This window comes from Vigna unguiculata, chromosome 5 (assembly GCF_037176805.1).
Source record: "Vigna unguiculata cultivar grain cowpea cultivar isolate G323 ecotype 2 chromosome 5, ASM3717680v1, whole genome shotgun sequence".
Classification (NCBI taxonomy): domain Eukaryota; kingdom Viridiplantae; phylum Streptophyta; class Magnoliopsida; order Fabales; family Fabaceae; genus Vigna; species Vigna unguiculata.
The window spans coordinates 21,579,093-21,651,181 of NC_140796.1; the positions used below are offsets into that span (position 1 = coordinate 21,579,093).

Below are 72,089 nucleotides of genomic sequence, written 5' to 3' on the forward strand. Positions count from 1 at the left end.
CAATGTCTTCCCGAACGCACCTACATACCAATTTATCCAATTTGGCTTCTCGATCCAGTTTTTTTTCTCTTATCTTTTACTGTATCTCTATAATATATTAATTATTATTAATTTTTACATTTTAAAATATATTAAAAAAATATTTAAAGTATTAATATAATATATTTTTAATGTTCAACAGTAGAAAATCTGAACTCTAATTTAACACCATCTTTAAATTCCACGAAAAAGCATGTAAAAATAATTCACCTTAATTCATTAACATGTATAGGGTAGGAATAACGAAAACTTTGTTAAATAACGGATAGTAAATCAATATTCTCAATAAATAGCAAAGCAGAAGATAAAACTATCTAATAATATCTATTTGTTGATGAGACAGATACCAGTATTATGATATCCTGAATATTTAATAATTTTTTCTTTATTTAAACATATGAAGTTCATCTTATTTTTTAATTCATTTCTTTTTTTAAATTTATATTTTAACGCAACATATTTAAATTTTATTTTTAAGAAAAATAATTTTTATTTATATTAATATTCTTGTGTGTAAGCACTACTCAATTTATAAATAATAAAGATTTTTTTTAGACAGAACAAATAATAGATAAATGTTGCGCATGCCATCCCAACTCACTTTCATCCATAATAATAGGACAATGCTTCATACCAGCTTAATTTTGAGTTAACCCGATAAAATTAAACTACTTTTAATTATCTGAATTTTCTAATTATAGTTCTTATAAAAGTGTTAGTTGGATATTCTAAGTTGCATAGAAAAGAGTAAGATAAGTGTGTATATATAAGAAAGAAAAAAAACTCAGTTATTGTATGTAAGATCTTGATCTGAAAGTTGTCATGTTTTGATTTAATTTCTGATAGTGTTGTTTATAAAATATTGGGAGTTGCTTATATATGTAAGTTTATTCTGTGTAAAATTTACATTAAAATAATGTTTTTAACTTCGACCTTTTACGGACTTTAAAGTTAATTTGGTTCAATTGTCAAAGAAGTACATCAGTAAAATTACTTTTGGCTTTTGCTAATGTATGATTGATCAATCCACAATGAAAAAAAATATGAGAAGAATGGGACATTCAGTTCATACCACATTAGTTGTACCCGTGGTTTTATTTTTTCTAATATTTTCTTAGTGTCCTACAATTGTTTATGTGATCAAATATGACTAAATACTTTTGTTTATGATTTCATCAATAAAATATATATAATTATAAATTTATATTTCATTTTTTTTATTTTACTTTAATAATTTTTCTATCGTCAGTTTTCTTCATTTGTAATAAATAATAAATTACAAGGATGTTTTTCTATAAATTTTTATATTTATGGTAAATGCTTAGCTTTTATTTGAGAGAACGAATCTGGAATGACACGTAAATTTTTTATAATTTTCTTCTAAAGTATTTTGGTTTTGGATAAAAGTTTTTACATGGCATATTATTTATAACATTTATTCAAATAGTATTTTTCTTTTTCACAATCAGAATTTGCTGAAATTTTTATCAATGTAATATGATTTTAAATACAATTTATTAATTAAATAATAGTATTTATTGTTCATAATCAAAATTTGGTTGAAAAGTGAATTCTAACCTTTATTTTTATACATCATAAAAAAACAGTTAGATCAGAATTCGATGTTGGAGAATTAAATTTTAACTTACTTTTTCATTCTTTTAAGAAGTAAATATGAAGAATTTATTTTTTAAATTATTATATTTAATAAAATTTATGAAAACCTATTATATAATTAATATTTTTTTATTATTAATAAATTTATATATAATATTTCGAAATTCATAGTTAAATATAATTTTAATAGTGGTACCTGCAGAAGGCCGCAATGACGGGAACGTGTCCGTCGTGATCGACGGTGTTGCCGACCTCCTGAGCGATGATTTTGACGGCCATGAAGTCGTCCTGAGAGGCAGAGGGAAAGCCCGGCTGAATGACGTCGACGCCCAGTTGAGCCAGCTGCCGAGCGATGCGAAGCTTCTCCTGAGAGGTCATAGTGGCGCCGGGCGACTGCTCTCCGTCGCGGAGGGTGGTATCCAGGATGCGGACGTAGGAGGGGTTTGGAATGTGGTGGGGGAAGTACTGAGGGCGGCGGCGTGGAGTGGAGCTGTTGGTGGCCATTGATGCCAATTTGAAAGCTTTGCTTTTCAGCTCTTTTTTAGTGGGAAATGCTGTTTCTTATTATTACTCCCTGTTTTATGAGACCAGTTGCATGCACACAAACCTGGGATCATTTCTGATGTATTTTTTTTTAATTATATTTATCTTTTAAATATTATCATTCTACAATAAATAAATAAATAAAAAACCAAGCGTTTCAGTATGTCTTTTCTGCATCGTTCCGTGGCAAATACTATAATTACATATTTATGTATTAGTATGAGTCTCTCGTTTGCCTAGAGGGTTAATATTATGAATTAGGACTAAGCTGCAAGAAAGAAAAAAAAAATCAATTCTTCAAATTCAATTATTAGTTATTTAAATCTGTATTATTTTTAATATATTTTAATGAATTTATTGTAAAATTAAATTTATATCAAATTTAATTAGATTTGGATATAGACTAAATAAACTTTTAAATTTTGAATATCTAAAATTAAGAAGATTTTAAGTTAGTTTAAATTATGAAGTTTTAGGTGAGGTTAGGTTTGTTTTAGTTTTAGCATAAGTTGGGTTCAATTTATACAAGGCAAGGTCAAGTTGAATTGCACTCAAGTCATGCAAGGTTTAGTTAGACTTGTCTAACATAAGTCGAGTTAGGTTATATCAGAATCAAACTATATTATGTCAAATCAATTTAGGTTGGACCAAACCAAAAGGTTAAATCAGATTGAACTCAAGTCAATCTAGATAGATTAGTTAATATGCAAAAAAAGTAGGTTGGGTCAAAACCATGTCAAGTTGATTAGGTTGGGCCACATTGGATTAGACAAAAATTAAGTTAGACCCACATTAATCCAAACTTGGTTGACCCATATCAAGCTAAGTTAGGTTAACTCCATGTCAGACAAAGTTAACAAGGACTAAGTTCACGTAAATTGAGTCAAGTTGAATCAACTCAATGTCAGGTTGAATTATCTCGAGTCCAAATCAGATTGACTAAGTTTGAGTGCAAGTTAGGTTGAGTCATTATGAGACCAAGTCAAATTAAGTTGAACCATATCAACACAATCCATGTCAAGTCAAAATAGGTCAAATCCAAATTTAGTTGAGTTGAGCAAAGTCAAGATCAGATCGAGTCAACTATGTAGTTTCTTTATTATGAAATCTAGTTTCTTTATTTTCATCGGTGCAGTAAAAAGTTTTACTTGTAGTTATTTTGACTATTTGACTTTGGTCCTACACTCGAGACATATCAGGGTGACTCAAATGAAACCTTGTTGAAAAAAAAATCTACTTTAATATATTAGTTTTTAAAGAGTAAAATTTAGAAATTTAAAATTTGAAATTTTCATATTCATTTTTATTGTTTAAATAAAGAAAGACATTTATAAACTATTTTACTCTCAATTGTCAATTATTTAGGAATTTTGAATGTATTAGTTGGTGATTCAGACATATAGGAGTAAAAAGAAGACAAATAGAAAGTAAAATAGAACAAAATGATAAAAAAGATGGTGGGAAGAATATAAAAATACTAAGATTAAAAGAGGGTAGACATATAATTATATATTAAGTTTTCTAATATTAATTTTAAAAACTTCATGGTGATTGTCTTGTGTGAATCGCGACTATTTTGTTGAAAGGAAAAATAATAAGTTAAATTTTGTAGAAAGCAGGGGACACATTGTACGGTTTACGTTCCCACCCTTTTAGTTAGATGATGGGACATTAATGAAAAGGATAATGATAGTTCAACCCGACAATTCTTATCCCTTTTTAACTCGCCTAAGTGTCAGCTTAACGTGGCATTTTCATTTTAACATTTGAATAATTTTAAGTTGTATGATGTGGCCTGTGAAGTTGCGTGTTGGGGTGGAGAAAATGATGGGCACGTGTGCATGAGAAAAACAAAGAAGGCGAGCGAAGTGGTTCCACCACTCAAGTGGTTCACTTTAGATTTTGTTCTTATATAATGGGTTTTCGAAAGTGGTGGGGTTGCCCCAACGGAAGTAGTGGAGACATTATTTTTTCATACTCATGTTCACCTTTTCCGACCATTTGAGAGAAAAAAGGTTTCCTTTTAGAACCCCCAATGTTGGTTTTCATTGTTATGCCTCTGATGAAGGATTGACCACTCAAAGAACCATAGAGACTCCTCCAAGGAAAATTACTAGAAGCATGACTAAAGGGGAGGATCCTTCTTCTATGTCTCTTTCTTTATTTTTCATCTTAATGCCCCTCCTAGCCCTTCCTAACTTTTCTAAAACTTTTGAAATTGAATGTGATGCATTGTGGGTATTGGGGCTGTGCTCCTGCAAGAAGGGCACCCCATAGCCCATTTTAGCACTACAAGATATCTACTAATTACCGACGGACTAATACCGATAGATTAAAAACCGTCAATAAGTATAATTTACCGACGGATCTCAAGCAAGAAAAATATCGATGGATATTTTCGTCGGTAATAACACAAGAGACATTTGGCGACGAATTAATCTGTCGGTAATACCACAAGGGACATTTGGCGACAGATTTATCCGTCTGTAAGGTGGCCAAACAACTTCCCGTTCGGATCCGTTCTGACGTCGATAGAGAAGTAGGGTAAGGGGTTTTGATGTTCGAGTAATCATCCAACCTTTTAATTCATCCTTACCAATCATTTTTGTCTTGATAGTTGCTTTCACTTTTGTGGCAAAAGGAATTCAAATTGGGCTTCCACGTGAGTGGAGGGGTTTTTGCGAAGAAGGGGTTGCTGTGGAAGAAGGGTGTTATGTTTGGTGCTGCTCCGGCAGTTGAGGCGCTCCAGCTGTCGAGGCGCTCCGGCCGTCGAGGCGCTCCGGCCGTCGAGGCGCTCCGGCCGTCGAGGCGCTCCGGCTGTCGAGGCGCTCCGACTGTTGAGGTGCTCTGGCCGTGGGGCGAACGTACTGGCTTTGGTGCCGCTGGATTGTCGTGGAGGTAACACCCGTTTTCCTTTAATTTTTCTTCCTACTACAGTGCATCTAAATTGAATGTGATAAGACATGTTGCTGTTGTGATTTGAAGCTTAATTTTGTCCAGAGTATCATGCTTTGATTGTAGTATCATTAATATGTGATTGTGGTATGCATGCTGCTGCAAATTAAATTATGTTGCCATTTCCTATGTTTGTAATTGTGCATCTTTAAAGTATAGTGTTTGGAGAAAATTAACACATATTATTTGGTCGTTGTGTCAAGTCCAATAGATGGGGGCTAAATCCTAATTGTAGAATTGTGCAATATTTTATCCTTAAATTAGAATGCTAATTTCATAATACTGCTTGTGGAACGGTGGCAGCAACACCACTAATTGCTTAATTGGTGCAGTGTAAATTTTGTGGCAGCCTTTATCATCTTATTGTGGTAGAAAACAATTGTGGCCTTTTGAGTCTAGACTAGCTATGCATAAACTAAGTCACACAAGTTAGCCTTCACAAATGAATTTTTGTTTTCCATGTTATTCCTCACTTTGAACTTAGTTTTCATCATTCTTATACTAATTAGATTGTGTTTGCATCATTGGTTAACATTTCCTTTGCTAATTTGGTAGTCTTAGCTCATTTTGGCCAATTTCTAGTTCATTTTTTAGGTTTTAACTAGGCAAACTCGAATTGGCTTGTTAATTATGAGTTGTGATCTTTTCTCCACCTTTCTTTTTTTAATTAGAACTTGTCAAAGTAGTTTTATAAGTTATATGCACTAGTCTACTCAATTTCTAAATTTTCACAATTTTAACATAGTTTAGTGGTAATTTAGGTCTTAAAGGTTTATATTTTAACTTGTTGTTATTTTTAGTTGTGTGAGTTGTTTTGTAGTCATATTTTGGTATTACAAAAGTTGTGTGGATACTTATATTAAAGTTGCATAGGTTAGGTTAGTACATGCACATAGAAAAGACTTAATTTAGTAGACTAGTCTTGGTTTTAGGTAGTGATTTTGTGTAAATCTTTTAGGAGACAGTTTGTGAGTTAGGATTAAGTTTTCTTAAGTCATTTTAACCTTGTCTAGGTAGTTTCTATCCACTTCTACCTATGATTTGGCATAACCATAGTTTTTAGCCTAGTTTTAGTGTGTTTTTAGAGGTTTTAGGTAGTTAAAGTTTGAGTTTTAGGTAGGATTTCAGTTTTGAGTTATTTCTTAGGTTCCTTTTGTCATTTTAAGTTTGTTGAGTAGGTTCTTGGTGCTATTTTTACAAGTTTTTACAGATATCATATTAAAGCAAAAATGCAAAAAGTTAACTCACGATCAACTTAGCAACTTTTCACCCAATTTAATGCTTATTTTGGCCACTGTTTCACCTGGCTTTTCTGCCCTGGGTTCACTGTTTCTGCATCAAAGTAAGCAACAAAGTTAGTCACTCTAATTCAATGAGAAAAACATTAACTAAGTTGTGAGTGTAGACTACTTATGCATAAACTAAGTCACACAAGTTAGCCTCCACATATGAATTTTTGTTTTCCATGTTATTCCTCACTTGGATCTTAGTTTTCATCATTCTTATACTAATTAGATTGTGTTTGCATCATTGCTTAAAAATTCCTCTTCTAATTTGGTAGTCTTGGCTTATTTTGGAAAATTTCTAGTTTAGTTTTTGGGTTTTGACTAGGCAAAACCGAATTACCTTATTAATTTTAAGTTGTGATCTTTTGTCCATCTTTCTTTTGTTAATTAGAATACGTGTATTAAAGCACCCTAAACATTCTCCATCAGTTTGCACTTGCATTTAAGGTTAAAATAAAAAAGTCAAAGTTTAGTCATCGTTCTAAATGGCTTCTTGTTTTGCAGGTACATTGACTTTCTTTTTTTGTATTTCCTTCTTCTTTAACTCAACCTCAACCCTTCTCTGGTGTTTTTGGTATGTAGCTTTCATTGTAATTGGTCTTTTTTTGTTTGAATATATATGATTGAAGCATGATTATAGCAAATACCAATTTCTTTATATAAGTGCTACCTTGAAATCAAGTAAACTACCTTGAAATCAAATGCCTTCTACATGCATGGGCTTAAGTAGTAATAGGTTTATTACTTAAGTCCAATGTTTGATAATTGTCCTTTGTTACACTTATGTAGTGTAACATAACATTTTCCTCCTTTGATTTGTCCTAGGACATAGTCGAATTTTCCATCCAAATGCTTTATATAATTGGTACCTTAATCATGATTTGTACATGTAAATTGCTATTGGACTGAAATAATACTATAAAATTGGTGCAAAAATTGAAATCAAGTAAACTAGAGGTGTGCTAGAATGAAGAAATAATTCGTGCACCCTCTATATTTGCTTTCTACAGGTTTATTACTTAAGTCCCATGTTTGATAATTGTACTTTGTTGCACTAGCATAGTGTAACATAACATTTTCCTCCTTTGGCTTGCCCTAAGACATGGCCGAAGTTCCCATCCACCGTGGTTGGATCTTTGACCGTTGTTATTGTGGAAGAAGTGGTTTGAAGGAAACTTTTCTCATAGGAGTTGAAGACTTTGTTCGGATGGCTCAGTAATATAAATATTTATGCTCTTGATGAAGGGATTAGATGCCCATGCTTAAAGTGCCAATGCACTAAAATTTTGAAAGACGAGGTGGTTAAAGTTCATCTATACCAAAAAGGATTCATGCCAAATTACAAGATTTGGACATTTCATGGTGAAGAAATGCCCTCTGTTGATTTGACAGCACAAGAAAATTGCCTTCATAGTTGAAGTACTGTTGCACACACCTCTAAGATGGATTAATTTATGTATATGCAAGAAATGGTAAATGATGCTCTTAATCGACATGCTTCATTTGAACAACAAGACAATAGTCGTTTAGAAGAGTCTCCAAATGAAGCCACTCAGAGGTTTTACAACTTATTGGCAGAGGCAAATCAACCTGTATTTGAAGGGGTAACAAAGTCGAAATTGTCAATATGCGTTAGACTTTTAGCTTGCAAATCTAATTGGAACATTCCCAACCAAGCATTAGACAATATGGCAAAAATCTATTTATATCTAACACCACCAATTAATTCTTTGCCAAAGAATTATTATGAAGCCAAAAAGATTAGTTTCAAAATTGGGATTAGAGTATAAGAAGATTGATTGTTGTGAAGCTCCAAAGGTTTGATGGCTCTTGATACCATTATGGTGGAGCTCCAAAGGTGCATGAAGAGCTCCATGGGCAGCGGAAATGGATGAAGGAATGGAAGCAAGTTGGAAGGCACTTGCAAGCAATGGAAGGTGAAAGAGGTGATAGGATTTCCTAATCTATGCTAGCCTAAGGAAGGTGGCTAGAGGTAGAGAGAGGAAATCTCTAGAAAGTGGTGACTCTCAAAGGCAATAGAGGGAGGAGTGCTCTCAACTCAAGTTGCATCTATTGCATAAAATTTCAAGAGTGTCTACAAATGAGTGAAATTTTGGCTTTTATATGAAGCCATTTACACATGAGAAAGGAGAGCCATTGGATGGAGTGGGCCTTGATCTTGGCCCTTAGATTAAGCTTGGAGAAGGAGGCTTGATCTTGGCCATTGGATGATGCCTTGGAAAAGGAGAAGCATTCCTAACCCTTGGATGCTTTGGATCCATGAGGTGTAGGAAGAAGTGTTGACTTTGACTTAGTCCACCTTGGCTCTTTTGATAGTTCATGGCCAAATCTCCTATTGGGCTTAGTCAAGCCCAATTTTATCAATTGAACTACTCATTGTTTGACTTATTATTCTAGAAAGCAAGGCCTAAACAATGGGCCAATCTTATTGCTATTCTATTGCTCTTTGATACACCTCTTCAAATCTTCATATCTTCTTTGGCCAATGTGAAGAGTGTGAGAAGCCCAAGTGGGTTTAGGCCATCTTCAATGAAGCCTAATTGGATCTTTTTGAGCATGCTCCTTGTTATTGGGCCTCTTGATGGGCTTGGGCTTGAAGGTGAATGTGGGCCATGTATTGGGCCTTGAGCGTGATTTAGGCCTAAGCGTTGACCCAAGCTATAAGCCTTGTTGGGATCACATCATCCCCTCCCACTTGAAGAGGATCTGACCTCAGATCAAGAGGGTTGTTTAAGGCTCACAGCAACCAAATTTGAGGTTCCACCAGGATCAAACACATATCTGCAATAGTCATCAAATAAAATGGCATTAAAATCATGGAGACCATGCAACATACAGGAATGTGGAATTTGTGAAAATGGGCTTATAAAATGGAAAAAGGTTGATAATAGGCCCACTTCACAAAAAAAATGTCTTACACTTTGACTTAGATGATTTTTGAAAAGAGTTTTAAAGTCAAAGTGTATTTTGGTACAATATGATGAGGAGTATGAAATAAGTGAATGAGATGGAGAACAAAATGTTTGAGAGGAAAACAAAACAAAAGATTTAATGACAAAGTGAGAAGAGTTTAAAGATGAGAGAACTCCCTTTGGAAATTTGATCCTCATGGAAGGAATTGGTGAAGGATGGTACACCAAATCCCTAACAATGAGTTCCTTTTTTGCTTTTGAAATGCTTTTTAACTCTAAAACTTGTAATTGTATTTCAAGCTCACTCTCTTGTCTTATTTTCTCTCTTTCTTCTAATTCTTTTCTCTCATTCTCTTCTTTGGCTTTTCTAAGACTTTCCTCTTTTGCATTTTCTTCCTCATCTCTTTTCTTCTTCTCATTTTTCTCATATTCCTCTTGCTCTCTTTTCTTTTTCTCAACACGAAGCTTCTCAAGCTTTTCTTTTACACTTTGCATATCAAGCTCTCGAAACTTTTCAAGCTTCTCTCGTGCTCGCTTTTGTTTTTCTCTTTCTCTTTTTTCACTCAAGAGCAAGTCCAAATTGTTCTTAAAATCTTTTTCTAATCTAGAAAACTTAGCAAGATTGTGGATGAATGCATCACCAATGTCAATGAAGTTTTCTATCCTAGACTGTTGCTCTTTAGTTATCCTAAATGAAGGGTGAATGAAATGTTTCCACATGCATGCTTTCAATTCATAAAATGTATTAATGCATGAATTTCTCCCGTTTTTCACTCTATACTGCCTCTCTTGCCACCATTCGGATGCACGTCCTATAAACCTAGAAGTAATATGCCTAAGAATGTCAAATTGACTATATTTACTAAACAATGGTTGCACTAATTTCTCGGTATCCCACATCCAATCTCTAAATGATATTGGTCCTATATCCTCCCCAAAGAATGGAATGTCACTATGAAATGTATGATGCAACTCATGACTACCATGCTTATGCAACCTAGGACTATATGTAGAATATGTACTCATGGTGATTGAATGAACTTATGCAACTTGAAAAAAAGTGTGGTAGAGGAAATCAATCACAAGTGGACCTCCAGGTTAGGCGAGGTGAGTCTTTAAGACTTCTTAAATACCAAGGCCAATCCTTGCCAAGATACACTTGTAAGAGGTTTCAAAGATCACACAATTGTCTAAGTGCTAAGTAAATAGAATCACTTGAGTCACTAAGCACAAAACAAGCAAACAAGACTCAAAGAAATTTAACACTCAAAACGGACCCCTAAATGGCAAAAGATTAGATACTTTGGTCTCACAAATTAAGCCACTATGCAACGTGAAAACATGAATCTAAACTATGCGGCCTAATGTAAGGTGAGAAAGCACTTAGAACTTTCAACACACTTACCACTAAAAGCGAATTACTAATGGATGATAAAGGTTCTACGTAGGAGATGGGATTGAACACCTTGTGGTTCCCCAAGACACCTAAGTAGGCCAAAATAAAAGTTCAAAGAGAGTTAAAATTGGTACACAAAATTTAGGCAAAGAGGAGCAACCCAAGAGCACCAAACTTTTAGAGAACTTTGAGTAGAAAATAAGGCACAAAGGATGCTCCAAATTGACCAAAAGAAGTGACCAAATTGTAGAAAAACTAGTAAACTAAAAGATACAACAATTACAAGCCACAATGGCCAACAAAAATGCTTGAAATTGGTGTTGGAAGCTACTCCCGAGGCCAACTTGAACACCACAATTTTGCACATCAAAGTGATGCACTCCCAAGAGCACTTTGGTGCCAAATGAAGCCTTAGTTGATGGCTTTGAAGTATACACCAATTGGAGGAATATTTGGACCCCTTGTGGATGCAAAATGCAACACCAAACAGCAACAAAACCTGGCCAAAATAATTAACAAAAACAGCAAACAAACTATGCCAAAGGCATTGGTTAGCTCTCACTCAAGCAAGAAATTGATGGCTCAAAACTTTCCAAAATATGGTGAAGGTGAGAGGAAGAATTCAAGCACACTCTCTAGAGTTTTACTTCTCAACCAGCACCTAAAATGCTACCTTAGACTAGCAACCAATTTGGAAAACAAAATCACTTAATTCACAATCAAGAGCATTGAAGCCAACATTACTTGCCAATTGAAATGTATAACACAAGAAAAACTAATTAAGAAAGCTAAACCACATTGAAATGATTTGACAAGACTGAATTGAATAGCCAAAAACAATGACAAGCAAGAAATTAAGGCTTGAAATAAAGGAAAGCACAACAAAAGGAATCCTAGAATGGAACTAGAATAGAGTAAAAACCAAAAACAGAAACTGCAGTGCTCATAAAATGCTTATGGTATTCATTGCATGTATGCCAATGTGAGGGAAGTAATCCACTCCAAATGAAAGCAATGGATGGCAATATGGAATACACACATAAACAAGCAAATGTATAGAGCAAGAGCACTGAAATTCTGAAGCAAAACACACCAAAAACGCACTAAACAGTGATTTTCCCGAAAACACAGCACCAGAAAACGCTGACAGATGCCTTAACTTTGAAGATTTTTCATATTTTTTGTACTGGACATATTTGAATGATTCTTTTTGATACTTTTTCGTCTAGATGTTAAGAAAATTATGCAAAAATCAGAAAGGGATTCGGTGCTATGAATCGTTACAGTTAAATCACACAAGAAAAGTGTGCGTCAGGACACAAGTGAAAACAGCAGCAAACTGGCACTGAAAAACGCAGAAAGTTGCCTCTACTTCAAAAATTTGTATAGAATTCAATTCTCAACATAATTGAATGATTCTTGTTGGAGAATTTTCGTCTATGACTTAGCTTTTCGAAGCAACAATCAGCTTAAAATTTGGTGCACTGAGTCACTCGTGACACTTCTCAAACAGAAGGTGTGCAGTGGAAAAAAAGTTGAAAACAGAAGCAAAAGCAGAGTGAAAGGGGAAGATGTTCAATAGACAAATCAATTCGATTTGGAGCTTGAGTATGATCTAGAATCAAGCATAGATGAAGATGAACATCGTAGGACACTCTAAGGCACAAACCAATCGGTGAAATGGCATTAAAACAGTGAGGAAAGCTGACTCAAACAACCACACGCATAGCATGAAGCTTCATTGCGTTTTGGAGTGGAGTTTGGCACGGTTTCACTCAAGCAAGTGCAGAAAATGATTGTAAACGGTGGAAAATTGAAGAAACATGTAAAAGAAAGCATGAACAAGACATAGAACACAACTTGAATGGTGGAAATTGAAAAGAAAAAAGAATCACCGAATAAAAATAACAAGAAACACAATGGAACCAAAAAAATTATGCTAAAATGTAAAGGAAAGCTAGTAAAATATGTGAACCATAGCAAGCAAGGAAATCTACAAATAGAGTGTAGAACACTCTTGTAGTCTCATAGTTGCATGGAATCAATGGAGAAACACAATATAATAGACAATGAACGGTAAATGTGAAAGAAAAACAAAGAAGAAGAAGATGATGATGAGAACAAGATGGAAAATGAAGGAAACACAAGACTAGGAAAGAACCTTACCAAACCTTGAGAGACCATGGTTTGATGGCTCTTGATACCATTATGGTGGAGCTCCAAAGGTGCATGAAGAGCTCCATGGGCAGCGGAAATGGATGAAGGAATGGAAGCAAGTTGGAAGGCACTTGCAAGCAATGGAAGGTGAAAGAGGTGATAGGATTTCCTAATCTATGCTAGCCTAAGGAATGTGGCTAGAGGTAGAGAGAGGAAATCTCTAGAAAGTGGTGACTCTCAAAGGCAATAGAGGGAGGAGTGCTCTCAACTCAAGTTGCATCTATTGCATAAAATTTCAAGAGTGTCTACAAATGAGTGAAATTTTGGCTTTTATATGAAGCCATTTACACATGAGAAAGGAGAGCCATTGGATGGAGTGGGCCTTGATCTTGGCCCTTAGATTAAGCTTGGAGAAGGAGGCTTGATCTTGGCCATTGGATGATGCCTTGGAAAAGGATGAAGCATTCCTAACCCTTGGATGCTTTGGATCCATGAGGTGTAGGAAGAAGTGTTGACTTTGACTTAGTCCACCTTGGCTCTTTTGATAGTTCATGGCCAAATCTCCTATTGGGCTTAGTCAAGCCCAATTTTATCAATTGAACTACTCATTGTTTGACTTATTATTCTAGAAAGCAAGGCCTAAACAATGGGCCAATCTTATTGCTATTCTATTGCTCTTTGATACACCTCTTCAAATCTTCATATCTTCTTTGGCCAATGTGAAGAGTGTGAGAAGCCCAAGTGGGTTTAGGCCATCTTCAATGAAGCCTAATTGGATCTTTTTGAGCATGCTCCTTGTTATTGGGCCTCTTGATGGGCTTGGGCTTGAAGGTGAATGTGGGCCATGTATTGGGCCTTGAGCGTGATTTAGGCCTAAGCGTTGACCCAAGCTATAAGCCTTGTTGGGATCACATCAATACATCCAGGCGTCATCTTCACCATATTCTTGTTGGCCTGTGATTCTTACTCCATACAATCTTCCACATGAGATGTGTATGACAAAGCCTTTCATGTTTTTAACATGTCTAATACCAGGTCTATCTAATCCGAAGGCATCCATAAATGTTTATTTGGAGCCTTTGATTGATGATTTGAATAAGTTGCGGAAGGGTATTTGGACGTATGATGTGGACTATTAATGACTTCTTTGCATATGGAATGTTATCTGGTTGGAGCACACATGGTAGATTAGCTTGTCCGCATTGCATGGAGCACACTAAGACATTCAAATTGAATTATGGTCAGGAAATTTATATACTTACTAATTGTATTCTTATCTAATAGCTCATTCGTTGTGGCTAACCAAGTACATGAAGGAACTGCTTCTGCTCGAATATACTTAGAGTTTCCTTACTGGTTCAAACATCAAGTATGTATGCTCCTGTTTCTTAAACAAATTGTTGTTATCGAAATTCATGTAACAATTTATTGTTGCATATTTGTAGGTTTATAATGCGCCATTAAGTCCTAAAAATCAAGATTTATGGGATTTGGCAAATTGGCCCATGAGATGCGTAAAAGAATGGCACACGTACTTTGTTAATGGGTACAAGTTTCACACTAATGAATGGTCTAAAGGAAAGAAGACAATTAACTATGGTGTGTACGTCAAGGGCATTACAGAGGGTGGTTATGATGATTTTTATGGAATAATTCACAAAATATTTGAGCTAGAGTACAACAGTTGTACTTCTCCAAAGAAAGTGGTTGTTTTTTATTGTGAATGGTTTGATCCTTCTAGAGATGGTACAGGGGTGAATTCTAGGTATAATATTGTTGAACTTGAAATGAGTAAAAGATACCGACCTTTTGATCCATTCATTCCAGCAAATAATGTTAGACAAGTTTCCTATGTCCCATATCCATCATTTTGGAGCATTGACAAAAGTGGTTGGTGTGTTGCGATACAAACTAAGCCTAGGGGTCGCATTGAGTCAAATGAGGTGGAAGAGGATATTCCCTATCAAATTGATGAAATGTCACATGACCATGAAATAATTTAAGTTGAAAGTGTATCTACATTACATGACTTTGATGGTGCTCCTGAAGAATTGGAAGGAGAAATACAAGAAGAAGATGAAGAAGAAGAAAAAGACGAAGAAGATGAAGACAACCAAGAAGAAGAAGAAGAAGATGATGATGATGATGATGATGACGAGTATGACGATCATGACAAAAATGATGAGGAGGAGGATGACGACAATGATTGAATTATTTAGTTGTTGTGAGATGTTGTTGTGGTTGTTGTAATTGTTAAATTTATGTAAAAGATTCATTAATTATGTTTTGGCAAACTTTAAATATATCACTTATAAAAGTATTATTTTGTGGTTGGTAATGTGAAATAACACTTGTCATTTTAAACTGTAAAATAACTATCTTGCTGATATTTGATGTTCAATTTTGTGGTTTTATATAGTTTGATTGTTGCAATGTCACCTAGACGTCCATCTGGTTCCGATAAAGGTAAGAAGAAGACAAAGCCAAGAAGACAGCCACCAGGGTATATCATAAGGGTTCTTGGCCAAATACCACAGAGTGCGCCCATTCAGGCACCATTACTTGCTGGGGTACCCACACCACACCCTGCTGGGGTACCCACACCACACCATCTACATCCATTCTGCCACCATACCCTTCTATGATTCCTACACCACACCCTATTGTGGTACCCATACTAGACCCTATCGTGGTACCTAGGCCACACCCTATTGTGGTTCCCGCACCACCTACCTCCACACCACAACCTTCCCATCAAGGACCATCCCCTATCGTGGTTCACTCTTCGTGTAGACCTTCCTCATCCTCTAATTCCTCTCCTGATGTTGCTCCTACAGCAGATGCTCCTGATTCAGTTGCTAATGATGTTGACCCTCCTCTCCATGAGCGACCGATGATTAAGCTTTTTAATCGAGGGTAATATCCAATTGTATTAAATACTAATTTGTATGCCATGACTTGTTATTTGACTTGCCTTCTTTTTGATGACTTTTATGCATTTAAATTTAGGTTTATTTCTTCTAGAGTTGCTTCTTAGGCCATCACAAGATCTATTAAGCAATAGTTCCTTTTGCCTTGGCTATCATGGGGAGCTATACCTCTAGAAGAGAAAGAACCTTTCTGGCAACGATTTAAGGTAAAACGTCATAAAACTTATTTTCATTCCGTATTTATATATGTATTTCAAATCAAAAATAGATTTTCACTACTATTAGACTTTAAATACCATGCATATTGTGTTGTCAAGATCATATGTACTTGATTTATTTTTACAAAGGTCGGTTCAGTGGAGACATGAGCACGAAGGTGAAATTAAAAAAAAAATTCCACACCAGAGCATCTCATAGGCTATCTGAGATGTTTAAAGATGCCCAGATTGCAAGAGAGCGCCCTTATTGGATTGGGGACCATATCTGGAATCAATTGGTAGAACATTGGAATTATCCTTCTTATCGCAATAAATGTATTACAGCCTAGAGGAATAGAGCTTCAGAAAAGGATGGGACCCTACACACAAGTGGTTCCATTACCATTCATGAGCATGCCCTTCGTATGGTATAAACCTTAATTCTTTTTATTTTCATATAATGATATAATTTACTTCTTTTAAAACCGATGTATATATATAATCCTTTATTTTGTTAAAGGCAAAAGAGTTGGGGCGAGAGGCATATATTGATGAGGTATTTTACCAAACTCATCTTTGTAAGGGATTTGGCCAGTTTGTTGATGAAAGCTCTCGAAGAACACATCCAAGGAAATCCTTTTACTATTTATTATTTCCTTTAAACTTAAATGTTGTACTTTATTTAACTAATTTGTCATTGTTCTCTTTAATAGGAAGAATTTTCAACTAGACTCTCACAGGTCAGATCTGAGCAAGGGTCCTATGCTGATGTGTCAGAGCATAATGATGATGCTGATAAGGAAGACGTCATTAGGACATAGTGCTGGGTTGACGTTGTCAGCGAAAAAAATAAAGAAATACTTTATTGCACTAGAGAACTTGGCAAAGGTTACACTACTGGAAGAGGTATCCATAAACAACAAGCATCTTCTTCCAGCAGTGCTAAGGAGGTCGTGAACCGACTCACGCAATGACTAGAAGAACGTGATCAGGCTTATGAAAATTTAAGAAGTCAGTTTCAAAGCTTCCAAAATCTAGTCATGGTCTTTCTACCTCTTGATGCCCACACCCGTCTTCAACAACAACAGTCCAGCTCAATATCACCCTAAAAAAACCCACTACAGTCCAACCCACTCCAGTCCAGTCCGCTCCAGTCTAGTCCGCTCCAGTCCAACCCACTCCAGTCCAACCCACTCCAATCCAGTCCACCGCAGTCCAGCCACACACTGAGCAACAAGAAGACCCTACAAAAGAAAATCATTCAAATGATTATATAGATTATTAGGAATTTTTTCTATATTGAGTTTGTTACTTATGTCTGCTTTTACATTAGTTAAACATAACCTATGAGATTGTGATTGATAGATGTTTACCTTTATTTCAATTTTATATGCAGACTCTTAGAATATTCATGTGTGTGATGTATGTATAAGATACCTGTTTGGATTGGCTAGAGATAATTATAAGATTGAGAAGTCTGATTGTATTTGTGAGATTGCAGGTTTGATAAATTTTATGAGCTGTGCGAATACAAAATGCACTTGAAAATGATAATGAAATTATTGACGGGTTATTCCATCGCAAAATATATCAAAAAATGTTGCGCCAAACTCATGTAATTTTCGACGGATAATGTCCTTCGGTAATTACTGACGACATTATCCATCGATAATTATCGACAAATCATGTCGTCGGTAATTTTTGACGGATGCAAGCCGTAAAAAATTACCGACGGATAATACCGTCTGTAATTACCGAAGGACATTATCCGTTGGTAAATATTAGTTACGACCCTTTTACTAACAAATTTCAGCCTATCAGAAATCCATCGAAAAAATTAGATTACCGACAGATATTTGTTGTTATCGACGGATCACGACCGTCGATAATACCTATTTTTTTGTAGTGTAGTGAGAAGCTCAAAAGGAGTCATCTCAACTACTCCACCTATGACAAAGAACTCTATACTCTTGTGAGGACTTTGCAAACTTGGCAACACTACCTCCTTTCCAAGGAACTTGTGATCCGTGATCATGAATCGTTAAAATTTTTGAAAAGTCAAGGCAAGCTAAACAGGAGGCATGCAAGGAAGGTAGAATTTCTTGAACAATTCCCATATGTAATCAAACATAAGCAAGGGAAGGCCAACATTATGGCGAATGCACTCTCAAGAAGGCACACCCTTCTCTCTATACTTAAAACAAAATTCCTTAGCTTTGATCACATTAAGGAATTATATGAAGATGATAATGACTTCTCTTCCATCCTTAGTGAGTGCAACCTTGGAGCTTAAAAAGACTTTTACCTCATCAATCACTATCTTTTCAAAGGTAAGAGACTTTGCATTCCCCAAGGGTCCTTAAGGACTTCTCTTATTAGGGAGGCGCGTGAGGGAGGATTAATGGGAATTTTGGGCCTAACAAGACTTTGGAAGTCTTGAAAGAACATTTTTATTGGCCACACATGAGAAAACATGTAGACAAGCATTGCATGCATGAAAGCCAAATCCAAGGTCCAACCTCATGGTCTTTACACTCCCTTACCCATCCCTTTTATGCCTTAGGTTGATATTTCAATGAATTTTGTCTTAGGGCTTCCAAGGACAAAGAAGGGTAGGGATTAGTGGTAGTGGGTAGATTTTCAAAGATAGCCCATTTTATTCCATGCCACAAGGTTAATGATGCAACCTATATTGCAAATCTCTTCTTCAAGGAAGTAGTAAGACTTCATAGCATCTCTAGGACCATTGTTAGTGATAGGGACAAAAATTTCTTAAGCCACTTTTGGAGGACACTATGGGAAAAACTTGGAACCAAACTTCTATTTTCTACAACTTGTCACCCCCAAAGTGATGGCCAAGCCAAATCCAAAATGATCCAAGACTTGCATACACAAGTCAAGGAAATAATTGCAAAAAGGTTGAAGAAACACCAATAAGTGGGAAACAAAGGGAGGAAGGAAGTAGTCTTCAAGGAAGGAGATTGGGTTTGGCTTCATTTGAGAAAGGAAAGATTTCCTAATCAAAGAAAATCCAAACTTCTCCCTAGAGGAGATGGCCCATTTTAAGTCATTAGGAGAATCAACAACAATGCTTATGAGTTAGACTTACCTCCTAGTTATAACATAAGTAACTCATTCAATGTTTGTGATCTTTCTCCTTTTGACATAGGGTTTAAGAATTCGTGGTGGAATTATCTCCAAGAAGGAGAAGATGATGAAGGATTGACCACTCAAAGAACCATGGAGACTCCCCCAAGGAGAAATACTAGAAGCATGACTAAAGGGGAGGATCCTTCTTCTATGTCTCTTTCTTTATTTTCCATCTTAATTTCATGATTTACCTAAGTTGACTTAGTTGACTTAATTTTTGTTGACTTGTTGACCTTTGATTATGGTTGACTCATTGACCAAAATTAATTAAACATAATCCAACATGCTAATCCTTGTTTAAGTTGTTTTGTAGGTTAATTTTGTAGAGACAAGCATGAGAGGTGACACATGATGATTAGAGGGCATGGATGATATGGAAGAGAGAGTAAAGCAAAAGCATAAAGCATAAAGCAAAAGTAGACATTGTACCTTTTGTCTATGCTCATTTGCTTGTTTTGGAGGCTACATTTGTCCCTTTCTCCACCCATGGCCGAGAGTCTACATGGGGAGACACACCACCAAGCCATTTTGTGCTAAGCTTGAAGATGCTTCTAGAATTAGGGTTTCTCTCACTTTTCTAGATAGCCCTTTACAACTTTTGTGTTTTGCTTAGAGACCCCTAAGACTATCTATTTAAGGGGAGCTCTACCAAGTGTAAAAGGGTTGAACATTTTGAATCAAAACTGATGACGTTGTTGTTGACGCGATCAAATTAATACAACTAAACTACAACAACTTCAGTATTGCTAAGATAGTAGTCAAGAAAATAGAAAAGGTAAAGTAACTCTAAGTCATCTCCCAACGAACACAAAATTGATTTTTAACAAATTAGTTCTTATAAAACTATACAAAAGAGTTAGTCAAAGAAAAAAAATTATATAGGGGATTAAGATAAACAAAGATAGAATTAAAATTTAAAAGATAAAAAGAGATAAAAATAATAATAAAGAAAATAGATTGATTCCATTGTTTTTTCAAAATAGATTCATCATTGGTTATCTAAAGATTATTGCTCAATTAATTATTGTTGTAGATTTACAAATTAATCAATGTAAAGTCTCAATTAATTTGTTTGGCATTCTCACTTTTAACCAAAGTACAGTCTCAATTAAAAGTGAGAACTTTTAGATTATCCACAATAAATTCAACCAAAGTACAGTCTCAATCGAATTTTACTATGCCTAATCATATCTATTCTTTTATCTCCTCACCAAATAAAAAGCTTAATTAATTAAAGTAAAGTCTCAATTAACTGTAGTTAGAGTAAATACCTTCAACCAAAGTAAAGTCTCAATTATTGGTAAAAACTCATTTAATCACATGAAAGTTTCTAAATAAAATCAAAATAAAGTCTCAATTCAATTTAAAAACCCTTGGACTCATATGATCAACATGCATATAGATTTAAATCATTACTTCTTACGTGATTCAAAGATAAAAGACATAGATAAATGAAAACCTCAACAATAATAAAAAGAACAAAGAAATTATTTTATTCTAACCTGAGAATCCATAATAAAATTACAATGGAATCAACCCAAGAAGTTTAGCAATCCATAGAATGCAAAAGTAAAATAAAAATAAAGAGAAGAATAGAGAGAGAAAGAAATTAGGCCCCCCTAAGGGTTCCTAAATTCCGAAGTGTCGAGCTTGTCCTTTCTGCTTCTCCCTTGGTCTCTTTATATAGGAATTTGACTGGGCTTTTTTGTTGCTAAAATCTCTCAAATATCTTTTAAAATAAAGATAAAGATAAATATTTAAAAATATTTGGAGAGATATAAACTATTTGACAAATATAATTGAAAGATAATATCAATATCTAATATAATTAAATTAATTAATAAATTAAAAATATATGATAAATTATCACCAATTAGTATTTGTATTAATTTTCCAAAACAACCCTTTGCAATCTCCTTAAATTATCTTCTAAATAATCCAATATCTTCAACATATATTTGTTTATTGTGGAACTAAAAAGATTCTAGAAGACCTTGTCATATTTAAAAAGATTTGGTAGTTATTATCTTTTAATATTTTATGATATAATTAAATAAGATAATTATTTAAAAATATCAAATAGAATATCTAAAAATATATTTTTCCCAAATTATCTTCTATCATAAAGATAAAGAAAACTGCAAGGTCCAATTTTTTTGTTCCTCTCTTCTTGGTTTAGCCAAACTTCTTCAGTTTTTCAAGCTTTTCTTGCCGTCTTATTCTTCTTCTTGGTCCAATTCTTATTCTTGGATTTATCTTTAAGGTGTCATGAAGCTTTAATCAATTTATTTCCACACCTCCATGAGCTCAACTTAGCTACAGCTGCACTAACACACCTCAAAATATCCAAAGAACATTTATGCAACTCAAAAGCTATTTTTAACATGTTTTTGTATCTCATGCTCAATAAACCCAATTATAGGAAATCCCAATTAAATCGATCTTTAAGCACACAAATTCAATTAAATATTAAATGAGGGCAAAAATATGCACTCATAAAAAACACTCTTGTTTCAACCACCATATCCGTGAGCTAGCCCTCCTTCCAAGGTGTGGAAGAACTCTTGCCTTATCTTGGTTATGCAAGTGGCAACACCATACACTTATCTCTCTAGAGCTTGGTTTCGCTTTGCCCCCTCTAAGAGTGGCGTGCTCCACTTCCATAACCATTACTCTCTTTTCTTCCATTTTAATTTGTTCTTCTTATTTCATTGCATATTCGTTTTGTGTTTATATTGCTATTTTTGCTGTTAAGAACTCCAATCCATCCTTTTCTTCTATTGAACTCTTGGAAAGGAACCTTCACATCTAGATAGCTTGCTATCTTAATGTCCAATGGGGATTTCCTTGAATTTTCTTAAACAACTTTTCACCATTGATAATCCTTTATCAGCCTCTATTTTGTCTTCGGTGAGTGTTAAGCAACGGTGAAGTGTTTTTTTTTTTTCAGAACTTGAAGTGTCACCATTGAAGTGAAAGCGAGCAAAGAGGTTCCCAACCTTTAAGCGGTTGTCGTTTGAAACCTGTGTAGCCAACTTGTTCACACGAAAAGTTGTGGGTTCGTCTTCTGTCTTCTCCGAAGCAATCATCGTCGCGCTGGGCATCGTGGTGTGGCACATGGTTTCACGGTTTGGTTGTTGAAAGGAGGGCAAAGCGAGCGAAACCCTTTTTGCTTGTGCATTGTTTTTTTTTGTAGTAGTTTGATCAGCACGTTGGAAGAAGACGTAAACGTTCTACGTTCATTTTGCGTGGTTCGTTGTCGGTGATTGGAAAATCACAATTACGGCAACCAATAAGTTCCTTTTCCAACTTAAATAAATGGCTTTTTTGTTACCATTTTTTGAGCACTGGAAACTAGGATTGTTTATTGAGACTTTGTATATTACTTTTATTTCACTTTGTACTTTCCATTTGTTGAAGTAATAGTTTACTTGAATAGAATCAACCTTTGAAAATTGCAAGACTGAAATTGTGTTGATTCAGAAATGACAATTACCGCAACCAATAAATGCCTTTTTCTAGTAGAAATAACTAGTTTTTTCATTACCCTTTTTTGAACATTGGAAACCATGGTTGTTTATTGAGACTTTGTTTATTTTTTTTAACTCACTTTGTACTTTCCATTAGTTGAAGTAATGGTTTACTTTAATAGAATCAACCGTTAACCACGTTTGAAAATTGCAAGACTGAAATTGTGTTGATTCAGAAATAAAAATTACCGTAACCAATAATTGCCTTTTATAGCATAAATAACTGGCTTTATTGTGACCACTATAATAGAGTTATTTTTTGAGAGTTTGTTTATTTTGTTTATGTGACTTTGTACTTTCCATGAATTGAAGTAATGATTTAGTTCAATGGAATCAACCTTTGACCACATTTGAGAATTGCAAGGCTGAAATTGTGTTGATTCATAAATGTGAATTACCGCAACCAATAAGTGTCTTTTCCAGCAGAAATAAGTGGCTTTTTCGTTACCACTTTTTGAACAAGACAAAGTAGAGTTTTTAAGAGTTTGTTTATTTGGCTTATGTGACTTTGCATTTTCCATGAATTGAAGAAATGGTTTAGTTAAATTGGATCCACCTTTGACCACGTTTGAAACTTCCAAGACTGAAATTGAGTTGATTCAGAAATGTCAATTACCGCAACCAATAAGTGTCTTTTCCCGCAAAATTAGTGGCTTTTTCAGTGCCACTTTTTGAAGACTAGAAATTTGGGTGTCGCAACCGAAATCGCGATAGGACAGCGAACCAAAAAAGAAACGAGATTATGATTCGCCACCATAGTTATTTCTAGAAAACTATGGAAAACCCCAAAGATAAAGCAAGCCTACGAAAAACTAGATTTTTGGGGCTATAAGTCGATTACGCGTAGAGAAGGTGTTAGCACCGTACACTGCCTGCCCAAGGGAGGTACCTTTAATTAAACATGCAAAGTTGATGTGGTTTTCAAAATGATAATTTTTTCCAAAAGTAATAATGAAAGGGACTTCAAAGGTTTCCCTGATTTGAGGATCTGGATTGACATACTGCCCTAGTCATGAGAAGGAATGAAGAGGTTGAAAAATGATGAGGGCTTAAAAAGTTTTCCTAATTTGAGGATTTGGATTGACACACTGTCCCATTTGTGAAGAGGTTGAAAAACGATGAGGACTTTAAAAGCTTCCCTAATTTGAGGACCTAGATTAACGCATAAATTGTGTTTGGCCCGCCCCAATTATGGTAAGGCATGAAGAGGTTGAAATGTGGTGGGGACTTTAGACGTTGCCCCTAGTGTGACCATGATAATTAAGGTGAAATTGCCCTTTCTTCGGATAAATGAATGGTCATACAAATGGTAAAATGACGCAACTTCCCCAGTTTGGATTTTAAAGAAAAAGGTTGGACATTGCATACAAAGGGTAGACAAGGTTTAGGCTGAGAATGGAGGATATGGTAGGAAATGAGGATGAAATTCATGAAGAAGGTGAGAATGAAACAACGATGGAGGATGCCCCTTATCTAACCGATTAAGCATGCTTATTTTATGGAGCTTTTGATACATGTGAATAAAAAAACTATCTGAGTCAATAAAAGCAAATCTCAAAACATATTTTTCAATTTTTATTTTTTCCTTTTTTCTCTTTCCTTTTTTTTTTTAATTTGGACAAACCTTTCGGCACGTCAAAATGATTTCCCTAAATAAATTTTTTTTGAAAGGTAATGACCATCAATCTTGGATTTGTGTGGGCTTTATTAGGCTTGTATCATGGCCAAGGCTAAGGGTATGAAAGCAAATGTTGATAGTAAAAAACTCAAAAAAGATGTGATGGTATTTTGGAACAAAGATCTTTGAATAATGCTGCATCCAAAATTTATTTGACTCTTTTGTGTTCACCATTTCTTTGTTTTTTTTCTCTAAATATCACTTCTCGTTTTGTTTTTTCTTGATGTGTGATAACGCGGTCGTTGACGCGATCAAATTAATACTACTAAACTATAGCAACGTCATTATTGCTAAGATAGTAGTCAACAAAATAGAAAGGGTAAAGTAACCCAAAGTCGTCTCCAAACGAACACGGAATTGATTTCTAACAAATTAGTTCTTATAAAAACTATACAAAAGAGTTAGTCAAATAAAATAATAAAAATATAGGAGGATTAAGATAAACAAGAAAGAAATAGAAAAGATAAAAAGAAATAAAAACAATAGTAAAGAAAATAGATTGATTCCATTGCTTTCTCAAAATAGATTCATCATCAGTTATCTAAAGATTATTGCTCAATTAATTATTGTTGTAGATATGGAAATTAATCAATGTAAAGTCTCAATTAATTTATTGGCTTCTCACTTTTAACCAAAGTACAGCCTTAATTAAAAGTGAGAACTTTTAGATTATCCACAATAAATTCAACCAAATACAGTCTCAATCAAATTTTACTATGCCTAATCATGTCTATTCTTTTATCTCCTCACCAAATAAAAATCTTAATTAATCAAAGTAAAGTCTCGATTAATTTTTGTTAGAGTAAATACCTTTAATCAAAGTAAAGTCTCAATTATTGGTAAAAACTCATTCAATCACATGAAAGTTTCTAAACAAAATCAAAGTAAAGTCTCAATTAAATTTACAAACCCTTGGACTCATATGATCAACATACATATAGATTTAAAATCATTATTTTTTATGTGATTCAAAGAAATTATTTCATTCTAACCTCAGAATCCAAAATGAAATTACAATGGAATCAACCCAAGAAGTTAGCAATCCATAGAATGCGAAAGTAAAATAAAAATAGAAGAATGGAGAGAGATAAAGGAAACGAAATTAGGCCCCCCTAAGGGTTCCAAAATTTTGAAGTCCCGACTTCTTTTCTTTTTTGCTTCTCCCTTGGTCTCTTTATATAGGACTTGGACTGGGTTTTCAGTTGCTAAAACCTCTCAAATATATCTATTTATAATACAATTCAAAGAATCACAAAAAGCAAAAAATTACACGTGTAATTTTCTCAGAATTTGTTCAATTTCAGAATTTTAAATTTTTTTACCTCTTAAGGTAATTTGGACACGTGTCATCTTCTTAGGAAGTTTCAGGCATCTTTCTCGCTTTTCACCACACTCACGTTTTTCCTCTCTCTTGACTTCCTCTCTCTCTTCACTTCCTCTCTCTCTTCACTTTCTCTCTCAAGCCGTTTACGCACTCTCCACTTCTCTCCTTCCTCAAACCCTAGCCACCTCTCTACCTCCGCCTCCACCTCAGTCGCTCTGTTTTGCTCTTCCTCCACAAACGCGACACCAAATAACATTCTCCACCTCTCTTCACTTTCCCTCTCTCGAACCCTACCCTGTTTTACGCATTCTCCACTTTTGTGCGTCCTCAAACCCTAGCCACCTCTCTACTGCCGCCTCAGAGGTCTCTCTCGGTCTTCCTCCACAAACGCGATCCACCTCCCTTCCTTCTCAACTTCCTTCGACCTTTTTGTCGTGTCCAACCATCTCCACGATTCTCTCGATTCAAACCCTCTCCATTCGAATCACACTTTCCCCCTTTCTGCCTCCTCAAACCCTAGCTACCTCTCTGACCCCGCCTGAAACGCTATCCTCAAACCCTAATTTTTTTTCTTAATCTCATTGATTCCAACTTCGTTAACATCAATTTTTTTGCTTCTAACTCATTTTTTGGTTTGTTTTGTTTGTGTCGATGGTTTTTGTGCTTCAGACGGTCTCTCTCGCTCTTCCTCCACAAACGCGATCTACCTCTCTTCCTTCTCAATTTCATTCAACATTTTTGCCGTGTCAAACCATCTTCACAATTCTCTTTACTGAAACCCTCTCCACTTTTGTGTCGCATGAAACCCTCTCCATTGGAATCGCACTCTCTCCCTTTCTGCCTTATCAAACCCTACGCCGCCTGAAACGCGATCCTCAAACCCTAATTTTTTGTTCTTAGTCTCAGTGAATCCAACTTCGTTAACATCAATTTTTTTGTCTTCTAACTCATTTTTTGGTTTGTTTTGTTTGTGTAGATTGTTTTTGTGCTTTTGTGCGCCCATCTCTCTGACGCCGCCTCAAACGCTCTCCATCGCTCTTGGGTAATAACTTTGATCTCTTCACTTTTAATTTTGAAACCCTAATTTTTCATTTCTTACTCATGTTTTTCTTTGTGTAGTTTTTTTTTTTGTGGTTCTGTACTTTTTGAAACCCTGTCGATGTCTCTGCTGAATAAGACCGTCTCCACTTCTTTGTGGACGTAGACTCAAACCCTACCATTTCAATCTGATATGTTGTTCTAACTCATGTTTTTGTTTTTTTGGTTTATGTAGTTTGTTCTAACTTCATTAACTCTAATAAGATAATTTCATCCTGACGTGCACTACGTATTCCAGTTGCTGATCAAATTTCTTTTTCTCCACTTCTAATGAGAATATGTTGTAATGAAATGAATTCCTTTAATATGTTTTATTGTTTAATTGTTTAATTCATATGTTTTGATTAAATATTTCTTTCATTATTATTGATTTGCTGATGTCTGATGAAGAAGTTTGAGCTTGATCTTATTGTCCCTCAACTTTAAATGCAGAAATTGTTGCCATCTTATGTCATAAGATTATTTGTTGTTGATTCTTTATGAATTATTTATGAATTTGTTGTATTGATTTCTTTTGTTGTTGTATCGTTCATTCAAAGATCTTCCATAGTACAGTTTTAAAAATATATTTTTGTGGCCTATTGCATGTTTTATTGGTTTCTATTAACTGAGAAAGTTGCTTCACTTCTTAATCTTTTTTTATTCTTAATCTTTTTTATATTTTCTCTTACTTTCCATTCACCTTAACTTTCAAGACACGCCAAGATTTGAGGTATAATTTTGTTGGAATGCAGAAACTGTTGCCATCTGAAGTCATAAGCAAATATGTTGTTGATTAGTTATGAATATTGCATTCATGTAAGCAGAGACCAAGGAGTAGTTTGTAATGGTAACTAACTTTTAAATGTAACTCAATAATATTGATATAATGTAATCCCTTTAACATATTTTTTTTATTGTTTTATTGTTGATTCAAAGAAAGTCCATACTACCGTTTCAAAATTTATTTTTATTGACCTATTGCATATTTTATTGTTTTCAATTACATGAGATAGTTCCTTTATAATATTAGCCAGATGTAATTTGACCTTTTATTCTTAATGTTTGTTGAAATTTGATCTGATTCTACCTCAACTTAAAAGAAGCCCCAACATTTCAGGTTTATTTAATTCTTATGTCTTTGGATATGCATACATCAATTGAGTTCTTTCCTTTTTCATTATCGTTACAACATTTTTCTTACTTTTTTCATTACTTTCAAATGTTCAAATTACATCTTTATTTGAAATCAGATCTTTATTTCCTATTTTCGTTGATTTGTCAACCTTTTCCAACATTTAAAGTTACTTTTTGTTTTCTTTTTGTACTGCTTTCTGCCATCTTTCCTTTTATTGCACAACATTGAGCCATGTGAAAAATAGCTTTTGTTTTTTCTGTGATCTTCGTATTTTTGTCAGTTACTTTTCCCAATTTTTACTCCATTTGTTTAACCTAAACCACAATCTGCGTGTTGTTTCAGTAAATATCTTTACTCATGTCAAAATCTGCTTTTGCTTTTGCCGATTGTTTCTAAATTTGTGAAATGAAAACCAGAGCATGCGTATGGTGTTGTTTTGTATTTATGATCTTCCAATCTTTTTATTTTATGTTTTTATGTTTTCTACAAATACATTTCTGCATACCTTTCTTCATTCCTTACTATACTCTAATTTCCCTCATTTCCCTTATTCCTTCAACCATGTCTGTTATCCAAAAACACATTCACTCTTTACAAGAACTCAACCCTGAGAAGGAGAGTTGGAATATCCTTGCAAGAGTTGTAAGGTTATGGTTTGTTGAAGATTACACAAAAGGAAAAACTCCATTTTCCGTGGAAATTGTTCTTCAAGACCAAGAGGTATCTTCCTTAAACTATAAACGCCTTTTATTTTTTGACTTTTCCTAAATTTTTTATTTTTACACAAAAGTTTAAATATGTTGTTGTAAGTTTAAATCTGCTTCTATTTTTTCATTTATGAATCTGTTTTTTCAGGGTGTACTAATCCATGCATCTGTTAGAGTCACATTGATATACAAATTCCAGTCTGAAATCAAAGAGGATAAGGTTTACACCATCCAATCTTTTAGTGTTTCATGTAATGGTGGTTCTTATAGAACCACAAAACACGCCTATAAGATCAACTTCCAATTTGGAACCAAGGTCAATATGGTGCAAAGTACCTTAGTTCCGAAAACTACAACTTCATACACCCCTTTTTCAACAATCATAGTTGTTGGTTTTGACACAGATTACTTAGTTAGTAAGTATGTTTTACTTATTTTTCTTCATTTTTTTGTATAAATTTTTGTTAATTTTTTTTCTTTCTTTTTCCTCTTTCTGTAGATGTCATTGGGATGTTTACTGGTGTTGGAACAGAGAGGGAGCTAGAGAAAGCTAGTAAGAAAACCAAAATGAATGTCATCCTTATTGAAGATGATGGGTAAGCGGATTTCATTTGTTTTTCTTCTTTATTGTTTTTTTATTTTTGTTCATGTATTTCATCTGCTTCTCTTTTTATGTGATTTTTAACATTCAATAGTTTGCAACTGGAGTGTACTTTATTTGGTCAATATGTTGATATGTTAAATGCATTTCTAGCCTCTGGAGAGGATCAACATGTTGTCATTGCTTTGCATTATTGCAAAGTGAAGACCTTCCAAGGTAACTAACATAAACCAAATTATTACAGTTGTATTAATGAATAAAAATCTTTTTGACATGTTCTCTTTTGTAGATAAAGTTTCTATTCAAAACTGTATGAACTATACCAAGATAATTTTTAACTATGATGGTGAAGATGCAACCAAGTTGAAAAAAATGTAAGTATATATACATAACATATATCTTTGTTTATAGATAGATATATGTATATCTTTGTAATATAACATATTTTTTTAACGTAGGATGTGGGATAGTACTGAATCTCCTTCTCAAGCTCTTACCTAACTTTGTGCTTCTTCTAGAGTTAGCTTAGAAGATGATTTCATTAAGCTGCATCCTAGGAGTTCAATTGAAGGTCTAAAAGATTTTAAGCAGGTTCAAATATTTGTCTTTATGTTGCACATAAATATTTTTATTTAATGACCATTTATTTTTTGTTCATAATTTGATATTCTTTATTTTACAGGAAAGTACTTTTGTAGTAAAAGCTACTATCAAACATGTGCTAGATCATGATGATTGGTGGTATACAGCATGTATCTGCAACAAAGTAGTTTATCTTGATTCCAAAATGTTTTTTTGTGAAAAGTGTAACAAGCATGTCATTAAGGTTACACCTAGGTAATATTTTCAATATTCAGAACATGATTTTATTAATATAATATTAAGAAAACTTAATAATGTTCATAATGTCTTTATTGTTTTTTTTAGGTATAAACTGAAACTTTGTGTAATTGATGCTACGGATTCTACAACTTTTGTTGTATTGGATCGTGATGCAAGTGCAATGTTGAAGAAATCATGCTTTGGCATTCTTGACTTGCAAGACAAGGTTAAGTTTTTAATCTAATCATTTCTACTTATATTGTTGACATTTAACTTAAATGTTTTGTTTGATTTTCAAATGAATTCACAATCAATTATTTCCTATTCTATATTGGGTACTTCATTTCCACTTATTTTACTCATTATTGTTGTACAATAATTATTTTACATTAATTTACATCATTTATATTAATCCTTTTTTTAATAGAACACTGTTGCTGGAGACTTGCCTAAAGAGTTTGAAGTCCTAATTGATAAGACCTATCTGTTCAAAGTTGAGTGCAAGAATGATTATAATAGCAAATTTGAACAATCATTCAGAGTTAAAAAAGTTTACATGGATGAAAAAGTAATTGAAAGCTTTTCTGATGTTGAAATTAAGTCTTTGGTAAGATTTTTTTTATTTTTTTTGACGTGTTAGCCTATATTTTTCTTTAATTTTTTTATTATTAATATTGTATACAATTTTTAGGATCTATACTCTGCAAATGAAGAAGAAAGCAAATTAAATGAGCGAACAAATCAAATCTCATCTGATTCCATTGCAGAGGTAGTTGAAGATTACAATTTAACTTATTTTGTAAAGCTTTGTATATGCTAATCTGTTTTTTTTAGGATTTGTTGATCAAATTCACAGAAGAATCAAATGATGTTGAGACTCTAAGTGATGATTTGAACAATATAGTATCAAGCCATGTTCCTCCCGAAGAATCCTTGAAAAATAAAAATGTAATTGATGTTCAAATTCATGAGTTAACCCGCAAAGAATCATCTCATCTGGACAATCTTGATTTGGCTACTCAACCACCTGTTCCAGCACTTAAAAGACAAAGTCGATCTATGGTTCAAGAAAACAAGAAGATTCTAGTGAAGATGTTGAAGAAGAATATAAAGATTGAAAAGTGATAGACTTTATTTGGATTTTTATGTTTATTATGTTATTTTTTGAAAAACATTTGTTGTTGTTATGTATTTGTACTCATGACCATTATTTTGTGTTTGTCTTAGGTTATTATTTTGAAAACAATATTACTTCAACTATGTTTTAATTTAATTATGAATAGATTTCATGCTTGTTTTTAATTTTGTACTCTATGTTTACATTCAAAATTTGCTAGCTGAATCAAAGTGTGTTGATATAATTTGACATTGTCAACACCATAATCATGCTAGCTACATTAAATTAATTAATTTCAGCATAGGTTTTTCCTTTTGTTTTGGGTTATAAAAAATTGTTTATTTTCACTATTTGTTTACCTTTTTTAAATAGATTTCTAGAAATTTATATACCTTTTGTTGTATATGGTTATTTTTAAAATTTAGTATATATTGCTAGCCTAATGTCGAAGTTTTGATATTACTTTTAATGTCAACTACATTATGATGCTAGCTACATCAAAGTCATTAAGTTTTTATCTATGTATATTTTTCAACTACATTATTGTTTTCGTAACATATAAAATTTATTTCATGTTTTCAAAACCATTATTCCTTCATCAAACAGATTGATTAACAAATAAAAAACCTTTGTAACTTTGCATTTAAAGGATAAAAGTTGATTTTGATTTTCTTAATCATAATTGTACAATTATTTAAATGTTACCTTTTATTCTTTTATTAATTAGTTATCTTTTATCTTAATATTTTATTATATTATTTTTATGTGCTATTACTCTTTCAACTTCTTATTTGTTTTTATTTATTAAAAAAATGTTTATTTCTTTATAATTTTTTTAAAGTTATTTTTACTTTCTCAAAATTAATTTAAAAATTTTATTAAGTATCATTGCATTTTGAAAAACCCTTCTTTAATTTCTCTTTAATTACAAGTCTTTTCATATCTATATATTAACTTTTAATATTATCTTTTATTCTTTTATTAATTAGTTATCTTTTTTCCGAATATTTTATTATATTATTTTTATCTGCTATTACTCTTTCAAATTCTTATTTGTTTTTATTTATTTAAAAATGTATATTTATTTAAAAAAAATTTAAAGTTATTTTTACTTTCTCAAAATTAATTTAAAAATATTATTAAATATGATTGTATTTTCAAAAAACCTTTTTTAATTTCTCTTTAATTACAAGTCTTTTCATATCTATATAACCGTCTGTTTTCCTTATTTACTATCAAGTTTTATGTTTTTACAAAATCACTGAAAAAGAAAGGTCACTCCCCTACACTTGCTTTCATGGATTTCTCTTTGAGTGTCACTGCCAGAAAAACTTTAGGAAGGTTCACTACGTATCATTTTGTTCATAATCAGGTACGTCTACTTCACAAAAACTTTAAAAAATATGTGCTTTGCTGTTTTTTTTTTTAAGTTTAGACCAAACCACATTGCTTCTTCATCCATCTTAATCGTTCAAAAACATGTATTTCTCTTTTCACTTTTTACACAATATTACTTATTCTCGATTTTCTTTCTAAAAATTCAAACTTTGTGCAATAATCGTTCAAAGGTCATTTTTTTCTGTTTGTTTCCCATGCTTCATGTATGTTAAACTATATTTTCCTTCATAATCTATTCTCCAAATCTTACTTCATTTCATTTTTGTTATCAAAATGTCATCTTTCTTCAATAATCGTTGAAATCCGTTAAAAGTTCTGTTTTTGATGCATTTCTCATCTATGTCGACCTTTTTTGTCTTTCATAAGACAACTTATATTTTTACTTTGTTTGAACTCTAACTTAGTATTGGTTTCTTCTAAAGATGTCAACTTTTTTCATTAACCATTCAAATTCACTACTTTTCTGTTTTTTGTTTTTATCAGTTTTTCGTCTATGTCTCTTATTTTATTTGTTTACATCACCCATGCATGTTTTTATTCCTGGATTTTAATATTTATGCTTTCATCATCAGTTTCATATTTGTCTTATTCATCTTTTTGACTTTTCTATCTGTTTTTTGTCTCATTAGGAGTTTGGACATGTTGATCCAATATTTTTCGCTATTTTTGGTGAGGAATTAGGACCGGTTTGGCAGTTGGAAGATATTGAAGGGAATCAACATCAGTTAACTTTTAATATGGATGTGAATCATCCCGTTCTCACGGATGGTTGGTATAGCCTAAGAGTTTTTTTATAAATTGCAACATATCCATCAAATTGTATTTAGATATGTTGGCTATTCTACCTTCCACATCACTGTATTCCCCAACATGTCTACAATATCGACTGGTGCCAAATTTCTTTCAAACCTAATTCGGTTGCGAAAAAAACATCTATTTAGAGTCAAATTGTCAAAATCTCAATGCAAAGGCAGCCATCTGGTGAACTTATCATTTTATTATTTTTGTTTTATATGTTATTTTCTTTATATATTTTTATTTGTGGTCTTATTTTGTTCTTTTTTCATGACCTACAATCTGACTTTGCAGATTACGTTCGTAAACGTAGATTGAGGAGGTTGGAATTGCAGGGACGTCACAACACTTTCATTGTTCAATGTAAACTTCTGCTCCGTAATACACCTAAGAAGTCAAGTAAGATTGGGAAGGGATGGAAGGACTTCTGCACATTCAATCGTTTGGAAGAAGGATATATTCTTGTGTTTCTAGCTGACAAAAAAATGAAAAAGAAGATCAAAGTCTACGTCCACAAAGAATGTCGTTTTTAATATTGCACTTTTCTTTTAGTTTACTATTTATATTATGTATGTTTTTTTGAAGAACTTTGAAAGTACTTTGGTTTTATTTTGTTTGTAATAGTTTTAGCATCCTTTTTTTGTTGCTTCTTTATAATTAGAAGCCATATCTAAAAGTATTTAACCTAATTTAATTATCGTCAAGTTTTATATTTTAATTATTTTCGTAATACAAAATTTATTTAAGTAATGATTTTCTAAAATAATTTTTCATTTCGGATACTAAAAATAATTTTAAATGATTATAATAAGAATTCAAATATGTTAAAATATTTGATTGTTTTTCTTAAAAAAAGGTTAGAAGTAATAATAAAGAAGTCAACTTGATATTCTACAGTACTAATAATTGGACATACTAACTGAATATAATTTTCAAAAGATTTTATTAATTTCTTTACAAAAAATATTTTAATATTTCTTTCAAAATTTATTGAAATTGTTTTTTAGTAATAGAGTAACCATGAAAACATTAAAACCCATTTCAGTTTGAACTCTCTTACAAGTTTTTTAATTTAAATTTAATTTCTTTGAATTTTTTTTCATTTTTAAAATTGAAAACAATAAAATAATTTTCTTTTGCCCTTTCTTTAGTAGTTGCATGTTACACTCAATGTAGAAACAAATGTTTACTTTAATGGTTGACTATTACAAAGTATAGTACTTTTGTGCTTGCCAAAAAAGGACATATATCACAGATGCACATTCTGAAATGAGGCTTTGCATTGTCTGCAAATCATCAATTTGGACTTTGTAGATCAAATCTTTTTGAAAAGGTACGCTTTTCCAAATTTTGAGTTATTTGTTCAGTTCTGATATTTCCATATCAATGAAATGTTTGTTCTTTTTTGTCAAAAGTTTGTACTGACAGTACCTGAATCATCAGGAAGAATGTTGGTTGAATACTAAAAATGTGGCTACATATACTAATAGGTTTTTTCTTCCTCTCTGCTTTACTTTCTTCACAGTGCATTGTTAATTGCTTTTGTTATTAGTTTTCTATTTTTAATTTTAAATCTTAATCTTATTTGATTTCCAACATGTAATGAATTTGTAAAACACCATAATACCCCAATACAATGCATAACTTCTGCACACTTTGAACATTATCACAAAAAAATGGATTCAACAAATGGAAGAAGAAAAAGGAAGAACATTCTCCCACAAAATTTTTCCAATACCTTGATGAAGTCCACAGGTTCAATATTTTTATGTTTCTCACATTACATTTTTAAGTTTCTTCATTTTTTCTAGCTCATTTCATTCGTTTCTCATCCAATTCAATTAAATCTACACTCATACGTAAAAACAAATATGCAAATTCTAATCTTACTTCATCTATGTTATTTTTTTTTTTGTTATTTTGATTGCAGTAACAAATGAGGACAAATCAAGTCCAAGTGAAGCATTTCCTTTTCCAAATACTACACCTCTTTCTCAGTTAAGAAATTGTGGTAATAATTTTTTCATTCACTATACATTTCATCCAACAAATTTATTACTGCATTTCATTCACAAATCTGCATTCATTGATTGCACTAACACAAATCTGTATTTTGTAAAACCTTTCAGTGTCATAGTTTTCTATTTGTGTTGCATATTTTACATGTATTCTTTTCTCATTTGACTTTTTAACTATTCTACCAGTATGGAAAGAAAATGTTACGCCAGATGCAACTATCAAAACCTACTTATCGCTCAATGAAGATACAGACGTGCAGAATAAAAGAATTCAATCTACAATTAGAAAGCCACTTTCCGAGTTGACATATTGTGGTAAGTTTGGTATTTAATTTAATTTTCATTCAAATTCAGTACAAATGCTAGCACTACACACTTATTAGTCTCATTATTCATCTTTAATGCATATTATACAATTAACACACATTGATATTAGATGACATCATTTAATAATTAATTCGTTTCATCTTTAAATGCATTTCATAATCCTTTTTTTAACTGCATTTTGTAGAACTTGACTAAAATAAGGGAAAGTTGCACGAAGAAGAAGGAAACTTATTATAAATCAGAAGTTGGCAGAAAAAAAGTAATACCAAGCGTAATAAAAATGATTAAATACTAATTGTTTATATATCTATTATTATCTTATCTTCAATTGAATTCCTTTCATAATAAATTTTTCTATTACTACCTCTCTTATTAGAATTTCATGGTTCTACATCCATTGGATCTACCAATGCTCCAATTTTGCAAAACAACAACAGTAACAACACAGGTACAAATGAAAAATATATTAATTTTTTTAATGCTTTTCTCTTAATATATTAGTGCTTTAATATATTTTACTATTTTTTTTTAAATTGAGTTGTGCAGACTCAAATTGAAGTTATTTTAGTTATTCAAATGTATAATTATATTTTAATGATAAATTAAATTAAGAACAAAATTACAAAATCATATATATCAATAATATTTAGAATTCAGTTCATTAATTTGTGGATGTACCTACAGGTATTGTTCAATTTGATTGTCCTATTGGAAGAAGCAAAACCAATGTGTTTAATACAGAAGAACTGTTACCTAAAGAAATTGTGGGTAGCAGCTCTAGTCATGCTTCACTAAATTCTTCTGCTTTTTCTGAAGTTGTTAATCCTTTTTATGTTCAACAAAACCAAAGTCATTGTAATTTATAATATAAACAAAATTCATCTCATTACTTTAATTTCTTTAATTGTTACAAATTGAGCTTGCTAATATTCATTTCAATCTATGTTAAAGGTTTACAATTCTGTCAGCCTTCTCGGGAGCAGGCTATTAGATCTATTTCGAAGATATTGGATTTTGACAATAATTCTGAAGAAGATGAAAATGATGGTAATCAATAATGGTTCATTTTAAATAATAAATACTTTCTGTTTCTTTATGTAAAATTGTTTTTTACTTTTCTTTCAGATAACATAATTTGACATTTCAAATCTGATTTGTATTCAAAAGCTGAAATTCAAGGTGAAACAATACTTTTTAGTTTTTTTATATTTAAGTATAAATATTATTTAATTACTGACATATATGTTTTTTATGTACTTAGGAAATGTTAATGTTGGGGAGTGTTCACTTGAGTGTCCCTATTGTCAAGCTCAACTGTGGTATGAAGAAATATCTGATAAATGCAAAAGATTAAAACAAGTTGATTTCTCTCTTTGTTGTCAAAAGGGAAAAGTACAACTTCCATTGTTGAAGAAACCTCCACAATTGCTTCAAAAGTTGTTAAAAGGTGAAGACAGTACAAGCCAGCATTTCTTACATTACATAAGAAGTTACAACAACATGTTCTCATTTACATCCATTGGTGCTAAGATCCATTCCTCAATCAACGATGGATCAGGTCCTCCTCAATTTATTCTTAGTGGTCAAAATTACCATCGCATTGGAAGTTTATTGCTTGAAAAAGGATCAAATCCCAAATTTGCACAACTATATATTTATGACACAGAAAATGAAACAAGCAACAGAGTTAGTCACTTTGGGTATGTTTAAATAGTTTCTTTATATATAATTGACTAATTTTTAATTTGTCAGATCTGATAGTCAGCAATCCATATTTGATAAATCATTGATCGAAGAATTGAAGAAAATGATTGACAAACACAATGTACTTGCTCAAACATTCAAAAGAGTAAGAGATTTTATACATGACGATGAACAATCAGATTTTGGATTGAGGTTATTTAGACATCGCTTTAAGGATCCTAGAGTATACAATACACCAGTAGCAGATGAAGTGGCAGCATTGATTGTTGGTGATTTGAGCACCTTAGAAGTAGGAAGGGACATCATTGTCAAGAAAGTTTCTTGTCAATTAACAAGACTACACGAAACACACACAAGTTTCATTCCTCTTCAATATCCTTTGATTTTCCCATATGGAGAGGATGGTTATCAAAAGGATATTCCAATTAGAGATTGTCAAAAATATGGACAAAGTAGAAAGAGAATTCGCATTTCTTTACGAGAATTCATTGCTTTCAGAATACAAGATAGAAAGTTTGAATTTGGTAATGTTGTAAATTCACGTAGATTGTTTCAACAGTTTTTAGTGGATACATACACCATGATTGAAGCCCAAAGGTTGTCTTTTATACGAAATAATCAAAAACTCATTCGTTCAGATATTTTGAATGGGTTACAAGAAGCTGTTAACAAAGGTGAAACTGATCCTTCTTCCATTGGTAAGCGTATTGTTCTTCCAGCTTCATTTACAGGTGGTATGAGATACATGTTCAATAATTGCCAAGATGCTATGGCAATTTGCAAGAGGTATGGCTATCCAGATTTGTTTATAACAATCACATGTAATGTAAATTGGCCTGAAATTGTTGATTTTGTCAAATCAAGAGGATTAACTGCTTCAGATAGGCCAGACATAGTTTGTAGAGTTTTTAAAATGAAATTAGACCAAATGATGATAGATTTCAAGAAGAATAATTTCTTTGGCAAAGTCAATGCAGGTATACAATTTTAATTTTCTTAATTTATTTTTCTTACTGCCAATTGTTTTCTTTAATAATTATTTTACAAATTTAGGTATGTATATAGTTGAATTTCAGAAGAGAGGTCTGCCACATGCTCATGTATTACTATGGTTGAGTGACTCTAACAAGTTAGAAAATGCAAAGCATATAGATCAAGTTATCTCTGCTGAACTTCCTCATCCAGATCTCTATCCTAAACTTTCAAAGGTTGTTCAAACATATATGATACATGGTCCTTGCGGAGCTGCTAGATTCAACTCGCCATGTATGAAAGAAGGTCGGTGTTCTAAATTTTTTCCTAAAAAATTTATACATTCAACTACAATTGATGAAGATGGATATCCTGTATATAAACGTAGAGATGATGGTTTATTTGTGTTGAAAAATGGACATAAATTAGGTAATGCAAATGTGGTGCCGTATAGTCCTCTTCTCTTAATGCGTTATCAAGCTCATGTTAATATAGAATATTGCAACAAATCCAACTCAATCAAGTATTTGTTCAAATATGTCAACAAAGGTCCTGATAGAGCAACAATTAAAATTACAGACAAAGAGAATGAATCTACAGAGATGCGTATTGTTGATGAGATAAAAAGATACTATGATTGTAGATATTTATCTACATGTGAAGCAGTTTGGCGAATTTTTGGTTTTGATATCCATCATAGGTGGCCAGCTGTTCAACGATTAACTTTTCACTTACAAGATCAACAACCAGTTTTGTTTAAAAATGATGATCGAATTGATGATGTATTGCATAGGAATGAGAATATGAACACCATGTTCCTAGCTTGGTTTGAAGCTAATAAAAAATTTGAGGAAGGTAGAAACTTGACCTATGTTGAATTTCCAACAAAGTTTGTTTGGATGTCTCAACAAAAATAATGGAAACCAAGAAAGCAAGGTTATAGTATTGGTCGACTTACATATGTTCCTCCAGGATCAGGTGAATGCTACTACATGAGAATCTTACTAACAAAATAAAAAGGTTGTATTGATCATGATAGTATAAAGACAATTAATGGTAAAACATTCTCCAAATACCAAGAGGCTTGCCAAGAATTTGGATTATTGGCAGATGACAAAGAATTCATTGATGCCATTAAAGAGGTTAGCCATCTTGCATCTGGAAATCAACTTAGAAGGTTATTTGTTGGTTTGTTAATCATGAATACAATGACTAAGCCAAATGTTGTTTGTGATGAAGGCATGACCACCTCCTTAGAAGCTCCATCAAGAAGGATCACTAGAAGCATGTCTAGAGGGGAGTCTTCTATTCCATCACCTTTATCTTTGTTTTGCATTACTTTAGTTTGAATTCCCTAAGTTGGTTTCTAGTTGATTTATTTTGGTTGACTTGTTGACTTTGATCCAAAGTTGACCTTTGACCAAGATTAGATTAACTTAAACCAACATGTTAATCCTTGTTTGTCTTGTTTTGTAGGTAATTAAGAGAAAGTAGAGCATGGCTAGGTGGCACTTGGTGATTGGAGCACTTGGATGAAGTGGAAGAGAGAGGAAAGCAAAAAGCATAAAGCAAAAGCAAAAGTAGACATGTACCTTGTCTCCTTTTGCCTTTGTGGTTTATGCCTTAGAAGGTCACTTGGTCTCCTTCCTCTTTTGGCCTAGAATCCTCATGGGAATGCCTCCACCAATCATCTTCCTTCACTTGGCCAAGACTCACTCTCACATTAGGTTTAGGGTTTGCTAGTTAATCCTTTTTCATGTTTTTGTATTTGCTAAAGGACCCCTATGAACTCCTATTTAAAGGGTGCTCCTTGTCTTGTAAAAGGGTTGATCATTTTGTTTCTAAACTATTGTGTTTCAACCTTTAAATTTTCGTGAGCTCTCCTTCCTAGAAGTGAACTCACCTTTGCCTTATCTTGCTTGCAAGTGGCGGCACCATCACTCATCTCTAGGGCTTGGTTGGCTTAGATCCCCCCCTATGAGTGGCGTGCTTCTTCCATGCTTCATCTTCTATGCTTTCCATTTTTAATGTTTCTTCTTTCATTTTGGTTCTTTAAGTGTTGTTAATGTTGTGTGAGTTTAAGCTTGAATCCAACTCTCTTCTTCCTTTCATGAGCTTGAGAAATGAACCTTCACATCTAGATAGCTTGCTATCTTAATGTCCAGTGGGAATTTTCAAAAAAGCTTTCTTAAATAACTTCACCATATTCATAACTCTAAAAGGAAACAAGATAATCCTTCATCAGTTTGGGATGCAACTTGGACTTTACTTGCAGATGGTATCCTATATCAAAAAAGAAAAGACTTGAACATACCAGGTACTAAATTGAATTATTCTACACTGTTTTTTCCATAATTAGGTATTAATTACATATTCTATTTTTTATATTTTCAAATTCAAGAGCATGATTTACACAATCTTTGCTTACTAGAAGTACAAGAACTTCTAAATTCAAATGGGCGAGCTTTATCAGATTATAGTTGCCTTCCTTAACCTGATCTTTCAAATTCATTCAAATTTCAGAACAGGTTCATTGTTGATGAAATGAATTATGATAAAGAAAAAATGGAGAAGCTACATCAATCTCTATTGTAGTCTGTCACTAATGAGTAACTACATGTTTATAACAAAATTATGACAGCAGTGAACTCAGAGGTAGGGAATTTCTTTTTCTTATATGGTTATGGTGGTACTGGAAAAACATATCTCTGGAAACTTTTGTCAGCTGCTATTAGAGCAAAGGGAATGATTGCCCTTAATGTAGCTTCAAGTGGCATTGCATCTTTATTGCTTCTTGAAGGTAAAACTGCTCATTCTACTTTTTGCATACCATTAGCAATCAATGATGAATCAACCTGTAACATCAATCAATAAAGTCTTCATGCTAAACTATTGATGGAAGCAAAACTTATAATATGGGATGAAGCTCGTATGATGAATAAGCTATGCTTTCAAGCTTTTGATAGAACATTGAGAGACATTATGAGAGCTACGAATCAACATAATGCTGACAAACCATTTGGTGGAAAGGTGGTGGTCTTGGGCGGTGATTTTAGACAAATCTTGCCAGTAGTAAGAAAGGGATCAAGGTATGATATTGTGAACTCATCAATTAACTATTCTGATTTGTGGCAATATTGCACAGTTCTTAAGCTATCACAAAACATGAGGTTAAAGACTGCTGCTTCAAATGAAAGTGCAAAAGATATAAAAGAATTTGTTGATTGGATTCTTAAAATTGGAGATGGAAATATGAATTTGAATGAAAGTGGTGAAGCCAACCTTTCAATACCAACAGATCTTCTAATTCAGGAAAGTGAAACACCTTTACTTTCTTTAGTCAAATTTGTTTATGGTGGTCTAATTGAAAATATCATGGCTCCTGGATTCTTTGATGATGGTGCAATACTTTACCCTACAATTGATAGTGTTGAACAAGTAAATGACTTCATTTTATCTTTGATTCTTGGTGAAGAACAAGTTTATTTAAGTTCAGACACTCCTTGCCAATCTAATGATGATCAAGAAATTCAAGGTGAGTGGTTTACTCAAGAGTTTCTAAATGATATTAAATGTTCAGGAATTCCAAATCATTGGATTAAATTGAAAGTTGGCGTACCAATTATGCTTTTAAGAAACATTGATCAAGCAAATGGTCTGTGCAATGGTACAAGGTTGCAAGTTAATGATTTGGGAAAGAATGTTATCTCTGCTACAGTAATAACTGGCAAAAATGTTGGTGACAAAATATTCATACCAAGAATGAACTTGACACCTTCTGATTCCAGCATCCCGTTCAAATTTCAAAGGAGGCAATTTCCAATATCCTTATGCTTTGCGATGACAATAAACAAAAGCCAAGGTCAAACTCTTTCTAAAGTTAGACTTTATCTTCCTCGCCTAGTTTTTACTCATGGACAATTGTACGTAGCAATTTCTAGAGTCACATCAAAGAAAGGACTAAAAATCTTAATTCTGGATGAAGATGGAAAAGCAACCACTACAACTACAAATGTGGTTTACAAAGAAATATTTGAAAATCTTTGATAAAGGTATACAAATTACTTTTATATAATTCTTACAATTTTTCAATTGTTGTACATTTAACTGTATTTATTTTTTACCTTGCAGATTACAATTGGTGCAGATTACTTTATTTTTTAGGTCGATATACAAATTTTGGTGCACATTATAGTTCATGGAGATTAGTAGTGTATAATATATAGTGATTGATAAATGTTTTGATAGTTGCATTGGACATCATTTTGTTTTCCAGGAGCTACTTCTTTGAATTCCAGTAATGCTACTTATATATTAATACACTATTGTTTCTTTTATTAGTTATATATATGTTGGTTTTCAGTTGTTATTTGTTGCTTTACTGTATTGTGAACAATAAATGTCTATATACATGTGCTTGGGTGTTACTGAAAAAACAACATTCATTTAAATTTACATAATTGCATTTCATTTCTTTAATTTTCTAAATGTTAAAGAATCTGCATTATATATTTTTTCTGTTACTTTACCTGTAACTTCTATACTTTATTTTATCTGTTACTTTTTGTGTCAGTGAACAATAACAATTTTAAATTTGTTGTCACTGTTTGCACGTGATAATGTTCTCTATTCTGACTTAAACTTTCCCATTCCTTCACAACTTTCACTTTACCATTTCATACACATCCTTCACTCAACACTACATTTGAACCTCCATTTCTCTGCAATTACAAAATTGGAAATGGAGCAAACCCAAGATCAGAGAACAATACTTTGGAAGTTCAACACCATCTACATATTCTCTAAGGTATGTCTTCAATTTTAACACAAATACAAATTTAGATATATTACCATGCATTGAGATTTTCTGTTCTATGTGGTTCGCAGTGTTCTGTATTCATAACCTATGTACTGCACTTTAATATATATCTACAGATTTCAATGTTCAGAATGTTTTCTATTTATTTTTTAAAAGAATTATTAATTCTGAATTCAATTTTTATCAACGTCTGTTTATAAATAGATATATTTTTTGTTGCTATATATGTCTGTTGACAACTTATATATGTTTTGTTTTTCATTCTGTTATTGCAGAAAAAATATTGATAATGTCTTTATTGTTTAAAAATAATTTAGTGTCCTCATTATTTTGTAGCCATTTTTGTTTGTTGATCGACACTTTGCTGTTGGTTATGCACACAAATTAGGCCACAGTGGCACTTGGTAGATGTAAATGGTATGAGCACAACAGTTACCTATAACATGGATTCAGATAACCCAAGGTTGGTTTAATATGAGAAATTTGTATCAAATTCAAAGTGATTCTCACATCCAGTTTTAGTATTTGGGAAATTCTTTATTTCACCTAACAGTGTTTAAAGGTGGATGTACAACAACAAGTTGGACAATATTTATGAACCGTATTACTCATCAAAATACAAGATCTATATTTTCAGTGAAATTGTCAAAGTATCAAAGCAAAGCAAGTCACTTGGTATATTCCTTCTTATTTATTATTATGCTTATTACTATAATTAAATTGAAATACTTATACTAACAATAAACGTTTTAATCATGTAGGATTTGCCATCAAAATTTGCCAACTTTATTCGGGAGGTGAAGGTAGAAGACGTCTTTCTTATAGGGCCTAAAACTATAGTGAATTGCAAAATACTAATATCCAACAAACAACGAAGTTCAACAAAGATTGGTCAAGGTTGGAGGCTATTTTGTTTTGAAAATGAATTAAAAGAAGGAAATATTGTTGCCTTTCAAGTAGACAATGATTTCATCGAATCAAATGTTGAAGTATTCGTGAATGGTTCTTGTTGTGATTAGATTAACAATAATTTTGTAATGTTGATGAATTATGGTCATTGAACTTTGTTATATGACAATATAGTTGTGTACTTCATCAATTATGGATATTGAACTTTGTTATATTACAATATAATTGTTTATAATAAATGGTTATTGAACTTTTCCTAATTTAATAATTTATGATAATTATTACAAATAATCTCGTGCATTGCACAGGTCAAAAAACTAGTTTTAAGACAAAGATAAATATTATTTATCTTTATAGTTATTTTAAAAATATTTGGAGAGATATAGACTATTTGACAAATATAGTTGGTTGATCATATTAATATGTAATATAATTAAATTAATTAATTAATTAAAGATATATGATAAATAAGATAATTATTTAAAAATATCAAATAAAATATCTAAAGATATATTTTTCCTAAATTATCTTCTATCATAAAGATAAAGAAAACTGCAAGGTCCAATTTTGTTGTTGCTCTCTTCTTGGTTTAGCCAAACTTCTTTACTTTTTCAAGTTTTTCTTGTCGTCTTCATGCAATGCTTGGCTTGGATTTTTGTGATTTTGCTAATTTCTTATTCTTGGATTTATAACATTTTTTTGTATATCATGCTCAATAAACACAATTATAGGAAATCTCAATTAAATCAATCTTTAAGCACAAAAATTAAATTAAATACCCATAATTAAACATTAAATGAGGGCAAAAATACGCACTCATCAATGTGACCAAATCATCATCATTTTTTTTTGTCTTTTTCAAACTTTTTGTTTTGATGGATTTTTTTTATTGATGAACTGTCTGTCAAACAAAAGCGCAAACATTATGTCAACCGTCGGTGTGAGGATGACCCTTGTTCAAGGTAATTTAAAGAAAAATATTTGTTATTTTAAGGCTCAAAGGGATAACAAAGGATGACATTTTTTTTGTTTTTCGATAAAGAAACATGGCCACACATGATTTCAAAAACATGATTATTTTCTCTTTCAAAATTTAACTCAGGAAAAAATTGGATTTATGTCACAAGTTGCCCCTTATTTTATTCTTGCCTTTTTTTTTGCCTAAATCGTCCTTTCAGATTTTCAATCTAGTAGACATTTTTTTTTCATGTTAAGAGATTTGCTTGCAGTCTATCTAAGACAGTGTGTTCCTTTTATGTTGATCCTCCATGAAATACAAAATGTAGGCTTCAGGTTGGAAAGGTAATGGAAAAATGATGAGTTTGAATATTTTATGTTCTTCAAATAAGATAAATGCTTCAAAAGTTATAATATGAAACATTATTTATTTATTCAACCTACTGATTTAACCTAAAAAGTTGTCTACTTTTCTTTTTTTTAACTACCCTTAGGTTTTTTGTCTAGAGAACTTTATTTTTCTTCTGTTTTTTTTCCTTTCTTTTTATTTTTTCTTTTTTTTTAATTTCTTTTTTGTCTCGACAGATTTAGGGACCACCCAATCAGTGCAGGCAAGGATAAACTTGGAAAATCTACCCAGTGTTAGGGTTCATGTTTATCAAATTAGGTAATGTCAATGTTTATAGGACAAATCCTTCATTTTGGGAAAGGCGAAATATGGATGTTTTTGTTAGATTTGATGCACCAATATTTCACAACCAAGATGGGGGGTGAATTGGTTTTTCAAACTTTTGCCAAGTTTTAGCAATTTCAAGACTGTTTTGATAAACTCTTTGATTGTTGAATCAATTGAAATAGTGTGATTGGAAGCTTAATGTTTGAAGCATTTATACCATGTCAAAATATAGAGAAGAAGAGATAAAGCACACAAAAGATTTATACTGGTTCGATTCCTTAGAATCTACATCGAGTTTCCCCTAGCAAACCACAACTAGAGATTTTCACTATATCTCAAGAATTACAAGATTTACATATACACTTGGTAAATCTAAACTCTAAGATAAAAGATCACACAAGCAAGGCTATACCACACACTTGCTTCAACAAATAAAAACAGCAAGGCTATCACACACACTTGCTTTAACAACCAAAAACGGCAAGGCTATCACACACACTTGCTTTAACCAAAAAACAGTAAAACATAGAGTTTCAAACTACACTTAGAACACAAGAACACAACCTAAAAATTAGATTGAGTACACCTTTTCCAAGTCTGAATTTTCTTCTTCTTGCCAAGCCAAATTTGATGTTTCTTGATGAAATTCTCAAGAGGATCTTCCAAAATTACTCCAAAAACTTGTTTCACACCTTTCTTTCTTTCTTTGGGTTGAACAACTCTGTTAACAACAGGTGCAAAGTCTATTTTTATATATCAGTTGCTGTTAGCACGAGCCTAGTTGACTACATTAGTTGGCTGGTCGACTATCGGGGCAGCAGATTAAGAGTTTCAGGATATTACACACATGTCACGTTTAACCATTGTCATGCTATTATGGACATCATAAAAAACTTTTCAGATACACTTAATCAACAACAATCTCCCCCTTTTTTATGATGGACAAACATGCATAGAACCTTTCTCCCCCTTTGGACATGATAAAAAACAAGGATAAAAAAGAAGAAAACAATGCAAAGAATAGCAAATCTAAATGAAGTATATAGCTAAAAGCATTCAAAACCATGGGCTACCTTTGCTCCCCCTAACTTGAAACCCCCTATATGATGAATAGGCCAATGAAATCATAGAATGTCATAACTATGGAATACATGTCATTATATAATATGGTATCAAAGTAAAATGCAGCAGATGCAGATAGGAGAAATTGGAATATCAAAGTACAAGCAACATTGTCAAATCAAGTAACAAGAAAAGAGCAACATGGACTTAATGGGCAAACCAAATACAACAAATTTTATCATATGAGCTCAAAGTACAATCAATCACAAAAGAACAATCTTGATCCCAAAATCTAGAGGCATGGTTACACCCCCTAGGAACAAACACCCAACACCTATAGGTACTTTCTTATCATAGATTTTCAAAGATTAAAATGTAAAAAGTGTTGGTGAGAGATGGATCATCAAAGCATCATGTAATCAATTTTGCAGAAGATTAATTAATTTGGATTTTGGCATAAACGAATATCATAGAGCAAAAGCATAAGCACAACAATATAGAGAAAACAATCTTTTAATTGATTATCTAGTTGATTATATTATGTCGAAAAATATGAAAAATGCACATTTTACCTCAAACAAGTTATGTTTAGTATGTCAAAGTCATGGTTCTTCCTTTTGAGTGAACAAGCATGCAATAAATCCAAAAGATGAGTTGTCAAAAGCATAATGAATGATACTAAGAAAATTATATTCACCATATGTCTTTAGCAACTATTTGGGTGTGAAACTCCCCCTTTTTGGGCATTAGCAAAATAAGGGTATGAAAGAAGAAATATTCAGTACGAATTTCACAAATATGGATCAGACAGAGAAGTGGTAAAAAAACACATATAACAAATAAGCAAAAGATGTGTCCTATATCAGCTATCAAATTAGATTGGGCATTATACAGATTAAAACCAAATTAAGCAAAAAATGAAAGCAAAAAGAAGAACGATAGCAAGATTACAACCCCATTAATCAGACATTCAACTTGTAGAGATCCTTCCTCATCATCAACAATGGTAGCGACAAATTTCTCTTGTTCTTCCTCAAACGCATATGAAAGTTGTAGGAAGGATGAACAACAACAACACAATTCAAGGGTTTTAAAGAGATTGGAAATTTTAAAAACAATTAGAGAATGAGGATTTAGGGTTCTGATCTTATTTAGGGATTTAGTAGTGTTGTTTATGGCTTTTGAAATTAATTTGAAAAGTTATCTAAAAAACTTTACCAAACCAAGTTTATTGCAGACATAGTTAACAAGGTTACTAATCTAGTCGAATAGGTGCGAATTTTGACACAGGAGCACAAAAAAAGACGTGGCTAGTTAACTAGCAAGTCAACTTATTTTATGCAGAATGGGAAAACATGATGCAGAAATGACAAAGTCTGATGCAGTATTAAAAAATAGTTAACTAATGAGTCGACTATGTAATGTAGAAACAGAAAAAATTGGTGCAGTGGTGACAAGTCTGGTGTAGTATTTAGATGATAGTTAACTAGGTAGTCAACTTTATTTGCTGCAGAATGGTAAAATTAATGCAGACTTTTATGCTGTAAATGCGAAATCAAGTAAGCCTAATTCATTAAAATGTTGAAGAATAACAACATATATGCAACAACACAATTTGTATTTGTAGGAAACACTTTTGGTGCTAAAAGATTAATTTTTATGTCCTAAGAAACATCATCAAAAAGTGTTAAAAGTTGTTTTACTCATATCATTATTGAAGTAGGGAATGATTCAAACTTATCTTTACTTGTGCAGCCCAAAAATAATATCACATTGATCATTAGGCTTTTCATAAACCCTACAAAGCAGTTTAAAGAGATGATGCAGGTACCCAATTGAATTTGGGTCCTTTCATGTTAGACAAAACATTTGATTCTTTAGCTATCCATTTATATTTACCCTCAGGAACACCACAATTCTTAAAGTAACATTTATTTTATGTATGGCCAGGTTCACAACAATAAAAGCATACAATAGAAGATGGTTTACCCAAGTTAATGAATTTCCTTGACTCTAGTCGACTACTTAGTTGATTTTCGTGTTATGCATAACCTATGCCTTCTCTACTCAGTACACTTCTTTGGGAACCTAAAATTGCATACAAATTATTTCTTCCTAGAGTGAATCTAGTTAATGTACTCATTATATATTTAATTCTTTCTAATTGTTTGGAACAATTTTCACAATTAATCACACTCTTCTTACAATTACAACTTTTATGCTTTTCCATATTTTCAAGCTTAGTTTTCAACTCTTCATTTTCTATTTCAAGTTGTTTTAATCTGTTTTCAAGCCACCTATTTTCACCTTTATGTTTGTTATTAGAATATTTCAATTTTCTATCCTTTTCATGCAACTCATTATATACATCAAGTAGTTGATAAAACCTGCTTTCATACCTTTCACCAATGGATTCAAGATTACTTACACTACTGGCAGAGGATTTTGTATCAGCCATTAAACACAAATTTGTTTCTTCTTCATGGATTTCACTTGAATCACTAGAGGTGCTGGAGTCATTGTCCTCCCAAGCAATATATGTTTTCTTCACTCTCTTAGATTTGTTTGTAGCTTCACTATTTTCCTCTAATTTCTTTTTGATCTTGAAAATTGGGCAATCAAATTTGATATGACCAGATTTTCCACACTCATAGCATGTTGGAGTCCTAGGTGAATGTTGCCTCTTGGAAGGGAATCTTCTATTTCCTACAGCTGCATATTTTGCATTAGATTTATTTTTGTACTTCAAAAATCTTGAGAAACGTTTTACCATCAGATTCAGTGTTTCAGAATCAGAATTTTCATCCTCCTGATCTGCTTTTTCTTCAACTTTGCTAGTTTGGCTTTTGCTGATAGTTTTTGCAGTAGCTTTTAAAGCAATGCTTTGCCTTTTCTCTCCTTCCTCTTCCTCTTTTAGTCGTCCAAGTTCCAATTCATGTTCTCTTAGTTTTCCAAAGAGGGTTGCCATACTCATTGTGGTGAGATCTCTTGATTTTGAAATTGTAGTGACCTTAGGCTGCCATGCTCTATTCAAACTTTTCAGTATTTTGATATTCAGTTCTTCCTTTTCAAAGACCTTTCCCAAGGCTATGAGATGATTCACAATATGAGTGAACCTTTTTTGCATATTATAGATTGTTTCTTCAGCCTTCATCCTAAACATTTCACATACTCCTTGATTAATGTGTTCTTTCTAGCTTTCTTGACTTCATATGTGCCTTCATGAGTCACCTCTAACACATCACACATTTCTTTGGTAGATTGACAAATTGATACCCTGTAGAATTCATCCAATGTTAGTGCAGATGAGATTATATTTTTGGCTCTCACATCATAATGAGCACGTTTATTTTCATTAGGAATCCAAGAAAAAAAATCTTTAGGCATAGTTTTTCCTTCCTCAGTTTTTGTAGGTATGAATGGCCTTTTTACAATAGCATCCCATACACCATTATCAATGGATTCTAAAAAGATTTTCATTCTGATTTTTCAGAAGGGATTGTTATCTCCAGAGAATAAGGCTGGTCTGTTTATTGAAGCCCCTTCTGAAAAAGTTTGTGAAATATTGGCCATCTGTCAGGATCTAGTCAATTATGGATTCGACTAACCAGCTCTAGTGCCACTTGTTAGATTTCATGCACCAATATTTCACAACCAAGATGGGGGGTGAATTGGTTTTTCAAACTTTTGCCCAGTTTTAGCAATTTCAAGACTGTTTTGATAAACTCTTTGATTGTTGAATCAATTGAAATAGTGTGATTTGATGCTTAATGTTTTGAGCATTTATACCATATCAAAATATAGAGAAGAAGAGATAAAGCACACAAAAGATTTATACTGGTTCAATTCCTTAGAATCTACATCGAGTTTCCCCTAGCAAACCACAACTAGAGATTTTCACTATATCTCAAGAATTACAAGATTTACATATACACTTGGTAAATCTAAACTCTAAGATAAAAGATCACACAAGCAAGGCTATACCACACACTTGCCTCAACAAACAAAAACAGCAAGGCTATCACACACACTTGCTTTAACAAGCAAAAACAGCAAGGCTATCACACACACTTGCTTTAACCAGAAAACAATAAAACATAGAGTTTCAAACTACACTTAGAACACAAGAACACAACCTAAAAATTAGATTGAATACACTTTTTCCAAGTCTGAATTTTCTTCTTCTTGCCAAGCCAAATTTGATGTTTCTTGATGAAATTCTCAAGAGGATCTTCCAAGATTGCTCCAAGAAGCTATTTCACACCTTTCTTTCTTTCTTTGGGTTGAACAACTCTGTTAACAGCAGATGCAGAGTCTATTTTTATAAATCAGTTGTTGTCAGCACGAGCCTAATTGACTACATTAGTTGGCTAGTCGACTATCGGGGAAGCAGATTAACAGTTTCAGAATATTACACACATGTCACGTTTAACCATTGTCATGCTATTATGGACATCATCAAAAAACTTTTCAGATACACTTAATCAACAACAGTTTTCAAAGCATGTGCACATGAATGTTTCAAAAGAAAAAAGTCAAGCCTTTTTCTTGATTAAACATGTGACCTCAAAAAAGTGTGGCACCCCATTATTCTTTTTTCTTTTTGATTATTCATTTTCTATTATTTTGGCTGTTATTTTTGCCAAAATAATGAATTTGATGATTTGTGAGAAAAAAAAAAGGACTCATAACGTGATAATCTTATTTTATTTCTTTCCAATCATTTTTTATGACACTGTTTATTCATATGAGGTGAGATGCATGATATGGATTAAAAAACTATGTACATGCCACTATGAATAAAGATAACAATTGAATGCAGTGCGAGTTTGTGTCCCAAGAGACACTTATTCACTTTGTATGCCAATGTAATTAAAGAGCACCATGCATGATATGCAACAAATTGAAAAACTACATGATATGTAATGCATGTGCCTCAATAGGCAATTATTCCCATGATATGATGATGAAATGTGATACACTTATTTAAAAACACCATGCATGATATACAATTAAGTGACATAATGAAATGCATGTTTACACCTCAAGAGGCGCTTATGTTCATGAGATGTTATATCCCATAAATATCTTTGCGAATAGCAGCAACTCTAGATGCTGGAAAAAACTTTTCCAGAAATAATCTTTTCAGAGTCTCCCAAGTATTGATGGATCCTGGCGGAAGGCAGTATAACCAATTCTTAGCGGCATCTTGCAATGAGAATGGAAAATCCTTAAGCTTGATATGTTCCTCTGTCACTGTTGTAGGTCTCATGGATGAACAAACAACATGAAATTCCTTCAAATGATGGTACGGGTCTTCTCCTGCTAATCCATGGAATTTGGGTAAAAGATGGATTAACCCAGACTTAAGCTCACATTCTCCATCTGGATATTGGATGCACATGTTTTGTGTAATTGCTGCATCCGGTGAAGCCAACTCTCTTATTGTTCTTTCTTCCATTCTATCTTCTTGAATTTCTGGTTCAGGTGATGGATTAGAAGATATGTTAATCACCGGTGGTGATTCTAGCGGTACACTTTCAGTGGTAGGTTCAGATGATGATGGTGCTCCTTCAGTAGAACACCTGAGTTCAAGTCTCCTACGTGATTTACGCAAGTTCCTTTCAAGTTCTGAATCAAGTTGATAAAATTGACCCGGATTGGCCCGAGTCATGCACTATGCAGTCCACCTGAAAGTGTTTCCCTGTGTGTTTTTTTTTTCTTCCTATTCTTGTTTTGGAGAAAGATTTCAAGAAAGAAATGAGTTAAGATGTTGTTGGGTCTACTCCCAGGAAAGAGAGGTGCGTCACAATGGACAACTTAAATACCAAGTCTTTCCTAGACAGAGTTTTCCAAACTAGTCTCAAAAATTTCTTAAAAGAAATTCTTAATCAAAACAAAAATAGAACTTTGCTTGGAATATATTAACAGAAAACTAGATACTACAAAATAACAAACTATATCAAACGTATATGCGTAAAATAAATAAAAAAAATAAAAATAAAAATGAAATAAAAATAAAAATAAAATAAAATAAAATAAATAAATAAAAACAGAATCAAAATAAAAGAAATACTAACCGTATTCCCCGGCAACGGCGCCAAATTTGATATCGATGTCGTTAGGCGATCAAATTACCACTACTTTAGCAACTTCAGTATTGCCAGTTTGTAGTGAAGAAAATAGTTAGGGTTAAGATAACCCTGAGTCGTCTCACAACGAATACGGAATTGATCTCAAATATTTGATTCTCAAAAATGCAATTTAAAACTAGCAACTATAAAAATAGGGGGGGTTTTGTTATGCAAAGAAAATGACACGGAAGATTGTAAACACAGTAATAGTAAATAGGTCAATTCCACTGCTTTTTCTAAATAAGATTCTTCATTGGTTATCTAGAGATTATTGTTAAATTAATTATTGTTGTTGATTTACAAATCAATCAATGTAAAGACTCAATTCATTTGTTGGCATCCTCACTTTTAATCAAAGTACAGTCTCAATTAAAAGTGAGAATTGTTAGATTGTCCATAGTAAATTCAATCAAAGTACAGTCTCAATTAATTTTACTATGCCTAATCATGTCTATTCCTTTGTTTCTTTACCAAATAGAAAACTTAATTAATCAAAGTAAAGTCTTGACTAATTTTAGTTAAAGTAATTACCTCTAATCAAATTAAAGTCTCAATTATTGGCAAAAACTTATTTAATCAAATGAAAGTTTCTAAACAAAATCAAAGTAAAGTCTCAATTTTATTTAAAAACCTCTTAACTCATATGATTAGCATGCATGTAGATTTAAAATCATTATTCTCTATTCGATTAAGAAGCAAAGGACATAGATAAACAAAAACCACAACAATAATCAAAATAACAAAACATATAAATTCATCTCACCTCAGAATCCATTTAAGAAATTACAGTGGAATCAACCCTTAAAAGCTTAGCCCTCCATGGCTTTGATGGAATACATGATAATATGATGAAAAGAAAATAAAAGAAAGAATGAGAGATGTGGTGGAGATGGTATCTGCCAAAACCAGAGAGTTCTAAGTGTCTAAGCTGTAAGCTGTAAAATTGTCGGTCGTCCCCGTTTCTGCTCCCTTAAGTCTCTTTATATAGGCTTCAACTGGACTTTGGGTTTTATCTGTCAGTTGCTAAAATCTTTTATTTTTATTTAATTAATTAACAACTCAATTTCTGTCCAATTTCCAATTCTGCCCCTCTTATTTAAGCATTTTTACAAAATTGACCAGAATTTGACTGCTGACTTTGACCAGTTGACCAGAGTTGACCAGTTGACCAGTTTGACTGTCCAATAGCAGCCTGACACGTGGCGCGTCTCTCTCCAGAACTAGGGTTTCTCTCTCACACTCTTCCTTGGCTGCGCGGCTGACGGCGGCTGCTGCCGTTTTCCGGCGTGGTGGCGCGACGCGGTGGTGCTGCTGCAGTGGTGGCTGACGCGCTCGCGGGAAGAAGAACTCGCGGTGGTGGTGTGGTGGAGCTGCGATGGAGGCGAGAAAACGATGGTGGAGGTTGGATGCGTCCTCGCGGTGGCTCGCGCGTTGCAGAGGTGCAGTGGTGTTCGCTGCATCTGCGTGTGGACGGAGAAGGTGACTGCGGCGGCTGCTTGATGGTGGTGCGCGAACGACGCTGTTGGATGCGAGAAGATGGAACTGTAGTGGTGTTTCGTGACGGCGGCGCGAAGGCGAGAAGATGGTGCTGCGGAAACTCACGGTGGCTCGCGGTGGTGGCTGCGCCGCTTCTGCTGCTGTTGCGTTCTGCTCCGATCTGGCTCAGGCATAGAGGTTCGAAGATGGAGGCGGCGCTGCTCGTGGTGGTGATGCGCGTCGCGGTGTAGCTGCTGTAATGGAGATTGCAGGTGCGGTGAGTGAACGGAGATGCGGAGAAGACGGAGGCGCGGGGTTTCTACTTCTAGCTCGCTGTTGCGCGGAGAAGATGAAGGTGGCGCAAGGTGCAGATTCGTGGTGGTGCTGTCGCTGCTGGTGCGTCGCCGGCGAGGTGAGGAGGTGCACTGCAGGTTCGTGGCTGCTCGTGCTGATAACGCGAAGGTGGCTCACGGTGATTCTCGCAGGTGCAGTGGCGTCGCGATGATGGTGGCACTGCGGAGAAGATGGAGGCGCAAGCTGGGACGCGGTGGTGTTGGTGGTGACGCGTCGCTGCAGAATCGTGGTGGCCGGAAACGGCGGTGGCTGCCGTGGAGGTTGATGGTGGCGGCTAGGGTTTGGGGAAAATTAGGGTTTCTGTTTTGGGAGATGAAGATGATGACGTGGCAGAATCTGATTGGTTAATTTGGTGAGGGTAGGATTATGACACGTGGCTTGTTCTGGTTGGCTAATTTTAAGAGGTGGGGATTGCCACATGGCATGATCTGGTTTAGTGGAGTTTAAGTGGTAGGAGGGGTGCAACTTAGTGAAAACTGGGGGTGCAGAACAGGTTTTTGTGGTCCACTTGAGCAAGGAGTGTGCAAATAAAAACTGGGGGTGCATTTAGCTCCTGATTTATTCTTTTTCAGAATTTCTTGATTTTGGACTTATTTTGTAACTTTGAATATTTCAAAATCACATTATTAATCGACCAAAAATAAATTCCAGCTGCATTAACAAACGTTAAAATATCCAATAATATTTTATGCAACTAAAATCAATTTTTATGCCACTTTTACCAAACTTACTCAATAAATCCAATAATCACAAATCCTAATTAAATCAATCTTTAAGCACAGAAAATTCAATTAAATCCCCAAATTTAAATATTAAATGAGGGCAAAAATTTGAACTCATCAGCCGCCATCACCTCTGATCCATATCGAAGTCGTCACCGTTGGCTTTAGTCACCGCCGACATAAACCCATCTTCGATTTTTTATTTTTTTATCTCCCGCGAGATTATTACCTTGCTCGCAAATGTCGCTGGCACAGCCAAAGCCACCGACAACGACACTGACTATCAATGGAGGCGTCATCGTCATCCATGTGTCATCCACGTGGTGGAGCCCCTTGCATGAAGGTGAAGAAGAGAACTCCATGGATAAGTGATAGTTGGCGGAAGCTAAGTGAAGGATGAAGGTTGATATCGGCAATGGAGTGAAAGGTGAGAAATGAAATCTATCTTAAAGAAGATAGAGGAAGGTGGCTAGAGGAGATGATTCAATCCTCTAGCTCAAATGACTCTTAAAAGGCAATATGAGTGGATTTTTCTCAACACTAGGCATCTATTGCTTAAAATTTCAAGAGTGATTATAATAGCCTAAAATTTAGGCTTTTATATAAAAGCAAATACACATAAGCACTCTTAGCCCTTGGATGAGAAAGGCATTCAATCTTAGCCATGGAAGGTAGCTTGGAGAAGGAGCAAGGCTCACGACCATTGGATGATGCCTTGGAAAAGGAGGAAGCATTCATATCCCATGGATGCATTGGATCCATGAGGTGTAGGAAGGAACGTTGACTTATACTTAGTCCACCTTGGACCTTTGGTAGCTCACAGCCAAATCTCCTATTGGGCTTGGTTAAGCCCAATTTTAGCAATTCAACTACATATTGTTTGACTTATTATTCTAGAAAATAAGGCCTAAACAATGGGCCAATCTTATTGCTATTCTACTACTCTTTGATACACCTATTCAAATCTTCACATCTTCTTTGGCCCATGTGAAGAGTGTAAGAAGTCCAAATGGGTTTGGGCCATCTTGGATGAAGCCCAATTGGATCTTTTTTAGCATGCCCCTTGTTGTTGGGCCTCTTGATGGGCTTGGACTTGAAGGTGTACCTTGGCATGATTCTGGGCTTGTTGGGGTCACATCACCACGTGTCTCCTCCTTCCATTTCCTTCAATTTTAGCCTCCTATGACTCACTAGCGCCGTGTGAGCCACCGCGATTGGGCTCGCAATAGTTATGCATTCGTTCATCAAGAATTGTCGCCACTGCATCCTTACACTGCATCACTACCATCGGAGATAACATCAGCGACGTCCTCTTTCGCCTCCAAAACAACATGAAGTCTCCTCTCCTTCACTCTGTTTCAATGGGATTTGGATTGTGTGCTTGTGTTCTTTTCTTTGGGTTTTTCTGTAGGTTCAACAGGAAAGTGATAATGGAGGAAATCTTTGTTGCATAGGAATAATGGAGTGCAATGATGATGAACGACGTTGTTTGTATTGGGTGTTCAGTTTGTTTAGTGAGAAATGAATAGAAAATGAAGGATGGCAGTGTTGGACATTGGAGGGAGGAGATGAGCATGAATGGGAAAGGTGAAGGAAAATGTGTTGGCTGATGGTGTAGAATGGAAATGTTGGTAGAGGAAAAAAGAGTGAAAAACGCAAACTCATCACGGTGGGTTCTCGGATGCTATGGAGATTTTGTTGGGTAATGAAAAATATGTTAATGGTGATAAACGTGAGGATTCAATCAAGTCATTTTTGGTGGACAGATACTGGTTTTTTAGATGGAGGAATGTGGTGAAGGTTCTTGATGACGGGGGAATGGAATGATGAAGAAGAAATGACTGTGGGGAGCCCCCTAAAATATGATAGTATGATTCGGTAAAAAGTCGTGTTGGAAGAATTGGAAAGAAAAGAGGTCCCCTTTAATTTTTGTTGCTCTGATTTTTGAACCCCTACTCTCCAACCTCGTGCCGTGGGATAAGGTTGAAAACCGTGGTTGATTATTATATTTTATCACTTTTACTCAAACGAAATTAGGTGTTGACACAAGGAAACGCTATTACCACAAACAATAAATGTCTTCCTTAGCACCAATAAGTGGCTTTTTCTGGATATCATTTTCAACACATCACACCTGGGTAGTACTTTCAAAATACAAATTCAATTTCCATTACTACTTATAATTTTTCATTCATAAGAGAAGAACATTCGTATGGACATATACAACAATTGTGTACAAAATAATATCAACAATTAAACCAATTCATCAATAATACCTACTTCTAAAGTGATCATGACCATCACATTATATTGACAACAATAAACCGCTTTAACAACAACCATTATGCTGCCATGTAAAGATCATAGTGCTCAAGCACTTCTTGGAAAGACTACCTCCCTATTAGGTCCATCTAGTCCAAGACGCTAAAAAGCCCAAATCTACAACAAAGAATGTTAACGACAACAACAATCCTGGTTTCTAGTGTTCAAAAAATGGTAACCAAAAAGCCACTTATTTAAGTTGGAAAATACACTTATTGGTTGCAATAATTGTGATTTTCCAAATCAACACAATTTCAGTTTGCGGTCACCGACAACGAACCATGCAAAACGAATGTCGAATGTTTACGTCTTCTTCCAATGTCCTAGTCATACTACTACAAAAAAAATACACAAGCGGAAAGGGTTTCTCTCGCTCTGCTCTCCTTTCAACAACTAAACTGTGAAACCATGTGCCACACCACGATGCCCACTGAAACGACGATTGCTTCGGAGACGATAGAAGATGAACCCAAAACTATGATTGCTTCGGAGACGACAGAAGACGAACCCACAACTTTTCATGTTAACAGCTTGGCTACACAAGTTTCAAATGTCAACCGCTTCGGGGCTAGGAACCCCTTTGCTCGCTCTCACTTCAACAACAACACTTCATGTTCTAAAAAAAAAGAAACACTTCATTGTTGCTTAACACTGACCGAAGACAAAACAAAGGCACAACAATGGAAACCAACATTGCGGTTCTAAAAGGAAACCTTTTTCTCTCAGGTGGTCGAAAAAGGTGAATAGGAGTCTGAAAAAACAATATCTCCCCTACTTCCGTTGGGGAACGACACCGCTTCTGAAAACCTACTATCTAAGAATAAAATCTAAAGTGAACCGCTTGAATGGTGGAATCACTTCATTCATCTTATCTGTTTTTCTCATGCACATGCGCCTATCATTTTCTCCACCCCAACACGCAACTTCACGGGCCACAACACACAACTTAAAATTATTAAAATAATAAAAGGGAAATGCCACGTTAAGTTGACTCTTAAGCGGGTTAAAAAGAGGTAAGAATTGTCGGGTTAAACTATCATTATCCTAATAAAAATAAGTGTAGTGGAATAAAAATATGGGTGTTGTATTATAAGAATGTTATATACTACATCACAGTTTAGGTAGCCAAAGGGTGATTTTTTTTCGTAAGCTTATTAGGATGACTAAATTTTGAACAGTATAATTATTCAGAAGAACAAAGTATACTTTTATTCATGATTGAAGAAATCATATATGATGTGGTTTTGGAATATATTAATTTTTTTTTAATATTTGAAAAAGTCATATTGCAAATCAAATCAAATCAAATTGATGAATAAAAAGGAGATTAACGTAAGGAGATTGGAAAAAGTGAGATGATAAAGTAACAGAGGAATCAAAAGAAAATACTATAGAGATCGATAAAAAGTGTGATAGAAACATAGAAGACAATATCGAGAAAAATGTAAGAATAAAACTAGATCGAGAAATGAGATATTTATAATAATTACCACAAAAATTGGAAAGAATGGTACACCTGGCATAATAAGGTGGACAATTTTAAGGAAGTTATATCATAAATGTAATTTTTCTTCTATTTTATTTTTAGTTGAGCAGTCAAAAAAAGAGAAAAAAAATATATAAATAGATAATTTCAATGTTTATTAAGGGTGACAAATTGTAAATACAATTCAAACACTTTGGGAACACCACAAATAGGAGAAATGACAAATCTAGTGATGAATGTATCAATTTTGATCACTGTTTTCATGTACTTCCTTTACCAATTCTTTCTTTATCATTGATATTATTTATTTTTTAGGGTTAAATATGTCTTTGGTCTCTTAACCTTCGGTTAAAATTGGAAATAGTCCATCATTAAAACTTTGGACCAATTTAGTCTCCTATTTTAGAAATGCATGAATTTAGTCTTTTTAAGCAAATTTTGTTAAGTTTATTTGATGATTCAAATGCGTTTTTTCGCTAACATTGAAGTGGAAATGTGTCAAACGGTTTAAACAACTCAAATGCTATCATGACACGTATTTGAAACATAAAATAAACTTAACAAAATTTGGTTAAAAGGACTAACTTCACGCATTTCTAAAGTTAGGGGACTAAATTTATTCAAAGTTCGAGGAGGGACTAATTCCAATTTTCACCGAAAGTTAAAGGACTAAAAACATATTTAACCATTTATTTTACTACAATTTACATTCCTACAAACCTTTATTCATATTCATTCTCTTCTTCATCTACTTTCTTCTCCATTTTTATCTTTTTGGACCTTTATCCACCATTCCATCTCTAAATACAAAAATACAAAAAAAAAATATGGTTATTAGAGAAAAATGCACGATTCCCTATTTGAAAGATATATTAAAAGAGAATCCAATGAAGGTATTTGTGACTTTAATCCACAACATAAGTGGATTCTTCATCAAGTTCGTGTTGACAGTGGAATCATAAACATTAATATAATCCAATTCAGATTGAAAAACATTACTTTTCTAGCCCTTTGATAAAAGAATTCACGTCAAGTTAATTTGGTTCATCTATAAGCATTTTGGACCATATCGAACCAAAATCCTCGACAAACATAATATGATTTTCTTATTTACATTTGTTAACATTAAAAAAGTCACGGTATATGATTTTTTTAATGGAAAATACTCTAACCATGAAGGAAATAAGTTTCTAGATGTATTTGATATGAACCACATTTTAGATAAGTCCTCTGTACCTCATCAATTTGATTTTGTGGGTATTGCCAAATTTGAGGACGCTTCCCCGAATCATTATTAAAAATTTTCAAATTCATTCTATGTAACTCTATAGAGTTATTTTTAATTTTCTTCAGTTCTTGGATTCTCATTAAATTTCTGAAGTGTAGTTGACGTAGATGCATTTTTTTCATCTTCATTACAAGCCTTCCTCTTGAAAAAAGAATAAATTCTTTTGCTCTTTATCATAATTTTTCTATTATAAATTTATCACTTCCCATTTATGTAGAAAAAGATAAATTTATCAATACCCCAAATTAAATCTCAAAACCAAGACTCAATATTTTAAGAAAACTAACAACTTCTAAATGATCATTTTTCCTTACCTTAAAGTAGATTCATAATATTGTTCTTTCCATACACAGTTTCAAAGCCTAAAATATTTTAATCTACAAAAAGAAGAGTTTCATCAACAATTAGAGCATGATTTTATGATTTTTAACAGATAGAGATTTTCCTAGAGCGTAGAAAAACCACAAGCAAGAAGAAAATCGATTGCAAAAAAAAAGGTAGAAAATGAACTTTCTTAAAATAAGAAATTGTTCAGTCCAAAATGTTCCTTAACTCCTCAGTTTCACTATGATGCAATTTTATTTTCAAAATGATAAGAGATTAATGGTGAAAATTGAGATAGAAATGGGAGGTGAGAAAAAGATGGAGCTACTAAATAGAGAAAAATAAACAAAAAAGAAAACGAAATTACAAAAAGGGGAAAAACATAATTTTCAAATTTTAAGAATTTTTTTTTAAACTAACTTAATAAAAATAATATATAAATATAAATATAATTTTAAAATATCTATAAAGAAATAAAATGAAAAAACTTTCATAATAAAAAACTACCCTTACTTCACATTCTAAGCAGATGATATTTTTTAGTAGAAATTGACAAACTTAAGTGATTATTATTTTTTGTGACGACTAGTATCAAATTTTTGTATAAACAAAATACTGAGATAATCCACTATTTTTATTGATTGAGATACATTTATTTATATGAGCTTGGTTTGTTTAAACAACTAGTGTGAAGTGTATAGAAACCCAAATTTGTAAAGACTTTCTCTTGATATTTTTTGAGAGTTATCGATATTGTGTCATAAAACTTATGTTGCATGTGGTATCGATTGTTTCGTGGCAGAGGCCAAGTGGGTCGAGTCATAATTAAATCGTGGCGTTTGGAATATTACACCCTTAAGTAAAAAGAGTTGAATCTTGACTAACAACTCTTTTGGCCTATTGATAAGTACTCAATCCTAACAATTGGTATTAGAGCCAAGGTCACAAGTTTGATTCCCGGTGGGCAATTGTTAAGGGAGTTATTGCTGCGGGTTGCACAATTGTTCCGTGATGGAGGCTAGGTGGGCCGAGTCACAATTCAAGTGTAGGATTCCTTCCTAGTAGGCAATTGTTAAGGGGGAGATTGTTGCGGGTTGAACAATTGTCCCATGGCGGAGACCAAGTGGGCCAACTCACAACCTAAGAGTGAGATTCCTATATAGCTTTTGGCTTAATGATAAGCGCTCGATTCTAACAATAAAGAATTTTCTAGATGTATTTGTATGAACCACATTTTGGTGTTGTGAGATGTAGTTAAATTCTTGCTCTAAAGAGTGTGGGTATGGGGTCAAAGGGTAGTGAGTGTTTTATGTGTGTTGTACAAATTTGCACATAGTGATTATTCTCTAGTTGTGGTTTTTCTCCGTAGTTGGAGTTTCCACATTATATTTTTGTGTTCCTTGTTTTTATCTTGTTTTTTTATTAATAGGATTATTCTTGGGGGTAAAGACGATAATGTTCTTAATTGATGATCCGTTTTTCTCAACATGTGGTATCAAGAGCTATGGTTCGGTAGAATTTTTTCTTAGTATGCTCTATTGTTGCAGCGTAGTTTGATCTTCCACATCAGAAAAGATTAATTTCTTGTTGGAGAATCATTCGTGTTTGTTGAAGTTGCAATGTGATGGAAGGATCATTGTCAGCGCCATGTTGGCATGGTAAATCTGCAGCTAGGTTTGTGGAGGTACAAGGACTATGAGATGCATTGATCTGTAGTGGATTTCGCATGTGGTGAGATTCTCCTAGATCTGCGGAAGAGGTCGTTATTTGTGCTTGTGTGGCGCCCTTGCATATTTGAGCTTGCATGGAGTGCGTTTGCGATTTCGGTAATGCTTTGTGATGGACAACAATGTGACAATGAACAAAATTACTCTTATCTGCATGGGCTGTGATGCAGTGATCTATGGTGTCCTGTGGTGGTTGTGTAGAGATTATGAAGGTTGGTATTGTGATTTTTCACATCTATATGAGGAAAAAGATGATGTGGTAGTTCCTAATTGGTCAGATTTGAAAGTAGATGACTGTGAGTATAGTTGTCAAAATGGGTCACCCGACCCAGCTCACTTATTAGCGAGCCAACAAAATTAGAAAAAAACACAATTTTTTTTCTTCAATCTCAAGAAAACTAAATTATAATTCAATTTAAAATCTAAATAAACTTCAATACAGTCCAAATAAAATCCCAAATTATGTTAAACTCCAAATACAAACCAAAATCACAAAAATATACATTACTATCTAACATCAAATCATTCTTGTCACTTATCAAACTATAGTATTAGAGTCTTGAATGGATAAATCCACAACATTTTCATCTCTTAAAGCATCTTCTTTATCCCCATCTACAATAAAACAAGAAAAAACTAATGTTAACTAATAATATTAAAAGACTAAGTATTAAATAATTAAATTAATTTTACACCTCTTAGTTCAAAACCATATATATATATATATATATATATATATATATATATATATATATAATATATAATATATAATATATAATTTATAATATATAGTATATAATATATAATATATAGTATATAATATATAATATATAATATATAATATATAATATATAATATATAATATATAATATATAATATATAATATATAATATATAATATATAATAATATATAATATATAATATATAATATATAATATATAATATATAATATATAATATATAGTATATAGTATATAATATATAATATGTAATATGTAATATGTAATATAATATATATATATATATATAATATAATATATATACATATATAATATATAATATAATATATATATATATATATATATATATATATATATATATATATATATAATATAATATGCATATATATATATATAATATATTAATTTAATATTTAAAATTTATTGGCGGGTTGGTGAGCCAACTCGGCTCATCACTGGTTCAACCCGAATGAGCTGAGTTCTTAGTGGGTTGGGTTTATTTTTAATCCGTACTGAAATTTATAATTTTCTTTCAACCCAACCCGACCTGAACCGGTGATGAGCCGGGTTGGCTCGCGGGTTATAAGCCATTTTGACGGCTCTAATTGTGAGACGTAGCGGCATCTGATTAAGCAAATTGTGAATGCATAGGCATTGGTTAGCATTAATGCAAGGTGCATGGAATTCTATCACTACAAGTGAAAATTCGTTAGATGATCTAATTTCAAGTGGAAATTCTTGGGATGGTTTGATTTTAAGTGGAATTCTATCACTACAAGAATGTTGCCAAATTGCGTCGGCAAAAATGAGACGCCCCAAAGCGAAAGCCCACGCAAATAGATAAATTGCGTTAGTCCAGAGACGGAATGTGAACCACGTCAAAAACTTCGATGCAAAGCCTTCTTGCATCGACTAAACGGGGATGAAGTGTAGCTTCTTAATTATTGTCGGCCTAGCCCACATACAATAAAATATAAAATCTAAAATCTAAAATTATTTACGCAAACTAGGAAGAATTATTCAATATATATAGCAGAAGAACTAATATAACGCATCTGATAGAGTGGCATTACATTCTAAACTATATAACTTAATTAAAAGAACAACCAGATCCAAGCCACAAATAGGAGAATAAAGACATAACACACTTGATGCCATAAGAAAAAATTGATGTTTCACATATTTGTTGTCGATGACGAAGAAAATGAGCCCTCTCATTCTTCCGCTCTTGTCATCAATATTGCCATCTCAAACAGTTGAGCTAATCCACTATGCCCACCGCCACCACCACTGGCATCAGTGACTCCTCCAATTCAAAGCAACGACACACAAAGCCAATCGAGGAGAAGAAGTCGCTATCTAGGGATTAAGCAGCAGGGTCTGCTTAGAACTTGTTGCTGGCTTGACAAATTGAAAAAAGAAATAGAACAAGGATTGGATCTAGGGTTGATTAAAGAAGAAGAGAGTTCATAAAATGGGAGGGTTTGGAAAAAGGGTAAAGTGAAAAGTGTCTCTAAGAGAAGGGGAAATGGAAAGTAATCTCTTTTAAATTTTTTGTCTTATTCATTTTTTGTAGGGTAAGATAAGATATTGATTTTTTTAGTTTTGATTTAGTTTTCATAATATTTTAATATTTTTTTTCTATTTAAGTTGTGTATTGCATTTTTACTATAAAATTTAATATAACTATTGTTTCTTCTCCCAAATAGATTTTAACACTTTCATTAATTTTTTTATCAAAAATTTTACATTTGCGTCGGCTAGACCGATGTTAGCCGACTCAGATAATGTCCGACGACAAACCGACGCCACATTTTCGACTCTAGTCGATCGCATTCTTTTAGTGTATGAATGGTTTGATTCTATGTGGAAATTCTTGGGATAGTTTGATTCCAAATGAAAATTCTTACGATAATTTGATTCCAAATGATACTCTTTATGGTGGAGTATGTGTTGTTATAGGCAATGAAGATGTGATTATTTTAATCAGGATGGAGAATGTTGGGTTGATGAAAATAACACGTCTTGAAAAGTCTCGCATCGCCTAGGATAACCTAGGGGGTGGGTGTTAGTAACTATATAATGGGCTCTAAGTGCATGATGTTCCTTGCTCCAAGTCAATGACACTTTGAGATAGTATTTGACTTTTCTTATACTCTTATAGTAGGGTGTTGTGAGGTGTAGTTAAATTTTTGTTCTGGAGTGGGTGGGTGTTGAGGTCAAAAGATAGAGAATGTTTTTTGTGTGTTGTACAAATTTGCACGTAGTAATTATTCTCTAGTCATGGTTTTTCTCTATATTTAGAGTTTTCACGTTATATTCTTGTGTTCGTTGTTTTTATCTTGTTTCTCTATTAATAGGGTGATTCTTGGGGTAAAACTGGTAATAATCTTAATTGATGATGCATTTTTCCCAACAACTTAGGCTTAGGATTGTGTTAATATATTGTTGATTTATGAAAGCATATAAAATACTTTTTAACAAAATCAATTATGTTTTATGTTTTAGTACATTTTTCTTGTGTTTTTCAACTTAGGAATGTTCGACAATCTGCTCAATAATTAAGTGGAAAGTGTTGACCAATCTTCTTTATTGAGATTAGTAATATGTCACATTGTATGGTTGTTGTTTTAGAATATAATTAGGTACAACGAAGTAGCTTAGAATGTATATGTAAGTTTTTATAATATATATTGTTAAGAGTTTACAATATATAAGTTTTAATTGTTTAATAGTTAGTGCTTGCTATCTCCATGATAAGGAAGAAAATAAATGAAACAAATCAATTAATTAAAAAAAATGGTTTGTGTCATGTTGGTGTGACTGTATATAACTGAACTGATTAATTACTTTAACAGATCATATATAACTACAATCCATGCAAAATGTTGGAATATGTTAGCTAAAATTGTTAATTTTCAGTATCAATTTTAATTATAGTTAATTAAGAAATTAGCATTCATCATCCTTTCTTTCTTCACATGAATATTTTCTATATGGCTTATTTCAAGTTATATATATATATATATATATATATATATATATATATATATATATATATATATATATATCTCCATTAATAATGTCATCAGGTTTCACATGGAATGAGATATATAGAAGAACTGAAGTGATCATGATAAATTATCTTCACACTTTTCATTATTTCATAAAAGAATGAGAAAAGCACGTGGATTAAACTACTAGATCTTGCCAGATTCTTTTTATTCTTGTATATACACAAAATATGTGGCTTTAAATGTTTTTCTATATATACTCTTCTAACTTTTCAATGTGTCCATTTTGGATTTGAGAATCATAGATAACTTGAGTATTTTGGTAAGCTTAGAATAATCCATTAGTATGCATAATAATTGAAACTAATTCGATGGGTGGAGGAACAGCATGAGTCCATATCCTATGCTCTTTTTACTGTTTTTTTTATGTTATTTTCTGTTGAGCATTAAAAATACACTGTGTTAGTATTTTAAATATTTTTTTAATATATTTTAAAATGTTAAAATTAATAATAAATAGTGTATTATAGAGACACACTAGAAAAATAGCACCAAAGAATCTTAATTCAAATATAATATGTGTATATTTGACTGAATTCACATAAGCACTGTATTCGTATGTAATTATACCTGTACATAATTATATACTGTGTGCTCTTCTGAACCTTTGCACTTATATTAGTTCCACAGACAACTTTGTTTCTTTACTTCAGTTCTAACTACAATCAATATTTGATTAGACCATAATTTTTATCTAATGAATATTAGACTACTAACTATTAGTATATGAACATTTATTATTCTAAAAACAGTTAGAGATAATTCTATATATCTCTATTTATTGTAAAATTAGTATGCTATTGTTAGCTTAACAAAGTCAATTATGTTAACATGGCCAATTTTTTTATTAGGTATTAGAAACAGCCAATCTTGTGAGTGAAGTTATTGAAATTGTGGTTTATTAGGAAAAAGAATTGCAGCGTGAAATTTATTTTGAAGGTTGAACTTTTTTTGTTGGTGATTGGTTATAATTTCTCTTTACGAGACTGTGGATTTCAACTGCTAAAATCACACCGGAAAACCAAAATCCAATTGAGCTACAATTTCCCTCTATACCTCAAAACAAGTTACAGTGAAATCAAAAATCCAAAATGTAATTATCTTTGTCCTTTTTAAAAAACCATGTAAGACCAACCAGAGTAACAAAATAATAATAATAATAAAAAACAATTTTCATATGAAGGTCAAAACATATGCCATCTCTAAGAAAACATACACAGAAGCATAATATAAACTTTTTACTCCACACTAATACACTCTAAACCCCCCCTTCCCCAATTTTTTTTTAGAAGTTCAAACCAAAGCAAGAAGGAACTAATGAAAATTGATTTCATATCAAAGGTAAAGCATATCATCCTTAACAAAACACAATCATGTTTTAGTTCACCATGTGTATATCTTCATATTAATATATATATATATATATATATATATATATATATATATATATAATCATAGTTTTCAAAAAGTAAATACACATATCTTTTTCACTCAAGATTGAAACCTTGATTAGTCTTATAATCCCAACCATTGTGATCGAAAATAAAACATAATAATCACACACAAAAAATAACAAAAAGGATAACAAATATAGGTCACATATAATTGAATTGACTAACCTCGTCTAAACAAAACACAAAGAGTGAATTCAGCTTGATACAAAGATTGAAAACATTGAGAGAATATATACTCATAGTTCATATCCCAAATTGATTCAAGGAGCGTGTGGCTTGTGGCTTGTGGCTTGGAAAGTAAAATAAGACCTAGGATAAAATTTTGAAGAGATAAATGGATTGAGTATATGCCACTCATGTATTCATATCCCAAATTGTACAAAAATACAAGTATAAAGGAAACAACATTAGATGAATTTGGGAAATGGAATGATAACATGTGGAATTGGAAGAGAGAATGATTTAAGGGGAAAAACCTCAAGTATGCTCATTTATGTTAGAAATTTTTTGAAACTCATCAAGCATGGAATAAGAGGATAGTTAGGTCCATCAATACAATATTTTCATAGGTAATGATGTTAAACAAAGTGCTTATGAAGGAAAACCTAATATGTAAGGGATTAACTATATATGTGGAGTGTGTTAGTATAAATGAATTTGGTGCATAAAGATTTGAGAAAAATATTGCATAGACATGATGTAGTTATGATCAACTGATGAAGATATGAAGAATTGAAAGAATGTGTGTTGATTAAGCTTGGTGCGTGTACTAAATCTGACTATCACATGAAGATCTCAAAGCTTGAATATTGGAGCTCAAAGTGAAGACAGATTGCAAAGGTGTCTAGGGTCTGATTGCAATCTTTTAACCTGTTAAATGGATTTTTTAACAGATTTACTAGCTGTTATAGTTTTGTAAGTTACATATTTAATCACTTGAATTAACTTTCAATCAATTGATTTTACTTAAGTCAAGTAAAATCAACAAATTGAATAGATAAATCAACCTATTGAATATGCTAAAAAATAGTTTATAAAATCTTATATTTTAGATAGAGCTGTAATAGTTGTCATTTTGAGCATGAAATCAGTGTAAACTTTTGGAAAATTTTCTTTCTCTAGAGTATACAGATCTACAATTGTTCATGTAGCAATCTTTGATTTCATGGAGCATTTTTGTTTGGTGTAGAGACTTGGAGAAAGAGGTTTGGTTGGCTAGGGAGAGCCATCATCTAGGTTTGGTCTTTTTCAAGTTTTTAGGTGTTGCTTGGTGGGTTTTCAAGTCTGCAAATGGAAGTCTTGTTGTGCTTTCTTGAGATTCTTGTGAAATTCAAGAATCTTGGTGTTTTTTGTATATTTCGAAAGTGTATTCTTGGTGGGTTGTGTAAATTTTTTGAAATAGTGCAAAGTTAGGCTAAGGTTGCCTTGACTAACTAGATGTAGCTCAATTTTGAGTGAACCTGTATAAAAATCCGTGTACAAATGTTTGATCTTTCTCTTTTTGTATGTTGTTTGATAAAGAGTTTCAAGAAATTTGTTTTAAGCAATCTTTATATGGTATTTGTTAATTTGATACAATCTAAAGCTCTAACTTTGTTTGTATTATTGATTGGAATCAATCTTGATAAGTTACTAAGATTGTTTCTAAGATTATCATCAATTTCAATTTTGTACATAATTTTCTTGTATTTTAATTGTTTCTATATTTTAATATGTTGAAAATTATTGATTTGTCTAATTGATTGTTTGTTTAATAAAATCAACTTGTTATCTTTGTTTTTAATCAATTGAAAATGCATATTCTAGTAGCAATTGCATACTGAGTTTTTTGTCATTTTCATTTGATTAGAAATGTTTTTACAAGTTTAAAAGGAACTAAATTTTCAAAAAGGCCAAATTTTGGGTGTGACATAGAAACTGAAATAAAGTTGGAATGCACTTGCAGAGGTTGGCAAGGATCAAAACTTGAGCGAGAATTTACAGTAAAGTCATCATATAACGTTTTACATTAAACCAATGCGGAAGTGTGTATTGCATATAATATGCTATGGAGAACTAGGACTATTCCAAAAGCACAAATATTAGGTTGGAGGGTTTTGTTCGATAAGTTGCCAATAAAGGATAAATTACCTGTGAGGGGGATCCATTTGCAAAATAATATGTGTGAGCTATGCTCAGATTGTAAGGAGAGTGAATCATACCTCTTTTTTACCTATAGAGTATCTTAAAGGGTATGGAATATGTGTGATAGGTGAATGGGGTGTCTTCGGTGCATAACAATCAATCTAATGCTAATTTCCAACCTTTCTACCTCTTTAACCTAAATAGCAACCAAAATCCAATCTAGAAAAGGTATGTGGATAGTAATTATATAGGAAATTTGGAAACATAGAAATGGAGTTATTTTTAGGCAAAGGAGGGTGGACCCAGAAGAAATCTTTGGTTTAATCCAACTGAGCACATGGTCTTGGTTGAAATACAAGATGCCAAATGTTAATTTCTCTTATAGTGATTTGTGTTTATGCCCTTATTATGCTTAAAATATCTATGAACTGGTAATCTCTGTGTGTTTCTTATTGCCTTAGGTGACAAAATAACACTAGATAAATGAAGGCTTAAAGCATGGTTATAGGGGAAGACACATAATAATAAATATGCAACTTTTTGCTATGAAGTCAAGAAGAAATACAAGAAACACCAAGTTTGGCTATTATGAAAGGCGTGCTAAAAGCATAAGGTTCTACAATTATTTTGGTTTTCTTTGTTTTTTTTTTTGTGAACTGCACACTAAGATTCTTATATATTTATGTATCTCTAGTGGGTTCTGTGGGTGTTGAATCATGAGAAGGGTTAATTTGTTGAATCATAACCATGCTCATATATTGATCCGACTCATGTGAGAAGTTTGTATTTTAAGCAGCTTCTCTTCTGGAATCTTTGCACATATTATGATGAGGACTAACATGTACTTTTCTGTAAAAGAATTAAAGTATCACATAAATGATATATATATATATATATATATATATATATATATATATATATATATATTCCTTGCTAATAAAAAAATATAAAAAAACATAAGTCACAAAAATAGACCATAAACAATAATGGCTTAAATATAGCTAGATGAGAATAATAGTCATTAGGCTACATGTACCACTAATTTGGAAAAAAGGATGTAAAGAATGTGACAACGGGCACCGAAGTCAAGATTAATTGTAATAGTGGGATGAAATATTACATAGCAACTTATTTAAAGGATTAGATGATTATGATTATTCTCATATTATAGGAACTATCTAACTATATTCAAAGGCGGCTTAAAAGTTTGGGAGGCCTAAAGCAAACTTAAAAAATGAAGTATTTTATTTAAAATTTATTTTTTTAGTGTTTTAATGCAAAAATTATTTATTAAATTATCATAATTAATTTCATTTAACATTTCTTCTTCTTCAATAGATAATAAAGCTAATTCATTTAATCTTTCTTAGGACATTATTGACACTGGAATTGTTAACATTATTTTATAAGTTATATATGCATTTAGAAAATAATCTAATCCTTTTATATAATTAAGATTGTCAATTGGTTTATCATTTTTCAAACCTATAATTTCTCTTAAGATATTTAATTATGAAAATAAATCAAATTCATCACTATCCAACAAATTATCATGTTTTAAAGATTTTCAAGGTTTAAGCATTTTTCTTTAAAAAATATACAATTCAATGACTTCAATTTTTTAACACTACATAAAAAAAAACAAAAAATATTTTCATATATTTTAAATTGTTCAAATTCACTCTAAAGTGTGGCAATTTCTTTATTTACAATATACGAAAAGTAATCAATTCTAAATGATTCTTGAAGAGATTTTACAATTTCATTTTCAATGTTTCCATCAAATTGTTTCTTTTCGCATCTAATATGTTTTTTTACAAAAACTTAGGTTCTTAAGTTTTTACAAAAATTTACAAAAATTATGCTCCAATTAATCTATTATCCACGAAAAGACTAACCCCTAATCTAATTAATAGTTTTGTAAAAAAAATTCAGTTCCTCGTCAAAATATATTGAAAAAAGCTCTTGAAACTTGTAAATTGAAAAGTACCGAAAAACAAAATTAGGCAAAAAAAACACATTTCTATTTTA

At 32.7% G+C, this 72,089-nt stretch overlaps 2 protein-coding genes and 2 pseudogenes across 2 annotated transcripts in view; 3 read left to right on the plus strand and 1 right to left on the minus strand.

The window, feature by feature from the left end:
- LOC114184477 (putative 2-isopropylmalate synthase) overlaps positions 1-2,160 on the minus strand; it is a 13,541-nt gene extending 11,381 nt beyond the window's left edge. The window contains exons 1-2 of the mRNA XM_028071786.2: positions 1,853-2,160; positions 1-20 (exon numbers count right to left, since the gene is read on the minus strand). The exon at positions 1-20 is cut by the window's left edge and continues 193 nt beyond it. Of these exons, the coding sequence (XP_027927587.2) occupies positions 1-20; positions 1,853-2,160 (328 nt within the window). The remainder of the gene's footprint in view (positions 21-1,852) is intronic.
- A 12,271-nt stretch (positions 2,161-14,431) lies between these two features.
- Positions 14,432-15,136, plus strand: LOC146886228 (uncharacterized; annotated as a pseudogene).
- Positions 15,137-28,511: 13,375 nt separating this feature from the next.
- Positions 28,512-31,205, plus strand: LOC114184479 (uncharacterized). The gene is made up of 11 exons (XM_028071787.2): positions 28,512-28,670; positions 28,806-28,989; positions 29,157-29,253; positions 29,353-29,474; positions 29,548-29,632; positions 29,777-29,849; positions 29,941-30,095; positions 30,186-30,306; positions 30,508-30,687; positions 30,772-30,849; positions 30,915-31,205. Exons 1-11 carry the CDS (start codon positions 28,512-28,514, stop codon positions 31,203-31,205), a joined length of 1,545 nt encoding a protein of 514 aa, XP_027927588.2.
- Positions 31,206-32,494: 1,289 nt separating this feature from the next.
- On the plus strand, positions 32,495-42,458 carry LOC114184480 (uncharacterized; annotated as a pseudogene).
- Positions 42,459-72,089: the final 29,631 nt, after the last annotated feature.

What these genes read in the sequence shown, in the direction of transcription:
- LOC114184479 (XM_028071787.2), top strand. Translation starts at nt 28,512, where the DNA reads ATGTCTGTTATCCAAAAACACATTCACTCTTTACAAGAACTCAACCCT. An exon ending in CAAGGTCAATATGGTGCAAA is followed by an intron (nt 28,990 to 29,156) that starts GTACCTTAGTTC and finishes CTCTTTCTGTAG; the next exon opens with ATGTCATTGGGATGTTTACT. An exon ending in TTCTTGACTTGCAAGACAAG is followed by an intron (nt 30,307 to 30,507) that starts GTTAAGTTTTTA and finishes TTTTTTTAATAG; the next exon opens with AACACTGTTGCTGGAGACTT.